The sequence below is a fragment of the Scophthalmus maximus genome, chromosome 9 (assembly GCF_022379125.1).
Source record: "Scophthalmus maximus strain ysfricsl-2021 chromosome 9, ASM2237912v1, whole genome shotgun sequence".
Lineage (NCBI taxonomy): Eukaryota > Metazoa > Chordata > Actinopteri > Pleuronectiformes > Scophthalmidae > Scophthalmus > Scophthalmus maximus.
This window is the reverse complement of record NC_061523.1, coordinates 1,589,471-1,660,952: the sequence shown is the minus strand read 5'-3', so window position 1 is coordinate 1,660,952 and position 71,482 is coordinate 1,589,471. Positions and strand designations below refer to the sequence as shown.

Below are 71,482 nucleotides of genomic sequence, written 5' to 3'. Positions count from 1 at the left end.
TTTCTGAGAACTTTATCTGAAGATGATTCAGTGTTGAAATAGATTTCACATTTATTAATCAGTGCCAAAGATCTTTACTCAGGATTCACAGTCACATTGTGTTTGTTCTTTACTGAAGCTGCTCAGAAGTTTTGTGCAGGAACATTGAAGGAAAGCAGCACTGATGAAAAGTCTTTTTTTTTGGAGAAGCTGCCATCCTGCTGTGCTTCTTGTCAGGACATCCTGAAGGATCCAGTCTCTACCAGCTGTGTACACTGGCTCTGCAGACGCTGCATCACCTCATACTGGGACCAGTCGGATTCATCAGGAGAGTCCTCCTGTCCCCAGTGTGGACAAAGATCCAGAACAGGACCTGGAGCTCAGACAGCAGGTCAGAGCAGCTCTGTGCAGAGTAAGACTGAACTTCTGTCTGCTGGTTTCATTTGTTAAATCATACAGCATTGACTTTTAAGATGATTATAAAAAACATAAGATTAGAAACCTTTGCTTGTCTAAAGTTTTTAATAAAGTTCCATTTCAGGATGTGTCTGTCAATTGGGGCTGATTATTTAGTTTTTATCTGGCTGGCAGCTTTTCATGAGATCATCATTCAAACAACTTCACACTCGACAAAGTTCATTTGTTATTGCTGGACTTTCATCCAACTTACAGTTACATGGTTGTGTAAGGTTTATATAGATGATTCATAGTTTGTATTTTTGATTTTCTTCACCTGTTCATCCAAAATACCTTCACAGTCAACACTGCACTTTCTCGGGACCTCAGACAAACACCCGCCAAGTTTGAAGTCAACCATATGAGCAGTTGTCTAGAAATTCGGAAAGATAAGGATTTCTCCGTTTATAGTTCGATGTAGCTAAGGAAAGTGATCAGCATATTCTCTGTCTTCAGTCTGACTCTGCTTCTTGGTCTGCAGAAGGTTCTAGAAGAACTCCAGTCTGAGGAGGAGATGTGAAAGTGTGGCTGAAGGAAGTAATGAAAGAGGAAGTGAAACCATCCTCAACAGGATTTTCACTGAGCTCTGCATCACAGAGGGACAGAGTGAAGAGGTCAATACCCAACATGAGGTAAGGCAGCTCGAGACAACTTTCAAGAAGAGGACCCTCCATGAAACTCCCATCAAGTCCCACGACATCTTTAAAGCCGGACCCGACCAGCAGAGACGCATTAGATTTGTCCTGACAAACGGCGTCGCTGGCGTTGGAAAAACCTTCTTGGTGCAGAAGTTCACTCTGGACTGGGCCGAGGGTTTGGAAAACCAAAACGCCAGTCTGCTGATTCTGCTTTTGTTCAGGGAGCTGAACCTGATCAAAGATGAGCAGCACAGTCTTCTCATGCTGCTCCATGTTTTCTATCCAACATTACAGAAGGTCACAGCGGAGAAGCTCGCTGTCTGTAGACTGTTGTTCATCTTTGACGGCCTGGATGAAAGCAGACTTTCTCTGGATTTCAACCAGGGGGAGGTTGTGTCTGATGTCACACAGAGGTCATCAGTCAACGAGCTGCTGACGAACCTCATCCAGGGGAATCTGCTTCCCTCCAATCTCGTCTGGATAACCTCCCGACCTGTGGCGGCCAATCAGATCCCTTCTACTTGTGTTGACAGGGTAACAGAGGTACGACGCTTCACTGAAGCCCAGAAGGAGGAATACTTCATGAGAATGTTCAGTGATGAAGAGCTGTCCAGCAGAATCATCTCACATGTGAAGACGTCCAGGAGCCTCCACATCATGTGTCTAATCCCAGTCTTCTGCTGGATCAATGCTACAGTTCTGGAGCATAGGTTGACCACAGACCAGAGAGAAGAGCTGCCCAAGACCCTGACTGACCTGTACTCACACTTCCTGCTTGTTCAGACAAAGAAGAAGAAAATCAAGTATCATGAAGGACATGAGATGAGTCCTGAGAGAGAGAAGCTGACGGAGGCTGACAAGGAAGTTCTCCTGAAGCTGGGGAGGCTGGCGTTTGAACATCTGGAGACAGGAAACATCATGTTCTACCAAGAAGACCTGGAGCACTGTGGTCTTGACGTCACAGAGGCCTCGGTGTACTCAGGAGTTTGTACTGAGATCTTCAGAAGAGAGAGTGTGATCTTCCAGAAAACCGTCTACTGCTTTGTTCATCTGAGCGTTCAAGAGTTCCTGGCTGCAGTCTACATGTCCCACTGTTACACCCACAGAAACACAAAAGTTGTGGACGATTTCCTGGGAAAAAATTGGAACAACACACAACGTGACTCTACTCTGGAAGAGTTCCTGACGACGACCATGCAGAAATCCTTTGAAAGTCAAAATGGCCACCTAGATCTGTTTGTTCGATTCCTTCATGGCCTCTGTCTGGAGTCCAACCAGAGACTCTTAAGAGGCCTGCTGGGTCAGACAGAGAACGATCCAGAGATCATCCAGAGAATCATCGACAAGCTGAAAGAGATCAACAATGATAAAATCTCTTCTGACAGAAGCATCAACATCTTCCAATGTCTGATGGAGATGAACGACATCTCAGTACATCAAGAGATCCAAGAGTTCCTGAAGTCAGAGAACAAATCAGAGAAGGAACTCTCTGTGATCTACTGCTCCGTTCTGGCCTACATGCTGCAGATGTCAGAGGAGGTTCTGGACGAGTTGAACCTGAAGAAGTAAAAAGCATCAGTGGAGGGACGACTCAGACTGATCCCAGCTGTGAGAAACTGCAGAAAGGCTCGGTGAGTCCAGACCAATGATGGACGACGTGTTTCCACTTAGTCCCACTGCACTAAACTGAAGCCAAAATATCTCAGATTCAGGCGCTGCCATCTTGTGCTGGTGTCATTTGGAGTCAGAGTCTGCGCAGTAGTGTTTGGGGAGTGGAGCCGTGGTATCAAGGTCCTACTGATACACCCGCCCGACCTATCACAAGCCAGTCTCAGCTGCCAGTTATGATGAGTCTCGCGAGGAATCTGAGGAGTTTCCTCAAGTGATGTCACCTGAGTCAGCGTCAGTTTGGAGTCAAGACAAGTTTGAAAAGTAAAGACGTGTCCTCTTATATCAGAGGTGTGGATATATGAAAGAACATCATAGTCAATGTCATGTTTTTCATTTATTCATCACAAATTCAAGTAAAACACAGATTCACACTAAAATTCTGCAAGTATGAGGGAGAGTGATTAGTATTATTGTTTCATGTCCAACACAAGGAGATCGGATCAGCTGAACCATGGATGTGTAGAGCAGATGGTATAAAATGATGGACATGTTTTCTCATCATAGGCATCTAGTGTATTTTTATCACATATTGTCTGGTTTTATATTTTCTCTCCTCACAGATTTATTCGCTGTGGACTCTCAGAGACGCACTATAAAGTCATGGCCTCAGCTCTGAAGTCCAACCCCTCCCACCTCACAGAACTGCACCTGAGTAAAAACAACCTGTGGGATGGAGTGAGGTCTTTGTATGTTGGACTGGAGAGTCCACATTGTAGACTGGAGACTCTGAGGTCAGTTCACTGACTGGATCTGTTGTGTTTGTTTGACCAGTCATAGTGTTTGTGATCTAGAGCAGTGGAGACACTAAAGATATTTCTGAGGTTTCTGGTGATGCTGCTCATCTGAACATGACAGACACTGCGTCTCTCTTCAACAAAGAAATATTGTTCAGAGCTCGTGTCACAGAATGGGGGAATCTGACAGTACTGTGAAAAGTCAAAGTGTTCAAAGGGTCCAGTTGAGTTTCTCTTGAAACAGATCTATGAAACTGTAGTTCTGTGCTGGTCACATGGTCATTGTATTTGTGATGAAGGGACCAATCAGTAGATCAGCCTGACAGTGGCTCAGATCAACTAAACACAGGAAGTGAATGAAAGACAAAATCAGGGATTTGTTGGCTGAGGAACCAGATTGAATGGACTTGACCATCAGGACCCGTCTCTACTTTGAACATGTTTTAATCCCATAAACCTACAGGGTGAAGATGTGACACGAGAGAATGAACAGAGGTGTTTAGTTGAACATCTCTGAATTGATATTATCTTTTAGTTACAGTTTGACATTAGGACATTAGGGCCAGGAAAGAAGGATTTAGAGAGATGAAAGGGCCAACACTCTTGCTGACCTGGCCACCTTGGCCTGGCTATTTAAGATGTCTTTTCTGTATGATCTGGGTCAGACCTCTGAACCATTCCATGGTGAAAGAGCTCTGAACCAAGACTCTGTTGTACTCTTGACTTTGTTTCAATTAAATATGACTTGTAAACAAACTTGTTTATTTGAATGATTTATTTGTTAATTTCTTAAGGAAATCAAGATTTCCACCACAACATGAACAGGTGTATGAATGTTGTGTTTACATTATGATGATCCACAATAACAGACTAACAAAGACTCATTGATTAGGATTATAAATGATTTTATTCTTTGTTTTATTCTTTATACAGGTTGATTTGCTGCAGGTTGTCAGAGATCAGCTGTTCTTCTCTGGCCTCAGCTTTGAAGTCCAACCCCTCTCACCTGAAACAACTGGACCTGAGCCGCAACAAGCTGCAGGATTCAGGAGTGAAGGGGCTGTGTGGTTTTCTGGAGAGTCCACACTGTAGATTGGAGACTCTGAGGTCAAACACCATGTTTACATTTTCTTCTTCATTGTTATAATATTAATAATCTTAATGAACTTTATTCATATGGGACCGTTCAGAGCATAGTCAGGCCGCTTTCAGACATTGTCCTGAACTTCTCTGGAGGGGCTGTATGTGAGAAAACGATTGTCCACAGATGTTGCTCAGGACATTTTCAGGAACTTCTCCTGCCGGTCATCTAGTCACATTTCCAGAGAATGTGCGAGTGAGTCCATGTGAGAATCCAACAGGAAAATCTCTGGAGGATTCACAGCAAGCGAGTGGACGTGTTGATGAGTGTGAACAGAAACTTTGTCTTCCACATTGGAGTTATTGGCATGTCCTGCCTCCTGCTGCACTACATAGATGCCACAGAACCTTCCAGAGACTTTCCTGCTGTCCTAAATGTGTTTGTGGCCAACAATCTCTTGCTGTTTGTCACATGTGAACAACAAACTCTGGAAAATATCTGAATGCAGTTGTGCGGACATTCTCCAGAGGTCCTGTCTGAAAACATCTTTAGAAAGTGTTGCACCAGGCAGGTTGTTCCAAAGAGTGGGGGCCGCGATGGAAAGGTCCCGGTCCTCCTTGGCCCTCAGCTGTGACTGTGGTATATGGTCCACTGACTATGGCCGAGCAACGTGGAGCCAAGAATAAAACTTATCTCACTTTAAATGTCTCATCGTGTTTCACATTCATACATTTTGTTCATATCATGTTATCAGACAATTACACAAACTTTCAGTGTCTGTGAATATGAGCATGAAATTTTATCTGACACTGACTGAAACACTTTAGTGTTTAAGGTGTTTGGAGCCTCACTTTTCTAAACCTCCATGTTCTTAACTTTCTTCAGCACTGAACAGACAATGAAACACTGAATGGTTTCAAGCAGAAACTTTATTTTCTGAAGTCTCATGTTTTATTCTTTATCCAGGTTGGAAAGCTGTAGTTTGTCAGAAATCAGCTGTTCTTCTCTGGCCTCAGCTTTGAAGTTCAACCCCTCCCGCCTGAGAGAACTGAAGCTGAGTGACAACGAGCTGCAGGATTCAGGAGTGAAGGAGCTGTGTGGTCTTCTGGGAAGTCCACACTGTCTACTAGAGACTCTGAGGTCAGTTCACTGTCTGTTACTGTTCAGAATCACAGAACGTTGGACTCAAAGTGCAGAACACAGGTGGTGAACAAGAGAGAGTGAAAAACAAAGGAGACAGAGATAGAGCGCTGGAAGCAACAGCAAAACACACTGAGTGAGTGACCTCATATGTTGTGTAAAGAATTAGTGTCATCAACAAACTGTGGCGGGACAAATAAAGTAAATATATTATAAACATAGGCGATTTAGACAAAGTGTGGTGTTGTAATAACCATTGCAGCCCTAATGTCATTGAATAATAAACAGAAATCAATATGTGACAGTCAGTGTTGAGATTGTGACGCTGCCCAAAAATGAATGACTGAATGTGAAGGAGAGTAAAAATACTTTGGTTCATTATGAACATGTAACGAGTCAGAGGACGTCAGCTGAGTAGGTGGAGCTTCAATGTGGCCCAGTACACATTCACCTTCACCCTGATGAAGACTGTGGACACGTGTCCCAGACCTCCACATGTGGTCTGAGTGACGGGGTCTCGCATCTGTGTTCACACTTTTTGTACTTAGAACAGACCACTGGTGATCGGATCAGGATGTTAACATGTTAACACTAGGTCTGAACGTGTCTTTTTGTCGGCCCTGGCAACCAGTCCAGGATGTACCTCACCTACATCTACATGTTTTATTCTTTATCCAGGTTGAGGAGGTGAAGGTTGTCAGGGATCAGCTGTTCTTCTCTGGCCTCAGCTCTGAAGTCCAACCCCTCCCACCTGAGAGAACTGGAGCTGAGCCTCGAGCTGCAGGATTCAGGAGTGAAGAAGCTGTGTGGTTTTCTGGAGAGTCCACACTGTAGACTGGAGACTCTGAGGTCAGACACCATGTTTAGACTGTATATTGTTATTGATAAAACTCAGGTGTGCTGGTGTCTTTAAACGTCAGTGGTGACCATCTGACCAAATGTGTTCAACTAGTTCATAAATTCAACTCAGCACTTTCACAGACTGGACAGAGACGAACTTTTGATGATTCAGAGCAGTGATTGAAGATGTCGTCTGTGTTCACACATACAAGGCTGCTTATAGAAACATGAGTGAGGACAAAACCACAAGGATGCACAAGAGAGAAAAGTCATTTATTCTGATGTTTCACATGTTTTATTCATCATATGATTCGCCACATTGTAAACCTGCAGCTCTGAACTGTTATGCATTGACAGGAGATATTTTGGCAATTAGCAAGTTATTAATAATTATCAATGATATATATTCATATTCATAAACTTATTACTGAAATCAGTAATCGGGGCACCACCCTGTGAACAGGGACTAATTTTTCAAACCTGTGATCTCAGTCTCAAAAGGGTGTTCACCATGTGTATTCAGTTCATTGAATACACATGGGCATTAGCATCTGGGCAGCTACCTGAGGCACATCTGGGCAGATGATTTCTAGGTACCTTGTTATACATTCAAAATGTCACACAAAATCATGGTCCACATTAACCTTCATCATATTGTGTTTGGTCGTTCTTGACAACACGTGAAACAAAAAGAAGAAGAGAAAGAGGTGAAAAAGAGGAAAGGGTGTTAAGGTTAGCAGCTTTGCTCTTGGAGGGGGTCAGAGCTAGCCAGTGGAATGGACGCAGACTGGTGTGTGAAACGTTGCTGAATGAGGCAGAGGTTATCCAGCCTTGTCTGCAGCATTCGAATGTATTTGTACATGACGTGTACGATAATTGCTGTGATGACCAAGCCACTAAGGAGGAGTCCAAGGGCAACCAGACTTACGGGATGTTCCTGGTATGACGACGATTTGACTAGGCGACTATTGAATGTGGTTGTGAGTCCAGGTGGTTTGAGGCTGAACTTAACCAATTTGGTCCCTTCAACTAGAAGCTGCTGCTGAAGGGTGTCATCAATAGTGAGGTTGTGACCTTGAAATGCGTACATAATCTCAATCTCCGAGACGTATCTGTCGTGGCCGAGGTGATGGAGGACAATGTCGTCGATATGCAAAGTGGCTCCCTGAGGGACTGTTAGGAACACTGTTTGGTTTGGAAGGGTCACCTTTGTGGCTGTGCCATGGCGGTCTTAAGACACTAAAATATCGGTGGTGGGTGTGTTAACAAGCCATCGATTTCCCATCCACTCTACCTTAGTCCCCATCCCATCATCTTTGATGGACATAGTACCTTGGCACCTTTGTTCGGGAGAGTCGGCTATGAAGCCGCAGAGGTAATTGTTGACATTGCCTACGAGGGTTGCTGGGGCATACCCAGTGGATGTCTTTGGTTTTGGTGCACATACTTAAATTGGGAATGAGGTAGAGTGAGAGGTGCTCGTCATGATACGCAAGTGAGGGTGGAGTTTTGAGGTGTGTGTTTTCCTTTCCAGAAGCCAATATTCAATACAGATTTGAATCTATATACGTTTTGTCTCTCTATTATTGGTAGGTTGAGAATGAATCTCTAGGTTCTGAGGGTCTACCGAAATCGGGATTGCACTGCCAAGACTATATGCCAAGTGGACTTGGGAAGTTTGTACAACTGTGGTAGTAGCAGACCTTAGGATTTGCTCCAGCAGTTCTAAGGAAACCAGGTATGCTGGAATCTGTCCGTTGTTCAGGCTGTTAACTGAGGAACTGACTTGCCTGAGGAGATCCTGCATCAGATCTCTAACTATTCGCACGTATGTAATATCATCCTTGACTATTTGAGACAAATTTCCTAGCGCATGCAAAGTGTTATTGATGAGAGCCGAATGTAAGTTTACAGCGGCTATGGTCCCCTAATGAGTTTTACCTTAAATATTTTTGTTGGGTTTGAAGGCTTCATTGGATTTCCGGCATCTCCTCTGGGAAAGGGAATCTTCCCTGCCATTGTCCCAAACTCCTGCCAATGGACTTGCATCTCTATAAGAGCAACCGATGGCAGTGCAACGTGCCTGCCATTGGACGCTCGTCCGTGCCGTCGGTACTGTACCTGATGGTGGCGCTAGAACTTTGTTTCGGGATTGTGGGGGGGGGGGGTCATGGGTATTGCCATTGGACACTGGGACCCCGACCCGTCCCCTAGCTGGACTTTTTGTCCAATTTGTGGAATTTATCATATTATGTGTCCGCTTTGTGGAAAACATCATCATTTACAGTAAATGTGTCCATTTGAAGGACTTTTTGTTCACTTTGGTGGTCCGACTGGTGGTCACCCGCCAAAACTTCAAACCAGCCACCCTCTCACTCTAAGGATGTGACCGTGTGAGTATGGAGCCGATCTGAATTTTTTCAATTTTTGCCATTTCTGGCTTGCACCTAAGAGGCTGAAAAAGCCAAAAAAACGAGTTTCTCTGATTCGCCCCAACCTTGGCACACTGTAAGCTGTGCCTACGTGGATGAAGCACCAGGAGTGAAAAAATGAAAAAATGCACGATTTTGGAAATATGGACCCTCATACTTCAATATTAAGGTCCTGCCATTGGACACTTGTCCCTTCGTTGACCTTTTGCCAATTAAGGCAAATTTAGGCCATCTTTCCATTGCCAAAAGGATTCAGCCTCCTCAATCACACTTGGTGATGTGTGCAAGCTACTACATTGATTGATATTGCTCACACGCCGCTCCAGTGCCCCTGGAAGGAACTAGCCGTGGGGAGGTTGCAGCAGGCCGAGACTCGGGATTATGGATTATAGCACGGATATGGCACGCCTGTGAAAATTTCACCTCATTTCAGCCTTTTTTGGTCGAGATACGATGCTGTCCACTTCAAGGAATTTAGAGTGGGATTTCCCCTAACTTTTATCACCATTCATTTGTAATGCCAAATGGACACGTTCCCACAGGGTGCACAAAATTCGTAGAAATGTGGAATCACTGTAGCACAGACCAGGAAGAGGTGAGTCTCTCTCTCTCTCTCTCTTTCTCTCTCTCTCTCTGTCTTTGTGTGTCTGGTTGCATTGTTTTTTGACCAATTTTGACAGGAACGTGTGGATGAGGCCGGCCCGTCCTTGGCGGCTGCGGAAAACTGGAATAAGAAAACGCAGGGGCCCCTCATCCCCCATAAAATCCTTCTCTCCGTGGAGCACCGGGACTGGCAGGGGGAACTGAATGAGGCTGATTACCCTCCCTGCTTTGATGGGTAAGCATATGTTGATAACATGATAATTGATCTGTCTCATTCATGCCATTAGACAGCAGTGTTTCAATGAGTCCACACCTGTATATTATAACACCTTAAATCATGTATCGTTACAGAAGAGTACTTGGAGAAATACAAGGTCCACCACGAGGGCCTTGACCCCACGGTCAATATGCGGGAGAACGCAATCTCAAACATGAGCTGGGTGAAAACATTTCTTCTGTGCATGGGCATCATGTCACCCGGCTCTCGGACTGGCTGTTCCTGGTTGACCTCCCCAGGATCCGTGGGTGAGTGACAATGTTGTTACAATTTTGTTTGTAGATTAAAAGATTCTATTTGATATGATTAACTTCTTTTTCTTTTACCCACTCTCTTTTAACACCTTCATGCCACCCACAACCAGGTGTGGTTGTGGGTGGCATGAAGGTGACCACGGCCAAGTTTTACTTGCAAAACGCCAGTCACTTTGTCAAATTTATGATGTGAATCCCGCCATCGAACTGCAGGCTGACGAAAGTGCAGTTCCTTCAGATAGAGAGGGAGCTCAAAATGGGCCTCAAATCCCTGCAGCGGAGGGTGGTGGTCCACCGGATGGCCACCAAGAGGGACAAGGTGACCAGGTTGCCGCCCAGGGAGGACTTCGAAAGTTCCTCTCGGAGGTGGCAAAAGCCATCCCGAAGCTACTGGGTAAGTCGCCCTTCTCTGCGTCCTGGGTTAAAAAGACCCAGGACGCAAAGGCCAGGAAACGTGTTTCTGACTTTATGTGCCAAAACACACGGACAGCCGACCGCTTCTATGCAGCAAACCCGGATCACAGCAAGGCAGCCGAGGTCAGGGCCCTTGTGAAAGCAACCCTCGAGTGAGAGGGAGAGGGAGAGCACAGCCAACAGGAAAAGGAGGAGAGCAGCGGCGGCGGCGGCGGAGAAAGAGAACATGGAAAATGTCTAGTCAGAAATTGTTTTTGTTCTTAGATTGTGTTGTGGTTTGTTTTCATGATTTCTTTTGTTCTTAGTGTGTGGTGTTACCTTTTAAGATTTCTATGCTTCTATGGTTCTAATATTGTGTGGTGTTAGCTTTTAAGATTTCTATACTTCTATGGTTCTAATAGTGTGTGTTATTAGTTTTATATTGTGTTTTTTAAAAATGGTTAAGTTGTGAATACCTTGCAAGTGGACAATAGTCGTCCACTTCAAATACCTGGAGCTGGGGTATCCCAAGTGGACAGCGTGTCCAATGGCAATACCTCTGCTTGTGTCCAATGGCAGTACCTCCAGTAGTGTCCAATGGAAATAACTTGTGGACCAGGGTTACATTAGTAGCCACGGTGTCCAATGGCAATACTTTGCACCTGATGGCGTCCGACGGCAATGACTCGGTAATGGGAAATCGTCCGATGGCATTGCCCGGCCTGGTCCGGCCCCCGTCCTGCCCGGAGCCTGGCCGGGGGCGCCACGACGCCAGCCGCCTATTTTTAGGACCCCCGCGAGGCCGGGCAAGGGGACGGAAGGGCGTCCGATTGCTGCTCTGGTGGGTATCGTGAATCGTACGCTTTCGGAGGCCCACTTCCCTAGGATGGGTGAGGGTTTTGGGGGTGGCCTTGTATCCACAGTGGCCACCGACAGGTGAGTCGTGAGCGTTGGCAAGCATCACCCCCCTATGGTCTGTTGGTCCCTGGTTGTTGTGGACATAGACCAAAAGGCCTTTTTTTCGAGCAAAAGGTGCGGTTGGTCCTTACGCAAAGCATGTAGCTCACTGGATTCAGGCGAGGGGACCTGTGAAGTCCACTGTGTCGGATGGTTTTTGACCAGCTGACGCATGGTCTGAATGGCAGGGTCTTGTTCCTGCATGGTCACCTGGTCGGCGTCACCAGGTTTGCGACCCAGGTGCACGGTCTATGCGCAGTTTTGGGGGTCCTCACGTCTCTCCTGCGCCTGTCGGCAGGTGATGGCATTCACTGCAAAGGTCTTGGATACTGCAGCTATCTCCACATACTGACTCTTGTTACCCAGCCAGTAGTTGTATGGTTCTTCAACGCTGCGGTTGACCCAAATAATACCGGTTCCTGCTCGGATCTGGCTCTCATGGGATATGAGCAGCTGTCCACGTAGACTCTTGAGAGGTCTAGTGGTAAGGTGGTTGGACGGGAGTGACGGAGTGGTGACGACTAGGGACTGGGGACTCGGTTGTCCTTCGCAGTCGCAGTGGTGACATTCAGCCAGACCTTGGCTTAAAGCCATTTTGTGGTTCTGGGTGTACTTGACCTCAACATCATAGCCCTGCAGCGCCATCATCCAAGAGGCGACGCAGCTGTTGGAAACTCGTTCTTCTCTCAGTCTTTGGCGGTTCAAGAAGGTGACAGGTTGATGGCAAGTTTCGATGATCACCTTCTGACCCCCGATGTAGCTACGGAAGTGTTCTACTGCCCACACGGTGGCGAGAAGGGCCATTTCGCAGTCGGTGAATTTGATCTTGACGCTGCTTAAGGGTCAGCTCCCAAAGGCGAAAACTCGCTTGTCGGTGTCATGCTTCTGCGCCAGAGTGGCACTGAGGCAGTGGGGAGAGAAGCTTGCCTCAAGGCGAAACTCTTTGCCTTTGTCTGGGTAGGCAAGGCGGAACAGAGTTTCTCTTTCAGCTGCTGGAAGGAATGCTCTTGTGGTTCTCCCCACTCGAACGGTTTGTCTTTTAAAAGGAGCTCTTTGAGGGGTCTGGCTATCTCCCCGTAGTCCTCGACGAACTGCCGGGAGTAGTTGCAGACGCCTAAAACGCTCTGTGGTCGCTCTGTGGCCTGCAGATGAGATCTGTGATGGAACACCAAGAACATTTCACCCACCATATCGTGGATGGCGCGTTCTGGTTTGCCAGCCGGGTAATTCGCATAATCCAGCAGTTATTGTAACTTTGTGTTACACTGGCTCACATCGTAGTTGTTGAGCATATCCTGCTCCCTCGTGGAGACCGCATCCTTTAGAGCTGGGTCTATCTGACTCTGGAGCGCTTCAGCTCCGCCCACCCGGGGTGCCTGGGGATCCATCTCACCTGTGTGAGGAATTCGCCCTGCCCAGTGGGTCTGTTGCTGTGTTACCGTACTACTGACGCTACTGCACAGGTGAGCAGTTTCAACCTGGGATTTACACGCAGCAGTATTCTGTTAGCAATCTACAAATCTATTTTATTACCATGTAAGCTAGGTGACTCAGCACCTGTGTTCGGGATTTAGTGTAAGTTAGGATGAAACTACAAAAAACACTAATGTACTCTGATACCAAATCACACAATGTGCCTATGCTTGGCAGGCAGTAACGAGGAAGTAGACCAATTAACTCTGAGAATTTAGAAAAATATGGAAAACTTTTTATGCAAACAATTTTTTTTATTTTTTTTTAAATGATCAGCTTAACATTAACAAAAAGCGATCTTAACTTATCAAATCAAAATCAAAAATTCAATTATAATATCAAAATTCAAATCAAATTATCAAATCAAAATTCAAACATTAATTGGAAAATCAAAGTTCAAAAATCAATTATCAAATCAAAATTCCAAAATCAACGATCAAATCAAAATCGTCAAATCAAAATTTTAAATTAGTCCCAACCATCAACTCAAGATTCCAAAATCAAGACTATTGACTTCCAAATTTATAAAAATGTATTAACTCCAAATTTCAAATTAAAGGCTGAGCCCGACGCGGGCGTTTGGTTCTCAGGCCTCGGGTCGTTCACCTGGTCGAGTTCAGCCCATCCTTACCCTGATACCAGCATAGCGGGACATGGCCCGGAGAAGACGGAGAAGACGGAGAGTCCTGAAAGTCCGTGAGACCCGCAAGGGCGGCGATCTGGTTCAGGGAGATGAACTGAGCCTGCTGACCCAACACTGAAAACTACAGGGCGAGGGTCACACAGTCACTACATCTTCATCAACATCAGCATCATCATCATAACTACCGAGTGAGGGTTAGGACATTTTCTCACATGACTCAATTACAAACATACTAGTGCAGTGATTATTTCTGCTACTTTTCCTTTAGCTGCCGTCACTGATGCTCATTTCAAAAATAAAAGCCTGTTGAGTTTCATTCACAGCAGCTTGACACTGAACAGAAATAGACTTGTGACATTGAACAAAAATGAGAGCGATGAATGAGTTGTAGCATATTTGTATGTTGTAGTGAAGGAAGACGAGTAAACACCAAGAACATGTTGAGTTCCTATCGACTGAAGATCAAAATGGGAGCAGGTGATAAAAAATAAAATGTAAATAATCTGTTTGAAATAAAGTTCAACTACAGTGAGCACATTGTTGTTGTTTTTTTTTTAAAGATGTAAGTCTTCAGGAGGAACCATTGACTGTATTTTTTTTATATACAGTCAACGGAAGGAACCAGTGGAACTCATTGGTTCCCAGCGGACAAGTCAGGAAGTGTTGAGAAGGACATTTAATAGGTTTTGACGACGACAATAACATTTTTAAATAACACCCAAAATGTTCTTTAAATTATGTTTGAGATCAGACGTTTCTGATTTTTTTTTTTTTTGAAGAGGTGAACATATTCAGTATTAAAAAATACAATTCCCTCTTTTTCCCTCTTTTAAAAAAGTCTCTTTGGGGATCCACTAGCTCACATCACCCGACAAAGACTGCACGTTTCCATGGTGAATATTGATAATCCCTGATGAAAGGAAGTAGCTGGGTGTTTTTCTGCCCCCGAGTGGCTGATCTATGAGGATATCAAAAAAAATGTATTTACTTAAATTTGGTGGAAGTGTTGCAGATATGGCAAAATAGAACTAAATTTGGGAGTGCAGCCGGATGAACAGGAATTTTTCACGTTGGCCGACGGATCATTTATATTTACTTGCGCAAGTAAACAAAACCCAAGAAACTCCGGCCGTCAGACGCTGGCGTCAGTAGAATCTCAACGCAAACTGGCTTTCGTGACATCACGTCAGGTGAAATACTTTGACTCGAGCGAGTGAAGAGAATTCCATGTTATTCGGCGTCTTTGCATTGGTGTAAACTCAACATCAGCCTAGACGGTACACTTGCTTCTATTGACAGTGTGAATATGTTTACAGAGTCGCTCAGTTCGTCTATGACGTGTTATAATTTGGATTTTGACTCTTCTCTCCTTCTGTTTTCATCTTTCACTGCCTCGATCATTTAATTTCCGCTACTCATGGTATATTTTATTTTCTCTGTTGTTTGAATGTTGGGAAGCAAAAGGAAACAAAAAGAAAGATGGAAAAACAAGACAGTAGAAGTACAGATGAATTATAGTAATTTTTCTGAGGAATATTATCAATGGGAGGAACGCAGGATTGAATTAAAATCGAAAAACGTGGAAAAATAAATCAATGTGTACATATTTTGTATTTGCACATAATTATATTATATGCCAATATAATTTACTTACAAAGGTTATCCCTTTTACATGATTGGTACCATGACAAAAGTGGCTGTAATCATCACCTTCATCACTACTGCATTTATATAAACATTAAAATGTCACCCTCACATATTCATTGAGACTCAAACGAACAACGGATCAATGAAGCAGTAAATGTGCAGTAAACCAACCGGAGACTTACATCGGTGATGAGGAAGTCGAGCCAGCACCAGTAGTTGGTGAACTACTTCTTGTAGCCGTAGGCAAGCCACTTGAGCAACTTGAGCAACTTCTCCAGGATGAAGATGTAGGTGAAGATCTTGTCTGCGTCTCCAGCACCACCTTCACCACCTTCCTCTTCTCGATGTAGATATCCTCGAAGGCCCGAAGGGGGAGGCAGAGAGTCGTCAGTGCGACAACGAGTTTGTTCTATTCATCCGTGTAAAAATCAGATTGCGATGATTCAGTTCGTCTACATAATAAATGCATATGTAGAATAAAAGTCCAGTGGGGTAAATGAATAAGAAAATTCAAATTAAGTTGAGTGACGTATATGAGGAAAAGTCAATTGAGATAAAATAAAGCAACTGGGATGTGAATTTAGTAAAGTGAGAAAAATGTGAAAGTTAACAACTTCAAAGTAAAACAATTAACCAAGTAAAATAAATAAAGGTCTGTAAATTACATTTAGTTACGTAAAGGAAATTGAGTTAACTCTAGTAAAATAAATTCAACCACAGGAGATTTGAGTAAAGTAATCCGGTAAACTCAAGGATAGTAAGAAAAGTGAAATTTTGTTAAATAAAAAAATAAAAACTTCAAAGTTAAGCAACTTGAATAAATAAACTAAGCAAAGTTCCAGTCACAATCAAACAATACAGTGAAATATAATTAAATTTAATTAAAATTGAAATAAATTGAAATTAATTAAATTGAGCGAACTATGGTAAAAAGTTAAGTAAAATAAATTAATTTGATGATATTACATTGACGTAAAGTGAAATAAATGAAACTATAGTGACTTAAATTGAAATGGAAACTGTGTTGTAGAGTCTGACCAGCACTCCGGAGTGATCGGTTGAGTGAGTGATGCTGATGTGCCCTCCAGCAAGGCATGATGGGTGATCAGCATCTGACAGAGATGTGGTCAGGAAAAAAACCCCACAACGCAGACAAAATCTCGTAGAGAAAAGTCAGAAACATAAGACGAACGGATTACTTCTTAAAATATGTAAATTGTACTTTGCTAAGAATAAACCACAGACTGCAAATAAAGATGGACAACATGACGGCTCCCAAATGTGGAGACAAATCATCATGGTCGCCCCCTGGTGTCTGGCTGCAGTATAGGTCACAAGTCCCACCCCCTGGTGTCTGGCTGCAGTGTAGGTAATAAGCCCCGCCCCCTCCAGATGGGATATGTAGAGGTTTCTGTCATATGAGGTAGTCCTTGTTTCTGATCACTTTGCTTTTCATTAGTTTTTTGAAGATAGAAAAACGGGCTGAGACGCCAATATTGACAGCTGACGCATGATTGGTCCAGAGTGTGTGTGTTTGTGGTCAGGGCCTCGATACCAATGTTCCACTTCACGATCACTACTGCAGACTCTGACTCCACATGATGTCACCAGCACAAGATGGCGGCAACTTTATAAACAGGCACCGATCATCTTTATATATAGTCACCAATCATCTTTATATATAGTCGCTGATTGTCTTTATATACTATAACTACTCCCAAAGCTTTTCTTCTAGTACAGATAAAACACGCTCCAACTGTTTGACCAGTATTCATTTTCTTCTTTAATCAGCAACATCTTTTTTGTAACCAGCAAACACTGTGAAAACTGAAATTAATACATTTACAAAACCCAAACATAAGAGAACAAAATGGATATATATAAACACAAATCTTACTGTACAAAATTAATATATAAAAAGATACCTGGTGAGTCTTCTGTCCTGAAATGTATGAGCTGCTACACTTCACTGATGCTCTTCATTGTGACTCTAGCATCTAGCAGTACATGCCAGTCTCTTTAATTGGCACTCAGCATGTGAAGATAGTACCAGTACCTCAACTAGTACCAGTAACTTCTGAATCGGATGTTCAAGAAAAGATGGCTGCTTCAAGTGTTCACCTTTCTTTCCTAAATCTCTCTGTCCTATTTGGATTTTAACCTTTCTCACTAGACCATCGTCATCTTCACTTATTGCAACAACTCTGGACAGTTTCCACTCATTTCTGGGAATATTGTCTTCCTTAACAATTACTACATCCCCAACTTGCACATCCCTTCTGTGTTTATGCCACTGTTGTCTGAGGCTCAGATTGGTCAGGTATACTTTGTGCCACCTGCTCCAGAATCGCTCTGTCAAGTATTGCACCTTTTGCCATCTTTTCCTGGCATACAAATCTCCCCTGACAAAATTGCCAGGAGGTGGAAGAGGTACAGAGGTCTTCATCGTGAGCAAATGATTTGGTGTTAAAAGTTCAACACTCTTGGGGTCATTGATTGTATCTGTCGTGAGTGGACGATTGTTCACAATTGACATGGCCCCATTAATCGTCTTCCGTAGTTATGGTACGTCACATAGGAACTTAATACAATGCGCAGGGTCCGTTGAATTTAAATACTTTTTCCCAGTGCTTTGAGAACCAAAAACAAAATTTCATTTATGCATTTGTGGTGCCATCACAGAAATTTCTGAGACAATTACCTCAGAACTACCTGCATGGCAAGGAAAGCACATTTTTGTAGTTTGACTAATTTGATTTGGTGAACCCAGACTGCTTAGCCCCTCATATTATGTTCAGATAAACTGTGTGATTGCATGGATTTCTTTCCTTCGTTTCTATTTTTTTTTCTTTTTTACTGGAAGTGCACATGAAGGCAATCTCTTAGAGGCCTGTGAGAACAGGAAGAAAAACTGATTCCAAGTCCATATCAATCAATCAATCAGATTTTATTTATATAGCACTTTTCACACAAAGAAATGCAACACACACACAAAAAAGGATACCCCTGTCCCTCCTATGGACACACACACAGAGGCATTTACTCATGATCAAAAGATATGATGCAAGGCTGTAAAGAGCAAAAAAATTAATCAATAAAACATTTAGTAAAAACATGAATGAGGAATCCCAGGAAAATGCTGTCTCGCCTATTTGCAATGAGGAAAACACTAGAAGCAGAGTTATAGCAAAAAATGAATAAATTAATTAATACATATGTATATAGTGTATACATATAAGAGGATAAAATAATAAAATACAGAGAAATGTTGTGTTAGGGTTAATAAAATATATTATTAAAAGCTTAGTAAATTAAATCAATCAATCAATAAATAAAAGTAATAAGAGTAAGTTTAATTAAGCCTGTATAAATATACAAATAAAATGTTAAACAGTAAAAAGGCAGAAATATAAATAATGGTATATAATAATAATACTTTATTTATATAGCGCCTTTCAGACGCAGCTTCACACATCTTTCACAAAAACATACAAATCACAATTAAAACCATGTATATATGTGAGAACCTACGAGTTTGGAACCTGTCTTTTAATCCAAATCATATGGAAACATTCCATTTATTGGTATGCACTGTTGATATGAATGCAGTGACGGACCTGAGGTAGCAGCTGCCCTCGCACGACAGAACCAACCTAAGAGTTCGTCCAGTGTCGACGGGCTTTGTCCTCGTGACGTCACGGCCGTCTGCGCTTTGACCCTCCGCGTCGGTCTGTTGCGAAGAGAGGCGGCGCGCCGGAAAGCTACAGGATAACAAGCAGCAAGACACTCTGCGGTGGTCTGAACACAACCCCGGGGGGCTCGTAGCTGCCTTCACCCGGCTCCATTCGAACGCATCCGTGTCTGAAAGCGCGGACACGGGGGGACGGAGGACCCGCGCGCGCCCGTACACTCGAGCGAAGTCGGCGTTGTGGCCTCGTCAACTCGGCTAACGTTAGCTAACGTTAGCTAACATTAGCTAACATTAACATTAGGCCCAGCTACCGCTAACCGCGGAGCTTACTTTTTGCCACCAAAAGCGAAACAAGGTAAGGCGGGGAAACTCGTTGCATGAACACACCAGCAGGCTCCGATAGACACTCAACACACATGCTGTAATTCGCTGCGCCGGTCACTGTCACAGTGAACTCCTTCATTAAATACGATGTATGCTGCAGCTGCGCTAGCTTAATGCTTAATGCTAACCCACTCGAGCTTAGCTTACCGTAATGACGGTCAAGTTATAGTGCTGTGTTTGGGTGTCTCCTCTTGAAACGAGTAGTCGGCGTTTGTATTGTATCGTCCCGTTGACGTTGCTTCGACCGAGTACACAATGTAGTAATGAAGTTATACAAGTCCTGTTCAGCATCACAGCTGTTAGCTAACTCGTTAGCCGCAGAGTGTCAGCGAGCGCAGCGACTTTTCAGAAAGTAAACATTAGCCTGTGTGGCGAGAGGGCTCCGCTACTGTCATTTCTTTCGCACCCACCACTCGTGTTCGACACCGTCGACCCCCCTCAACTATTTTTCAGCCGCTCAGTTTTTTAACAAGCGGCGCTGGCATTTAGCCAATAGTTGACTCTTTAGTATCCCGCGCTGCGCACACCCAGGACACTTGTTTACGGTAGTGGCGGAACTGTCAGAAGACCCTCCTTCCGAATCGGGCACGGACTCCATCATTCAGCCCTTACGTTCTTGTAGAAGTAAATATGATTCTCCACTCCAAGCCTCTGAGACATCACTTTAATTTTGCGGACACACCCTGAGCAATATTTCATATCGTATATTAATGTGTCTATACTGGCAGGATGAACTGTTGTGCCCAGTCTCAGCCCACCATAGTTACTATACCACATCAGGCAACTGTTAGCTGAGCAGAGTAGCTCCATGATATTTCACATTATTGAATGAGAGATATCTAATGAACACCCGATAGACATATAGGTATGATTTTTTGAAATCGTACGTAAGCCTGCCATCATTTCCCAACACACTGTTTAGCCCCAGGTTAAATTACAATCCAGCTTTTCAGGTATACATGCTCTCATCAGGGAGCATATTCAGAGTAGGAAGCAACTATACTTTTACACATAACATAATAATCATTAGTATTGTTTCCAAACTACTGATGGCCCTAATTATTTGTGATTCCACTTTATTCAGTTGTTGCAGTCTATGGCTCTTGCATAAACATGTTGTTTCTGATTGTGATGTTAATGCTTGACGAAAGAAAGTCCCAGACCCATAAGTTGCATTCGCAGCAAACTTAGTCACAGTGTTATTGAATTAAAAGGTCTGTTGTTAGGTCACTTATGCATTGAATTTAGTGTAAAACTGAAGCTACTAGAAGATTATTTTTTTGGACTACAATGTGACATTATGTTTTTTCGTCACGAAAAAAGATCGCAACGTTACTGGGACAAAGTCATGAGCGGTGCAGGCGCCTGTGGAACTTTCACATGACCACAGCCCCTGCACACACACACACACACACACACAAACACACACACACGCAACTGGTATATAAATTAGTTTTTTTTTTCTCTAAATCCTTCACCTGTATCATGAGTGCTACATTCCCCGTCCTGACCCGCTGTGCTTTTATTTTGGTAGGAATGAGTAATGACTTCTGTGGTAGTGTCAGACGGTGGAGGGAACATAGTGGAGTATGTCACTGTCATGGAGGAACCACAGCAGGTACGTCTGTTTGTCCCCACAGCTGCAGACAGGGAAGTCAGCAAAACACCATGTTAGAGAATGTTGAAGAAAGAGGCTGCAATCATCAAGTGTCAATCAGCTTACTGGTTTTCTGCAAATGTTTTCAATATGTCATCTATGTTGGCTCATGTCAGACCCCTTTCTCTTTTTCCACATTTTAGTCTAAATCACTTCAATGTATCTCTTCGCACATCAATCTACACTCAACGTTCCATAATAACAAAGAAAAAAGAGTTAGAAGTAGAATTGTAGACACTTTACTCAGTACGTTGTTGAAGCCCCTTTGGCAACGATTACATCTTTGAGTTTTCTTGAGTACGACGTGACGAGCTTCACACACCTGGATGTGGCGATTTCCTGCCATTTGTCTCTAGAGAGGCTCTCAGGGTCTGTCAGGTTGGATGTGGATCTCAGCACCTAAAAGACTCTCAGACTGTTAGAAATAAGATGCTTCGATGAAACCAAGACTGAGATGTCAGTAAAATTGTGTGATTGTTTCAGTTTTTCCTTTTTTTGATGAAGGGAAATATGAGTCAAAATGATTCAGACCCTTAATAATACAAGTGAAATTAAAAATGAGTTATTCGGTTATTCATATTTCACTCTGTTGAGCTTTTTAATTTTTCATGATTTATTAAATTAAACAAGAAAAAAGAATAAAACTGCAAAATCCCACCTCAAACCAACATCAACAAACTGCAGTATATATAATTAAAAAAATATAGATAAATGAAAAAATGTGTTCATATATACATAAATTGTACAGGTACAGTATATGACAGGAAATGAATAGGTATCACACAAATGCAGCGACCAGCCAATTATTACCATAAGTCGGTCAGTCGCCAAAATTTGTCTGAGATTAAGACAGCAGTTTGTGATGTGTATTATCTACCATAATATCTTAATAGTTATTCTAATGACGTGTGAGCTCACATTAGTATGTCATAAGTATGTCACACGCCTTGAGCAGCGTCCTACTGCACGTGTTAATTGAAGGCGTAGATGCTTGCTGTGCCACAAGTTGAGGTCGCAAAGCTATAAAAAAATCTGATAGCACGCCGTCAGACAATACTCCTAATGTGAACCAGAAGATCTGGATTCAGTGTCAGACGAAACCCAGTGAAAATAAAACAGGGACTCTTTGAATATTTTCTCCCATATCTATTACATTATTGTATAGAAGTGGTCTCGTCTGTATTGTTCCATGATTCTACAATAACATGAGATTAAATTTAATTCTACCTGTTTGTAAACCAGTTTGTGATTGTGGTTTGTCGTAATTACCCTGCACGCCAGCATAGTCGCACAATTGTGGGTTTGTGTGTGTGAGGGGGTCAATTACAATATAACACATTAGTATTGTGTGATTGGAGTATATACAGCGTGCAGGGTATACATCACCCCTCTGAGCCGACCAGTAGTAGAGTTTTAGATTGAGCTGTGATCAACCTCCCACTTCCTTCTGCTCAGAAATTGTTTGTTATTCAAATATATTAATATTATTAACAAGTTATATTTATATAGCGCCTTTCACTTGAGCCAAGGATGATTACTTTGGATTTTAAATTATTTAAACTGAATTTTATTTATTTATTCATCAGTAAAAAGCTCACCTTTTTTGTATGATTCCCAACCGCGTTCAGTGTGAGCAGCATCCCGCCGAGGAGGAGGAAGAGGAGGTGGTTCAGCAGGAGATCGAGGCGGTGATTGTGGGCAGCGACGAGGTGGAGGAAGATGTGGAGGAGGAGGAGGAGGAGGAGGAGGAGGAGGGCGTGGTGCTGCAGGAGGAGGGCTGTCCAGCTGTGATTGTGGAGGAGGTGCCCAGCGCCCAGGTGGAGGAGTGCTACTCGGCCCAGGTCCTGGTGTACGACGACGGGACGTATTTGATGCAGGATGTGGCCGAGGAGCAGGAGGTGGTCACTGAGGTGGCTGAGACTGGTGAGCAGGAACGTTAAGTTTGCCCTCAGGTAGAATTATTGATAGTTGTGGTTATTTTGAAGACTATCTTCTGTGTGGGTGAGATGGGATTCACCCGAGTGGCACTCACCATGATGTCACCCAATGGTTTGTGACCTGCCGCTTTGAAGCCTTTAGTCTGCATTTTGACCAACGCTATCTTGGGGTTTTTTTGCCCAGGGAATGTAGAATTGGGGGTGGGTAGGTCTGACTGAGAGAAAAATTGCTCTCCTTGAACTTGAGCTGCTTTTGTCCTGTGGGACGGCAGTAGACTGCCCCCCTGCTGACATGAACATCTCACAGTTCAGACCAAAAACCGGGAAACTACACACCCAAAATCAGGAAGTCAACAATTCAGAGTAGCAGAGGTTATAGCTCTGCAATCATGTCTGTGAAAGTCACATTATCTCGTTTGGTGTCAGAGGTCCGGTCTCACTGTCTCGTCAGCGAGCATACTCAGTGTTCTGACACAGTTTCTGTGTTCCTCTTCCCAGTGGAGCTGTCGGGTCACGACATGGTGTGTTTCGACAAAACGTTCGAAGCGGCCGAAGCACTTCTGCACATGGAGTCTCCTGGAGGATTGCACGGCGAACGCAACACAGGTAAACACACAAGAACACACAGGAGTGAGCTCCGAGTGGAGCTCCTCAGTATATCTTACCTCTGCGTTTGTCGTTGATGTATCATGTTTACTGAGGGCTAGACGGGTAGAGGAAGTCATGCATTCACTTTATATTTGGTTGGGTTTTTTCGAAATGCTCATATGTAATAAATATGATGTTAGAACTAAATTTATTTCTATGCTGGGATAGGATGATGGAGGGGCGGGGCAGAACAATTCCAGGATTTTATTTTGTTTGCTTGTTTTCCTTTTATTTTCTATAATTAACAGAATACCTTTTTTGGTGTGTACATAGTATCTAACAAAAACGTTTTTGTACTAAGCTTAATCACAAATTTATCTTGCTGAACAGAATCATTCAAATAAGGTTGGTGCTTGTCTCGCCAGGGTAAAAAAGAAAAACTTAAATCATCGTTATATTAGACTCTGAAATCTTTGTTCATTTATTTTTAGGTATTTCCAGAGCATTATAAACATAATCTTTTTGGTAAAGTAAATTAAAACAGACATACAGTCCACTCCTTAAAAAACAAGTCTGACTCCTTTGCTTGTATTTTTCACTAAATACATTTGAGTTTAAGATCAAACTATGAATTTGAGACGGGACACTTCAGACCATCAGGTTGTATTTCCTGGGATCTACATCTACAGTCAGGTCCGCAGGTAAAGTTCAAGATAAGAGATCAAAGCCAGTCACCAGTCCGACTACTGACCAATCAGATCACTGGAAAACCAGAGTCATCATTCTAGAGTGTCCTGACTTGGACAAAAGAGTTTAGAGTAACCTGAGTAAGTGCAGCAGATATTTACAGATAAGTGGAATCATGTTGCTGTTCCAGACTTTTCATGTGTCCAATCTGGTTTTAAAAAAGTTTCAAATAAACAGAGGGAAAGTTTATCAAACTAAATAAACACATACTCACCCTCAACCATTTGTAAGATAAAGATAAATACATTTTAAAAAGCGCACTTCACCTCCGCTGCCACAACTCCATCCTCGGGGAAACATTGACATGGTTAGGTTGCCAGGGAATGTAGTATAACACACACTAGGGCTGAACGATTAATTGCATTTTGATAATATCGTGATATGATAAAACGCAATTTTCTAACCGTAAGGGACGCGACTACACGGATCACGTGATACGCGAGCGAGTGGAGCACTCGGTTCCAAGAACAAGCATCAGTCATGCTGCACTATAACCTGCTCGACAGAACAGTCGGAAACTGATACAGCGGAAACTTTAGTCTTGAAGAGGAACAGCGCGTCGGGTTTAAAAAGGACGATGCTGTGAACCGTCAGGTGTTGTGCAGAACATGCAGTGCTACCGTTGCTACTTCACGGGGCAACACCACCAACCTGTATCAGCGCTTGACACAGCGCCACAGCAGCTACATGACGAGTGTATGGCCAACAATCAGTGAAAGTAGTGACAAACACACAACCAAACAATGTTGTTTGAAACTGTTACTCCTTATGAAACGTCTCGTGGCACCGCGAGGTGACGAACACCACGACTCTTCCCTTGTTAAAGAGACAGACTGCTAACAGAGAGGGAGCTCTCTCCCCTTCTCTTCTTCAGCACATCTTGCTCTCTGTCAGTGTGTGTGTGCATGCTAATTATAATCGCAAATGAAATCGCAATATCTGTTACAAAAATTGCAATTTGATATTTTCCCCAAATTGTTCACCCCTAACACACATATGGTTTTGCATCAACATCTTGGCAGTTTCACAGGCATCTTGATGACTCTGTCGCTCTGCTCCAGCAGAAAGAAGAGTGTTGATGTTGTGTTGTGTTTGACCCCAGCAGAGGATGTGATGATGGAGACGGTGGTGGAGGTGTCTACAGAGTGTGGGCCCATAGAGGAGGAGTCCTTCCCCATCCCCCCCGACTGTGAGCCTGCTGTGAAGAAGAAGAGAGGAAGTCAGTATCCCTGCTACACTCTCCGGTGCTGTCATGTAAAGTAGAATGTAAAACACTGTGGAGGCCACAGAGGTTCTGATCCATAGTGCTTCATCTCTGTAGGCTTCATATGCAGAGTGCTTTGGGTTCCCGAAAAGTGCTGTATGAATTCAATATATTATTATTATTATTATATATAGCTGGACTGAACTCAAAACATGAGACGGTGAAACAGTACTGACCTGTGTGTGTGTGTGTGTGCGTGTGCGTGTGCGTGCGTGCGTGCAGGTGGACGAAAGCCAAAGTCACACCAGCCTGCCTCTAATGGGTCCTTTGAACTGGGCATCAAGAAGAGACCGAGGGAGGGCAAAGGTGTGTATCAGCTCACTGTGTGCAACATACGGACTGCTGGTTTGGATGCATTCCTCTAAGAAATGATCGGTAACATATGATTAACATATCAATAAGTTTGGAAAGTTTTGAACGGAGAACCTTCTTCCTGTGAGGCGACAACACTAGTCCCTACACCTACCTTCACCAATTCATTTAGCAATAATAATTTGCCTTTTGGAGCCTTTGGGTGGCGCTGTTATGAAATGTCAGTCAAACTCCTCCTGTCAGAGTCACTTTTAAATGACTGCAGAACAAGAGCATATGAAATGCAGATTCACTAACTGTGAGCATGTCTCTTACGCTGGGGACGAACATCCAAATTGAGGGAAAAGGGAGCGTGTCCCCACAACTCTGTCTGGGATCCAGACTGGTTTTAGAACCACAAGTAAAGCCTGTGGTTGTGCCTGTGTGGCCACAGTAAGTTCCTGTGAGCAGCTCACTCAAAATGAGTTTCTTTTTTTATTGGTGATAGTGCTAAAAAAAAAATCTGGTGCACACTACCAGGCCTGAAACCGTTCTAGGGTAAACATTGTCATGCCAATAAGACTTCTCTTTAAAGGGACAGTAAACGATTATAAAGCAATACACGTTTTGTAAAAATCAGCAAACATTTCCTCACAGTCCGTTGGCTGTCGCTTTTGTGTGTGCGCTGGGAAAAAAATCCGGGTGCAGTTTATAAACATCACTCATCAACACCTTAAGAGACCTGCTAGCAGGTGGCGCTACGGCTCAGGGCCTTTGGCCTATTGGTAAACGCGTCGGTCTCCCATACCTGAAGTCGTGGGTTCGCGGCCCAACCAGAGCAGTAAAATCCCAACAACAACAAAGAGAGAAACAAACAAACAACAAAAAGTTAAAAATCATACAGTGATAAGCAGTTGCAACAGATAAGTCTTTGATATTTGGGGGATTTCTTACTGCTATTCCTCACGAGCAGCAGGGGTTCATGCAGTTGTGCTGTGTCAACACTCTTCAGGCAACACCACCTACCTGTGGGAGTTCCTGCTGGAGCTGCTGCAGGATAAGAACACCTGCCCCCGCTACATTAAGTGGATGCAGAGAGAGAAGGGCATCTTCAAACTGGTCGACTCCAAGGCCGTGTCCAAACTGTGGGGGAAGCACAAGAACAAGCCCGACATGAACTACGAAACCATGGGCCGAGCCCTGAGGTCACCCAGCTTCTCCACAATTGCCTCATAGTCCTGAACTCTGTCTGTGTCTGTCACGCATCGTAACACAGCCCTTGTGTGTGTGTGTGTGTGTGTGTGTGTGTGTGTGTGTGTGTGTGTGTGTGTGTGTGTGTGTGTGTGTGTGTGTGTGTGTGTGTGTGTGTGTGTGTGTGTGTGTGTGTGTGTGTGTGTGTGTGTTTAGGTATTACTACCAGCGGGGCATCCTGGCGAAGGTGGAGGGTCAGCGTCTGGCCTACCAGTTCAAAGACATGCCGAAGAACATCCGCGTGATCGAGGATGAGGAGGAGGGCGAGGAGGTGGAGGATGGCGAGGGTGTGGTGTCCGTACAGCACCCGGCTCACCAGCAAGGCGCCGCCAGCCTGGGTGCCAACTCCCCCGCTGCCATCCAGCCCCAGCAGACCTACGTCACTGTCATCCCCAGCAGTGCCGCCACCAGGTCTGAGCATTTCAATGTGATAATAAACACGTCTTTAATGAGGTTCAGCCTGGTCATCAAATATGGCTGAAGTCATCCAGGCTAACAGGCTCCTCCTACTCAAACTACAAACCTGAGTGTTGATCTGTTCAACTGATTAATTTTGTTCGTAACCCTAAACCATATTTCAGCAGGTGAAGTACAGGGTTTCCTCTACTTTCATTAAATTATTGCCGCCGCTGCTTCAGAATTTGATGAATTTTTCATGAAGTCTGAATTACACGACCCTGCAAGGGCTTTTATTTTGACACGACAAGAAACAACGACGGAGCGCTGTATACATTTTGGGCGACACGGCCCCGAGGAGATGGAGGGAGAGACACGAGTAAGGACAGAGTGTTACCGGGTACCCGTGAGAAAAAGTTAAATTTTCTCTTCTGCTTATCGGTTCCTAAAAGATCGCATCAACGTAACAGCGCCTGTCACATGCATTCTAGCACTAAGCTAGCGCTTAACATGCATGTCATCGGATGAGCCACAGAGCGAAACATTGACCTAGTTAAACAGTCAAGACAAGTGCAGTGAATGCGGGACGTTTATTAGCTGCAAGTCGAGTCGCACTGTGAATCTGGACAAACATTTAAGGCAGCATGACACTGATTTGGATCAATGTAGCTACAGTGTTGGTTTACAAATGTAAATGCTTGCCCCGGCTGCTGAAAAAAATCCTAGTGGTAACACTGAAACACTTAATTTCATTTTAAAACCTGGTCCATGGTGCGTTCGCATTAACCCTTTATGGTGACATTTGCGAATTGTGATGATTGCATCAGAAGAGTACAATAACTACTCCATAACTCATACACTCAGCGGCCACTTTATTAGGTTCACTTAATAACACTTCTCTTTTTCGGACAATTCTCTGTAAACCCTGGAGATGGTTGTGTGTGAAAATCCCAGTAGATCAACAGTTTCTGAAATACTCAGACCGGCCCGTCTGGCACCAACAACCATACCACGTTCAAAGTCACTTAAATCCCCTTTCTTCCCCATTCTGATGCTCGGTTTGAACCTCAGCAAGTTGTCTTGACCACCTCTTCATGCCTAAATGCATTGAATTGCAGCCATGTGATTGGCTGATTAGCTATTTGTTAACAAGCAATTGAACAGGTGTGCCTAATAAAGTGGGCGGTGAGTGTTGTCATCGAAAATCCCAGTAATATTGACTTATTGGTGGCTTTAAAAATAATTGATGTATTGGGTTCACTGTGCCAGTCCTGATCACTCTAACTGACCTCCTCATGTGATTGTCAGAATAAAAGCCTGAGTCACTCTGGACCTGAAACATCAGTTTTCAAATGTGAATCACTGGGACATGACGATCATGCTCATCTTTCAAGTTTAGACATGAGAACCTTTCTGATCTTGTTATTTAAATCTTGGTAAGAATTTTTTCCCCCAAAATGTTGAACAAACTACTTTAAATATGTTTGGTCACCTCATGGTGTGAAGGAAAACCAATTAAAAACTTCAGTGAGTAGAGTGCATACCTCCTGACTTAAAATCAAGCCGCAGCAAATTGCAGACGCTCGTAGATTAGTCCCCCAAAAATGTCAGATTTTTTTTTCTTCATCAAGATCCAAGAATTATTACCTGGGCTCTGGTGAAAATGTAAAAAAAAACCCCAAAAAACATTCAGGATTTCTCGCAATGTTAAAGAAAGTGATTGAAACATTTCCGGATCCCCCCTTTGTCCAGATCTCTTCCCTCTGGGTCCCTGACCTATCTGTCCACCAATGAGGTGGAAATCTTTTCTGTAGTTTCTGTGTAATCTCCAGAACACATCTTGTTATTCCTTGTGCGTTTACTCTAACAGATAAGTGAACACTGAACATCTTCTCCCTCCTGTGTCGCCCCCTGCAGGCCACTCCGAGCCATGCCCTTGGTCATGAACTCACTTGGTCAGGTGACGTTAAACTCCTCGTCCATTCTCACCACCAGCGCAGGGTTACCTGTAACAATGGCAAACGCCCCAGCCGGCACGACCCCCAAACTGGTGATTCAGGCTCTGCCCACCATGCTGCCCGCTGGCTCCAAGGCAGGGGAGAAGATCACCATCATCACTATCCCGGCCAACCAGCTGGCGACGCTCATGCAGGCCACTTCCACAGGCCAACTCGCGCAGCTCATCCAGTCCAGACCCGTCGCCACACAGCTGCAGCAGCAAGCCGCTGCCAAGCCTGCGGCCGGTGCTGCGCCCACGGTCCAGGTGATAGCTGGTCGCTCGGCGCCGCAGCTCATTCTGGCCAAACCAGCGGCGGTGGCTCAGCGACTGCCTCAGCTCCAGGTGAGCCAGCCACACGCTGCCCTGGTCAAAGTCCCCCCGCAGCCCCCGAAGCTCTCCAGCTGTCAACCTGAGGCGGCACAATCAGAAGCAGCAGTCGAGGCCCCGCGCCCCTCCAGCCCACCAGCAGCATCATCCTGAGGGGGGGAGGGGGGCGTACAGGAAGTGACTGTGGACACTGCTGAGGAGGTGCAGGACATATCCCACACCTCCCCCGCCTCGGAGAAGAGCTTCTCTCTCATTGGCTCTCAGACTCCCAGCCGAAAGTCCGTCTCCAGGGAGACAAGCCCCGCAAAGGATTAAAGGGACTGTTGTAAAAAAACACACACACACACACACACACACACACACACACACACACACACACACACACACACACACACACACACACACACACACACACACACACACACACACACGGTTCAGCGTTCAGAAGACTTGGGCAGCCTTAGATTGTACATGATAAACTCCTTTTTGTAATCAAACCTAATATAAAAAGCCCAATGAGACTTTGTTGTAAACAGAAATGTAAAAAGCATTTTTTGATACTCAGCAGTTGTAACAGAGCCGACGCAGTCGGACTTTCTCTCTTTGTTTCCTCCTCTTCCTCCATCTTTCATGGTTTGTCTGCAGAGCTCTGTTACTCCACAGCACCGTCGCCGGCTCCCGTCACCAGCGTCTTTTTGTATTGCCCATCAAAATGGAGTAAGACGACATCTGCACGGAGACCAAAGAACTAAACGGTGTGCGACACAGAAGTATGATATGATATTTTTTTTCTTGTACTATCAATGTATTGAAGTAGATTTTACTTAATATGTGTATTATAAAAGAGGACAAATGTTAATGAAACCTGTCTGAAGTGGTTTTAATTCCGCCCTCTGTGACAATCAAGTGCCAGAACGCTCAGCATGTTGACGAGTGATTTTTTTAAGAAACGATGCCACTCTGTGAACACGCCAGCTGTTGAGCTCACACTCCGTGTTAAAGGGCTAGTAAGAGATTCTAAAGCAATACACTTTTTGTAAAAATGAGCGAAATACTTCCTCGTTGTCCGTTAGCTGTCGGTTCTGTGCGCGCGCCGAAAAAAATCTGGGTTTTCCGCTCAGCCCCGACTCTGTAAATCGAAAACAAGTTTGTAAACATCAATTGTCGACACCTTAATAGACGTGGTAGCGGGTAGTGCTGCAACTCCGTGGTTGTGGCCTAGTGGTTAGCGCGTTGGTCTCCCGTACCCAAAGTCTCTAATGGTTTGTCTCAATGTGGCCCCTTATACTCTGTCGTACAAGTATTAATGTGGTTACTGCTGAAATTGGTTGGATGTGGCACAGCCCTACAATAAAACACTTCCACCAACCGCCCCTAGATTAATACCTCTAAAATGATTATGGTCTACTTCAGTTACAAACCTTGGATGTCTCAGGCAATTATGTCTCATATACAGAGAGAGCGCTGTCCTTCAGTCAAGGCCCCTGGACAAAGATGCAACCAAATGGGACGTGACCTTGGAAATCCTCGACCTAGAGGCTCCACTTGTGAGGGGAATCTTATCTCCGAGACTTGATCAGTTTGACTTCAAAAAAAATCTGCGTTTTGTCCAGGAGCAAAGAAAAGTTGAAAAGTCCTCCCTCACCTTAGGCTAAATAAAAGCTCTGGTCATGCTTCAAAGGCAAACTTCTTTATATTTTCTTCTCTGAAGATACAATGTGAACCTAACCTGTGTCTCCACAGGGGTTTAAGTCTGGGCGCTGAGTTTAGCTCAATGGGCAAAAATGCAATGCAATTTTATTATATCAAAATGAAACGAAAATGAAACAAAAAAAACTTTTCTGTTTGTGTGCTGAGACAAAAGAAATTTAATCAAAACATCATTAGTCACGAGTGAAATAAATTTCTTTATTTACATTTTAAAAGTTAGCACTGCTTAGCTCAAGTCGTCATGATGTCGTCACAGCAACAACACGGTCATCATTAACAATATCAACCTGAAGAATCAAGTGCAAAAGAATTCATTCAGAGAAACTGGTCAAACCAATTGAAAGTATAAAGAATAATTTAATAAAAATCAAGTGATGCGAGTCCTATGTGCGTGTTGGAAACAATAAATAACAAGAGCTCATGATTCAATCTGGATCAGATCTTCTCCTATTGATCCAGAGCTGCTGTGACCGAAAGCCCGTGGGGTTCCTCCCTGAAGCTGATGTCGCAGAGCAGCGACAGATGGTCAGAGGGGTAGTGGTAGGAGGGGAGTCGGTCTGGCCCGATCTGCTCCTCAGTGGGAATGTTCAACAGGCGGTCCACACGCAAAGCATCATGGCTATACCAGATGTAGTCTAGCGTGCTGCAGCTCTCTCCGGAGGGACGGATCTTCCACGTGGTGTAGGCTGGCTCAGTCTGTCCGTCAGAGCTCAGCAGCTTGTACGCAGAGTTCAGGCCCAGGGGGGAGGAGCTGAAGCGCCTGTACACGTCCTCCGAGGGCTCTGCGTTGAAGTCCCCGCACACGACCAGAGGGACACTGGCGGACGCCGCCTCGCTCTGACCGCCGCCCCTGGATGTGATGCGGCGCAGGCTCTGCAGCAGGTCGGCGCCCTGTGCACTCCGCAGCCTCTCCCACCCGCTGCGAGCCTTCAGGTGAGTGACGGCCACGCACAGCCGCCGGCCCGTTGCCCTGCAACCCAGCGTCTGAACGATGGCTACCTGATTGGTTGGCAGCATCATGGCCGAAAGCCGCAGGTGAGACACGGCCTGGAGGGAGAAGCGCGAGCTGCGATAAAACAGGGCGCAGCCGTCAGGGCCGTTGTTCTGCTCCACGTCCAGACAGGGAGACCAGGGCTTCGGCAGGAAGCTGCCATGGTAACCCAGGCTGGTCATTATTGGCTCGAAAGTGTCGTAGAAGTGGTCCACTTCCTGTAGACACAGGATGTCAGGTCGGTGGGTGACGATCTCTTCAAGGATCAAGTACTTCCGTTCCTGCCAGTTGAGAGCATCCAGTGGACAGCGGATGAAGCCATCCTTCCCCTCGCCCAGAGCTGGAAAAACACACACACATACACACACACACACACTGATTGTTAAACACACACACCAACAGCTCTTTGTTTAGCCAACTGGCACTAAACACAGGGGGCAGGTGAAGCTGATATATGTACCTTGTGCCAGTATATTCCACTGCAGGACCCGGATTGAGGGGTTGTGCTCATGGCAGCAGGGCGCCGTGCCGCCGGGCTGAACCAGGTCCCGGCGTAGCCGGGCTGGTCGCCTCTGCAAGGCATGCTGGCACTCTCTGAGCAGCTGGTCCGGGTCTGTCCCGGTCAGGTCCCGGTCCAGGTCCTGCTCTGGGCTCTCCTCCCGGTACAGGTCCTGTTGGGCCAAGGTGGGGCTGTTCAGGGACTGGGTCAGGGTGCCAAACAACCTCCTGCTGCTGCTGCCACCCATTGGACAAACTAATGGAGAGTAAACAGGGAATGGAAATGTGAGGCCACTGATGTTCATTAAGGCACATAAAAGTTGGAGCTTTTGTATTCGATGCACGGAGCCTGGGCTGTGCCGAAAACCCAGATTTTTTTCAAAAGTGACAGCTAACAGCTGATACTACAAATGGTGTATTGCTTTAAAATTGCTTACTACCCTTTTAAGGGACATTAAGGTTTATTAAGGGACACTAAAGGGGCTGAGCGCCTTGTACGTCTTGCTAACATTAGCCACCATAAGCAACTGGTCGTACCAGATCAGTGTTTACACTTCAGCAAGTATGTTTTAGTGATTGAAAAATCACATTTTTACTTTGTAAGTGGAAGATACTTTTCTTCCTCCTTTCAAAACTACATGCAACATGTATATTACACACAGAGGTGTAGTGTCACTGAGATATCTAGGTAGTGTCTCGTCATGTTGCTGTGAGGTTCGAGAGTTTCAGTCCAGACTTCCGTTGCTTTCACCCCCTCTCACAGACATGATCTGTGGATGTGGAGCTTCAGCCTCGTGACCTCTCGGGTCGTCCTCCATGCTGCCGGTCGCTGACACACACACGTGACTAATACATGATGGCAGCAGTGCTGGAGACAGCACAAAGGTTCTGTTGCTCTTTAGCTTTCAGAACATACTGATTTAATATTTGCTCAAACCACTCGCTGACGTGCAGAGAAAAAAACCAACCCATTACGTAGAAAGGAACCTGACCAGTGTGGTGTAAATAAAGTGTAGTCAAGAGGACAACATGGGTAAAGTGTGTGGTCGTCACGGTACTACCTCATACACGACTTCATACACGACCTGGAACATTTGTAAGTTGATTTTAATGTGTTTATCTTTTTTTTATCAGAAAGGAACTAAACATTTCTAAGCAATTCAGAAATCTTTTCGGAAACAGGGTGAAAAGACGTATGAGAAACTAACACTAGAACACGTTAACCTACTAATAGACTAACCCTGTGTCTTTAAAGGTCTGTCTACAATAACCTCCAATTATCCCTAAACTCAAAGGGCTAGTGGCCTTCTCTGCTGCGAGACATTAGTGCTACTCTAGTACAGCTACGCAGTACAGCTTTTTTCTGTGGTTGTCCCAGTGGTACGTTCTTACTAATGTGTGAACCGGGCTGTCGGTGGTGATGCATTTATAGTCGAAGCAAAGCTTCTTCTACTTCCTCCTCTTCATAGAAGCTGTATATACAGACATGAAGTCCAGACGATGTCCGCACAATGGCGTCTGGACATTCTCTGGAGTTTTCCATTCACAACAGCAACATTTCCGGGACATTCCGTGGTGTCTGGGAAGAGCAGGTAGGACGTGATGATAAGTCAGCGAGGCAAAGCAGAGCTATTTGTTTACAGTCATCATAACGATTCTTCTGCTGGGTTCTCACATGAACTCACACTTTCTCCAGAGGTTTGACTGGGCGTCTGGCAGGAAGAGTTCCAGACAACGTTTGGAATTCAGCGCATGTCTTCTGCTCTGCTAAAAGTGTTTTCTCGGCAGAGAAACAACCCCGTAGTCAGCTGCGCCCCGTTCCATTGGTTTGTTTGTCAGCAGGATTACACAAAAAACTTCTAACAGATTTGCACAAACCTTGGTGGAAAGATGGGACATCCAGACAAAGAGGGTGGACCCAGGAATATTTCATCACTTTCTTAAAGTTACAGTGTGCAATATTTAGAAGAACTTATTCGCAGACTTTGAATATATTGTCCATAACTGTGTGTTCATATATGTATGATCAACCTTAATGTAGTTCCATGAGGTGGACCCGACCTCCTTGGGAGTCTCCATGTTTGCTACGTCGTGTTGAATACGGGTGTTGCACAAAACGGTGCAGAATACGTCGCATTCACGTTGAATTTTCAGACGCTGCCGGAAACCAGAAATGGAATCAGCGGTGCGCAAAATTGGGGTCCTCTGTCAGTTGCAGTTTGCAACTTTACCACCAGGTGTCGTCAGAAAATTACAAAAAATGCACACTGGGGCTTTAAGCATTATGAGATAGGGCAGGTTTTTTCTTTTTCTTCAAAGGAAATACAAGAGACAGACAATGTCATTGTATTAAATCTGTAGCTACTGGTCAAAAAGCTGAATGTCACAAACACTGAAATAATTTTTTTCTTTTTATGTTCATGTTAAAAAAGGCACCAACCATCAGGTTTGCTGATCTCAAATCTCAAGATGAAATTGACATTAGAATTAATGTGACAATAGTGCTTCAGATATCTGTTTCAGTCAGAACTCTGGTTTTATGGAACCGATCACTGCACGGTGGAAAACAGTGCTGCAATGAATTGTAGTCTTTTTAAAGAAATATGTATTCAGACATATTTTGATAAACAATTTTCTGGAGAAACTGGTCATGGATTAACAAATATGAAAACCCACAGTTAAATCAGTCCTGCTTGTGGATTTTCATAAAAACACGAAGGTCAGTGTAGGATGGATGTCTCACCTACGGTCTCCATATCAGCTCTAATGCTTCCTGTCCTCTTCTCTCTAGGTGCAACACCAACACAGTTCACCTCCTCCATCTGCCCTGCTCCCCTATCCTCTTTCATCACCTCCCTCGCTCTATCTCTGACTCATCCCTTATCTGTCTCATCCTCCAGTTCGTCAGTCTCTGTCTCTCTGACTCATCAGTTCCCAGCCCTCTCAGTCGATGTGTCAGACATAAATATGAATCACAGTGAAGATCCATGCAGCAGTAAGGAAACATCTATGGGGTAAGTGGGTGGGATTTTGAGCAGAACGGGCATGTGGTTGTCCAACAGGTGGGGATGGCAGGACGATCCGGTGCAGATACACTCTCTGAACGCGCGCGCACACACACACACGCACGCACGCACGCACGCACGCACGCACGCACGCACGTTCTCTGGTTAACTGAGGAGGGGGAGGGGGAGACAGCGTGCGAGTTGTTCTCTTCGTCAGTGACACATTGACTGCACATGATTTTCATGGACTAATTCACTGATCTCATTGTAGCTCAGTGAAAGACGCTAATACCGACCACTACAGTACACATGCATACTACTCACATGGTTAACTCATTGAGAAGGTATTTTTTACTTGAGTTGTATTTAATCCAAGGTAAATACAAATTCAATACAAACAGTTGAGGAATTGTTGTAGCCCTGTTAGCTATTCAGCACTTTGCGACCCAGTAGCCAGTTTGTCTGATAGACCCGCTCAATGTCATGGAATCTATTTGCAGCAGTCCTGTAATTGATCTGAAATCAGTAAAATGTCATGTGTTGTGACAGGGAAAAGACTGAATCTACACAACAGGAGTCCCTTTCCAACACATCTCTTCTCCAGCAGAGAGAGAACTCTGACAGAGGAAGGACATTATTTGGGGTCAAAAGCCCAGCAGAAAGCTAAGAAGTGGATATTGAGTTAAGATATCCATCCACCCCCCCCCCCCCGGTTTTCATTGACCCTGTCAGAGAAGAACTGAATGAACTATTCAATGTGCTCACAGTGACAATATTAATGTTCAGATTGTTATGAGCACAAAATGTTCACTATGTTCAGCTTCTTAGTCGAGTGTGTGAACATGCTGATGTTGGTAATGAGCACTAAACACTGAAGTACAGCTGAGGTTGATGGGAATGTCATTATATTTTTAACCAAAGTACTGGGAAACTTTTAGTGAGTCAGGAGTTAAGGGAGCACCAAATGTTTAAGAGTCAAATCCCATGGGCCGAGACAGGGGAAAACGACCAACCTCCAGTCAACCAGCTGATCAGACGCATGGTTAAAAACAACAGCAGCACCAACTTCAGCCTCACGACACGATACGACATAACAGAAGCTCAGTTTTATCTCCAGAGTGTAGTCAGCAGAATACACACACACACACACACACACACACACACACACACACACACACACACACACACACACACACACACACACACACACACACACACACACACACACACACACACACACACACACACACACACACACACACACACACACACACACACACACACACACACACACACACACACACACACACTTTTTGAGATATATACTTACATGGAACAAAACAGGAGAAGGAAGCTCACACAAACACAGTTTGCAGCCTGTCTGGAGATGATCCCCCACTCTGAGCTGGACTGAGTGGGGGCGGGCGGTCTGAGGGGCAGTGGGACTCACAAGACCGTCCCACTGAACGGCCCATTCATTAAGTCTCTTCACACAACCAATACCAAATGCACCGTCATGACATCGTTAACTCATCTGTCCCGGTACGGAAACATTTCACATGTAACACCATGGTAGGTACATCTCATTTCCCATCAAATAAGAGATTAGTACTCAATGTGTAGCTCATACATGTGATGTCACAATAGTCGCCTTCGTTTTTCGGCTGACAAATGCACATGCACACCCGCCCGCAAGCAGAAACAAACTTATTTATTTTAAATTCTACCACCAAGTTTGGGAAACCGTGTTGGATTCCTAAAAGCCTCTCCCCCACAAACCAGTCAAATTCATTTCATGCTCCGCCTCTGCCTGACCGTGTTTCATCCCCTCAGGTCCTTGAATGGTTTCAATCATGGTTTGTTGGTTTCTGTCATGGTTGGTGTTCACTGGCTGTTTCTAATTAATTGTTCTCATTGTGAAATCAAAAAGAGAAACTTTAAGTTGGTGTAGTGAGTGTGTGAGTGTGTATCTGTGTGTGAATTTTTCCTCACGTTAAATTTGTAATGCGGTGTTAAGTTTTAATGTTGAGTTACTGTCCACGTAGAGTGATTAGCTAGAAAAGAATGTTTACTATCATTCATATATGCCTGTGACTTCTGATCCTTTGCTCTGTGACTCCTCCACAGTGGATGAGGGTAGAAATGCTCTCTATAAATACAATCCGATTACCAGTCAACTCTGGAAAGGGTAAATCACGTGAATGTACAATTAAGCAGGTTCCAGGGACCTGCTACAGCCGGTTCCTGAGACTCTTCACATGGACCACCACTCATGTTAGTACTTCTACCTGAGCTTCTCCTGTTGCAACAAGTATAAACGTCTGCTGGGGAAAAAGCCTGTTCCAACTCAGATGCTCTGAACTTTTTGAGCTTTTCCGAGAGTTGGCAAGTGTCTTAAAGTTTCACAGATAATTGCACACGGAATGTTTCTACAGCTTCAAAAAAATTTTAGGCACCTCCAAATTATATCTCTGTGCACAAAACTTATTTCACGCAAGCACAAAATATTTCTACAGCTCCAAATCCTAAAAAACATTCGCAAACCTACAGTTTTTCTAAGTGGCCAAATATTTGGCCAGTGAGAACATTGTTGTAACAACTTTGCACAAACACAATGGATTTGAAATAAAACGATCAAGATGTGATTGCAGTGTAGACTTTAAGCTTCAATTCAAGGGCTTTAACTGAAATACTGCATTAACATGTAGGAATCACAGCCGTTTTATGCATCATCATATTGAGAGTTCCACTGCAGGTACAACACTTGGAATCAACTGTTGGATTGTCTGTAAACTGTAATTCCTAAAAGGTTAATGCAATACTTTTGTTAAAACCCCTCAATTCAACCTAAGAGTCTACTCTTCATCCCAATCCCATATTGACTGCTTCATTTCAAAAACATTGTGGTTGTGTACAGAGGCAACACTACAAAAATTGTGTCACTGTCCAAATACTTACAGACGACTGCCTATGGGGGAATGTGTGGTCCGCTTACACAAATGAGTCAATTTATGTAAGTCAAACCGTTTTCTCTCTGTGCCCAAGAGAAGAGCTAAGAGTCCAGACCAAGTGAAGCTACTGTTGAATAGTAAGCCAGAGTGTGCTGCTGGTTACACGCTGGTTCTCCTGTGGGAACCACATGCCAGTTAATTAGTGAGTGACATATTAGGTTAAGTGGCGGGGTCATAAATGAATGAACGACTGTCCTGTATACATGTGAGGTTAATCACAGACTGAGCTGAAACTGCTGAATTCCACTGATACAAAGACAGACTGACACTGGGTGGATTCAGATTGTGCTTCCTATCGTCTTTTCCTATCTAAAAGGAAAACATCATGAGGTCCAGTAAAGGTGTAAAGCACTGTCTGGAAAACCAGACAGCGCTGCTCGGAGAACCCCACTCCACTTTCACTAAACTACGTCATTATGTGACGGTGGATGTTATTAACGTCTGCCGTGGTAAAACGAAACCTTTGTGTTCGTGCATGGCGCGTCACGTTAAATAACGCTGCCGCAATGAATTGTGGGGTTGCCATTTTAGAGCTGCAACAGTTAATCGATTGATAATGGACTACTAAAATAATCGCCACCCGATTGACTTATTTGATAATCAATTAATCGGTTAAAGTACTTTTTAAGAAAAAAAATTCAAAATTCTCTGATTTCCGCTTCTTAAATGTGTATTTTCTAGTTTCTTTGCTCCGCTATGACAGTGAAGTAAATGTCTTTGGTGTGTGGACAAAACAAAACATCTTCTTGGGTTTTGGGAAACGCGATTGTTACGGCTGCCACCGGCACCCTCGTGTGTATTTAACTGATTGTGCTTTATCTGAAATGCAAAGCAGGCTGTGCCATCCCGTGCTGCAGATTGGTTGGATAAAGGAAGTCCCGCCCAGTTCCCTGCGATGGTGACGCTGCTTGGTGCGGCATGCCACCACTGCCCCAATCGAGGAGCACCAGTGAAGTCTGCCTCCGGCTTAAATAACCTGCTTGACTGGCAGTTCAGGGCAGCTGGCAGACCAGATTACTTTGCCTCGATGTAGGAGTGTGTGAGGAAGTGGGCCAGGGTTTTGAGCTTTACAAACTGATATCGCCTTTGCATTTAACAGGTTTGTCTTGTATAGTTACACTAGGTAAAGGGGTGCTGAGCGCATAGTTTTTGTTTTGCTAAGTATTTTAGTTAGAGGATTTTGGCTTATCCTTTTGTTTTCTTATGGTTATAGTATTAGTCTTCCTTTTGAGGATCTCATGTTATATTCCTTTGTTGAAATGCACAGCCCCATTGGCCCAAGTTCTTTTTTGGCTTATTCTAAACAAATATCCTTTCAAAATACCAATTACATCTGATTTATGTTTATGTCCTGATACCCCTAGCTCTACGGGACGTAACAACGATCAGCATTTTTTAATCGATTAATGGGGAAAATAGTCTATTTATCCTGTCCTTTTGCACAGGAGAACCAGTGTTCCCTATGCTACAGGAAATAGGAAAGGAAGCATTGAAGCACCTTCCCTAAGCATTTTAGAGATTTTGAACAGCTCTTATCATGGCTGCCGATGAAATACTTCTGGGTCACTTCAAGATTTAGGAAACAATTTTGACAATTTGACCGCACCCTCTGTCTTGAACAACCACTATTTGACTTGAAAAGTCTGTGAATAATATCTACATGTAAAAAAAATCATGTTTTACTTAGTGCTGCTGGGATGTGGAGACTGCAGATTTAAAGGTCCAGTATAGGGGACTGAGGGGTATTGGTACAAATGGAATATAATAATTAGATTAACTGAAACATTACGTTTTTCGGGGTGGGGTGGCTAGATGCTACTAAATCCTGCACACTGAACCTTTTAAAAATGGAAGCTAATTAAGGCCTGATTTAACCATGGTAGGATCCATGTCTTCTTTACTGGATGGTTATGTAACGGAATCTGACCAATCCCATTACAGATGGAGGCCAGTTAAGATCAGGATGGAGTTAGATTAAGACTCAAACACAGAAACAACTACAGCGGCTAATTTAAGGCACCATTTTACAGCTGACCCAGGCCACGGGAATGTGCATGATTATGTAAGTGCATGTGTTGGTGGGGGGGTGGTTGACCTGACCTGTTTCCTCATGACAAAACTAAAATAGACAACCTGGTTAGAATGGCTTAAAGACCCAAACACTGGTTCCTGCCCGGCTTGTGTTTATCGGATGAGAGCTTTTGAAAATCAGGCGCTTTTTTACAGTCATTCACAGCCCCAAAAAAATAATGTATATCACATTGCTAGAGTGCAGTTAAACTCTATGTCAATAAAGTCAAATATGGTTGGTTTTGATGAAAAAACTAAACCATTTTGATGACTGAGTCACTTGAGTAAGAACCTCTAAGGGAAAGATTTATGCATATCAAAGACGTATTTTGAGCACATTTTTTCAATGTGACACATTTCATCGTATTTCAAATCTTCGGCTATTCATGGTTGACACAGAGTGCGCTTAGGGCTGGAGTGAAATAGACGAATATACTATCACAGTTTTTTCATATTGATTGATATCAATCAATATGACTAAACACTAAATTAATATACGCTCAATGAAGAAAGAAACATTCAGTTCAGCTTGCTTGTTTAACCTGGAGGATAAATTTGTTTTATAGGTGAGTAACTTGTTTGTTTAGAGGTGAACACCACACACTGCCTCACAGCAGTATGCCTCCACCAACAGTTTCACGCACGTCTGTCCAGACTCATAACATGTCGTGAAGACTTTGACGGAATTCAAAGATTTGCCAAACTTCACTGATACTGTTCCTACTAGACCTATGTATGAATTGTTGTCATAATTTGAAGTTGAATTATTGAGATATTGCCTAAAAACAATGTTTTGACCGCTAAAATCGAATCAGTTCGCCCTCGAGTCCAACTGAACGTTTGTGCCAAATTTAAAGAAATTCCTTGAAAATGTTCCCGAGATATTACGCTCAAGGAAATTGGGGCTGACAGATAGCCAACATGGCAACATGATGCGTCATAAATAATACTTCTGTGTGTATGGCATTTCACCTCATGTTTTTGATTCACTTTGTTTTTACTCAGGAATTTTAAATCGTCAACAGACTGGACTACAACGGACACATGAGAACATGTCATCTTTGAATGTGGGAAGTTGTGACAGGTCCACGTGTTACGTCATCAGCTTCACATGAAGTTGAATGACCACATACACATGGTTACATCTGTATCTTGAGCTCGCTTATGCGAGGCATAAGCGAACTAAGCGGCTGCTTAGGCCCCCCCTGGCCCCGATGCCCAATGTAACTATAGGCACGATACAGCCACATTCATTCAGATAGTTGATGGAAAGGCAGTAGCCGATGAAGTTAAAGATAAAGACAATGTCACAAAATGGACACGCATGACTAATTTCAATGTTTTACCACAAACATTCACCGGCTAGCAAGCCTCCGGTTCAGTCAAGGTATCTTCAGCTAACGTTAGTTAGCTAATTATTAGCTAAGAAAATATAATGACAGCTAGAGTCCACTCAGTACTGTCACACTTTGAATATGAAAGAGCAAATTAACACTGGACCACTATTGTGAGTTGTCTACTTTTAAGATTAAAAACCATAGAAACATAGTGGCATTGGTATAAAGTAAGTAACACATCTACAACTAATTAAACTGATGACGTGTGTGTGTTAGATTTACAGAAGGTGTGTGAACGGTCAAGTATTGACAATAGAATTAGTGATGTTGGGGATGTGCAAATCGGATACTGCTCAGGGCCCCTTATAGGCTAGGGCCGGCTCTGCTTGAGCTCAATGGAAAAAATTTAGAATGTAAAAAAACCCAAACCCTACTCTTTTGAAAGAGTGGTGCTTTACTAAGATAAACCCGAAGGTTTGTTGTTTCAACTATATCTCGGGTTAAACCCTCACGTTACAACAATGTTTAATCTCATTTACATGCACTCAACAGACGTCCACCTGACGGGTCAGACCTGACGGGTCAGTCCTGACGGGTCAGACCTGACGGGTCAGACCTGACGGGTCAGACCTGACGGGTGAGTCCTGACGGGTCAGACCTGGCGGGCTGTGACACCTTTGTGACGCACAGCTTCGTCGACGGTGTCACGTGACGAACCGTAGGCGCACTTGGCTCGTGGAAAAGGACGCGGCCACATGTCACGTTTTAGCTTCTCGCGCTTCCGGCTTTCGCCTCGCACTGAGCAGGTGTCCAATACCTGTCGCTGCCGTTCTGGCGGATGTTCCGTTCGGCGTCAGCGGCGGACGGGTCCCGTCGACTCCCATCTGTCTTCCTCCCGCACCGGAGAACCGTCGTCCCGCCGGGTTCGACACTGGTCCCGGTGAAAACCGGCCCCTGGCCGTCGGCCCCCCCCTCGAGCACAGCTGGTTCAATAAGGCGGAACAGCGACGAGCTGGATTCATGCTTCACCGTCCCGAGTGCACCGCTGAAGGAACTGTTGGTGGTACCGACTAAACCTAAGACATGAACTCAACGATGAGCCGACACTGTCCCGCTCCGCTTCGCTTGGAACTTCAACATAAAAGAAACCGGTAAAAGTTACATCAGTTTCCTGGTGAGTCACGGAAACGCCGGTTCCTGGGGGGCTGGACCAAGATGTACTCCTCAGTGGCGTTTTCGAAAGAGAACCAATAACGTTAGAATTTAACAGAAAACTATTAAAAAACACAAATCAATCAAAGGAAAAATGAATAAGAGCTTTTCATTTTCTTTCGCAAACGGTTAAAAGTGTCGATCGACAGAAGCTACATACAGGAACCACCCCTGACCAGTGGTACGAGCCGCACTGACACTCGCATTAAAATGCGGGAACTATCTCGAAGGGCGTTCACTTTTCACAAACAAGCCAATCAGCGTTCGGTGGGTTTATTACAACAGAATGACGACGCTGACGTAGGCAATACGCCCCCACGTCAGTTACCTACGCTGGTTACGCAGTTCTCTAGAAAACCAGGAACAGTCAATAGATTTACCAATAAACAACCTTGTCTTTTTTTCTTCTTTTTTTTGGAGGTGAAACAGGACGTTTTTTTAAATAAACTCTATTTAAATGACCATATTACAAAAACGAGTACAAAGACAATGCTCACGAAAATGTTGTTATGTAATAACAAGTCAACTACCTCCTACAAAAATGTGTAGAAAAAAACAAAAAAGACAATAAATAAAATATATCAAAAAGGAAAAACAACAAATAATAAATTACTATGCAGTGGGCTACAATGAGTCAGACATAAGTATGTTGAGTTTTCTGGCATGGATGTTTTTAATCTGTTCAATGGATTACATTTTTTAATACAGTCCATAATGGGGGTGTTTTGTTGTTTGTGTATATAATATTTGGCATGATGAGAATGTTATTGATTAGAAATTCCTGTTTTTTGTTGTCTAGTATTACACCAAATTGAATGTTTTTAAAAGAAAAGAAATCAATGTTAATGGTTTGTATTTGTGTTGATCATGCAAGGATCTCCATAATCTTTGAATAGCTTCACAATAATAAGATAAATGTTCAGCCTGTTACACAGGTGACAGTTTTCTACATCAATCTTAAATCTTTTGGTGATTTATTAATTCAAGGGATATATATCGTTTATAATTTGGAAATGTACTTCCTTATTTTCTGGCGGGATTGGGAATCTTAAGAAATGAGTTTCCTTCTCACCATGGAACAGCCTGGTCTAGATGAGCCTACGGATCGCAAATCTATCGACTAAAAGAAAAAACAAGATTAACAAGAGCAGGATCAGTTCATCATCTTTCCTTCCATTCTTCCGGTCTGTTTTTTTATGTGCAGAGGTTTTATTCGATCAGAAGCTGCAGTGTTTGAATACAAAGGTTAACCTTTTCCCAGGACAGGTAATAATACTAAAGCTGAACCTAAATTTGTCATTTGCATAGTTCATTAATCAAAAAGGAGTGCTTGACTGCCATCTTCTACTAAGTGCTATGAATCAGTCTGTCACAATCCCATGTTCTGTGTTAGTGGGATTAGTTGAGGCCCTACTCATGTTCTAAAACCATTACATAAGTCGATGGAGTAGAAGGGTCAGGATCCAGTTTCTCTGTTAATTATTCATCAACTTGAGCAAAAAACAGTGCCTTCAAGGTTTCACATGTTCCAGGTTTGTTTACAAAGTATGTTTTTTCTATGAAGTCATTGCTACACATATTGACTTGTCATAACACTTGAAAACAGAAGCAAAAAAACCCAAAATGACGCAGTGACTACAACAAGTTGTTATGACTTTTCAGGCTTTTCTCATGGATTGCTAGACCTAACCCGAATGATTGGTAAGTAAACTGTGCATGTGGTTTCTGAAATACACCAGGCAATCATAATGACTAAAATAAGTTATAAATCATATAGGTCATATATATAATCATATATAATAAAGAGGGATTTCAGAAATGTAATGCAGAATTTAATCGTCATACCAAAAAGAAATAAGCAGACATTGACAACGAGTGTCAAATATTGTGAGACATGTTATTTCTCAAAATTTCAATTTTCCGCCCTATGTTTTTGCTAATATGTTAATTCTGTATCAATTATGAAATGGTACTTGCAAAGATGCAAATTCATACAATGTTCTGAGTGGCTAATTGTCACTCTGTTATGTACACAATGCCATGACGGGACACACATTATACTGTTTTTCTGGCACGCATATAACTAATCCACGCTTTATTTCAGTAGACATAGATAACAAATGATATTACTTATTGGAAGTCCCATTAACTTTGGCTCGAGGTAGAGACGGTCATCCATTAACCACAAGGTTTGTGATCCCTGCTTCTCCCAGCCCGCTAGTCAAAAAAGACCCCGGGCAAGACAGCTGGCAGCTCTTGCTTCCTTTCACTTTGCTCCCATCTAGAGGTTATTTATGAAAATGCATTGTTTGATACTCAGTAACAAAAGTCAACAGTGTTTTGATCTGTCAAGTGGTATCTATAGTTGCTTTCAGACATGCAGTCAAGTGCCGACATTGTCCTTAACTTCTCCAGAGGGGCTGGAAGGTCATTCTTTCCCCACACCATTGCTGCTTGGGGGTATGGGAAAAAAAAAGTGTTAGTCATTGACTTGAAATTTCTTCAATGTGGAGCTAATTTTAACTCATTCATATACTGTTGGATTGTTTAATCTAAAATGCATCTAATTACCCAGACAGTGGCAGAGGTAGAGTGGGTTTTCTACTAACCATTAAGTATATGAATTGTGTGTGATAGAAAATTCGCTGTTTATAGTGCTTTGTGAATGGGTGAATACAACATGTAGTGTAAAGCACTTTGAGAGGTCGTGAAGACTAGAAAAGCGCAATATGCATAGAATCAATTTACCGCCATAGTCTGTGCTGTGCTAATTCATGATGATCAACACATTTTTCAACACTATCTAACCCCCCCTTTTTTTTTACAGTATTCTCAAGTCTATGGTTCTCAATGAAACAGAAAGAAATTAAAAATAAATTTAAAAAATTGTAAAAGTGTGCCTCTAGCAGATATTGCATGTGTAAGAGGATCAAGGGAGATCATGACATCCTGGCAGTAAACATTGACAAATTGCTATATTTATGTAGCCGCCATTACAGATATGTCCTTTACATGCCTAAAATGAGCACTTAACTCTGAGAGAGTTTAGAGAGGGAGGACATCCTCCACAGAGGGACATTTTTGGGGGGACAATCTTTTTCTATTCCTTGCATAAAATACATGTATGGTTAATATCAATTTGAATATTGATATTAAAGTTGCATGTAGTCTCTTCAGTGCCAAACCACTGAACTGAACACTCGCTGCTTTGCTACTACTCCTCCTCTGCCTGCATGCTGCACAGCCAACCGAAATCCTCATCCCTCACCCTTTAAAGACTGTTATGCCGTGTCTAGGGGTGGCCGAGACCCCACATGAATACCCAACTTCCCCAAGTCCAGAGTAGTCACAAAGATTAATTCTATAGATTTTTAACTGAGATTTATTCTATAATTCGTTCAAAAAATAAATAAGGACAATTCTTCAACTTCAGGGTGGACAAGAGCCAAAACATCAAACAAACAAATCTATCTCAAAATAAATGATCAATTTAAACTATCAAGATCTGAGAAAACAAAATAACTAATTAACCTTCCTGACTATCAAAAAACAGGAGAAAACTTTTGAAAAGAAAAACGTAAGACCACCCCTACTTATTCTAATAGACAATAAATCATAAATATTGCACAAGTTACAAAGAAGTTCTGATAGACCAGGGCCAAGTGCGCCATCTTGGCTCTCCACTTATTTCAGGCAGGGCCAATCATCTGCAGGATCAGGTGTCATCCACTAATCAGCTCCTTGTCCTGGCACGTACCTATTAACAGACATTCTCTCATCGATTCCACCAATAGCATCATGCCAACATTCAGGCCACAATAAAGAGCAAAGAAAACACAACAACACACACAACCACAGGTAATAGGACCACAGTCGTAACAAGACTATTAAATCAGTTCAATTTCTCATTGAGTGTGGTTGTCTGCATTCAGGGTCCAAAGCCAAGTATCTCTCCTAACACTGCTCCCCACTCATTTTGGCCACTCAGACTATGTGTTCTGCTACTCCCAGCATACAAACCACTGCTGAAATGTCCCATGTCAGCACACAGGACCACCAGAATCTAACCTGAAGGAGCCACCTAAGCCCTGCAGGACTGCTTAGAGAGCACAGACTGGAACGTTCAGGGAGGCAGCTGCCTATGGCCAGTATATACCTTATGTGTAGAAAATACATGGAGAAACGTATCTCACTGTCGTGAAGACCATCGCTACACGCATGATTCAGAAGCCATTGCTGATGGCCGAGGTCGACTTCTAAGCATGGTTTAAAGCCCTAAGACATTCCGTCATTCAAGATCTATTCAATCTGCCCTCTTCACCTCACTGGACCCCTCCAAGTTTGGGGCATGCCACACCAACTGGTCCACATGATGCCCTACTACACCATGCACTCAGCGCTATCATACCTGGACACCAAGGAAACTTGGTCTATTACGTCAACATTTGTAGATCTAATTGTAGCATTTAGACCTTAAATGGCGTTCCATCTAATTTGTAATTAGACATAAATGGTGTATTAAAATCTCTTTTCTACTTAGTTTATCTAAGTATATTTTAATTTAGATACCACATGGGATTATTTGCAGTGTCTACAGCATAATTCATGTGTATGTATCTATAAAAAGATATGACTGTGACTGTCTTACAGAGAACATATTATTTCTAGTTCTTGTCTCACTTGATACAGCCAGTAAAGCCTGTTATTATTGAAGTATTGAAAAATAAAGTGCGACCATCAGTAGTTCAGTATACAGTATATTGCTGCAATGCTCCCCTGATGGTTTGTATTTTTCTTCTCTGAGACTGACCCAGACAAATGGAGGGATATAGAGAAAGAACGATGGGTGAAATTAAGAGGAGGTGTACTGACTTTGAAAACAGGAGCCGCTATTAAATTTCAATATGTGTGACTATTGAAGGGAGAGGGTGCAGACATTATAGTGAAAAGCTGGATTGGTGTGTCTGCAGGAGGCTGGCAGAGGATAGGAAAAAGATTGACATACGATCAGAGAACTTGACTTGAAAGCTGACAGACCTGCAGACAACTCCGGGCCAGTGGAAGGGCATGAAATACACAATGCCGAGGTTCAGGCAGGAGGGACTGAAAGATGCCAGACAAAAGGAATCTGATAATGAAACTGATTGCAGGGCACTGATGGTTGTGGTTTTGCCTGAATCCATCCAACAGGATTAATGGCTGTGATTTCATTTGGATTAAAAAAACTTATCTTGAGGTTAAAGTAAGAACAAGAGTATCCTCAACAGACACAGACAGGATATTCTGATGGAAGAATAATTGACCATTTTTTAATTATGTATCCATAGCAGGATATATTATAGTCTTCTACAATCTAACCAGAAATTGACGTTCCCATCAGTCTCGTCTGTACTTTGTGTTTTGTGCTAGATAGCAAATGTTCTCATGATCATGAGAATCCACTAGGAGTTAGGAAAAGGAAACAGCAAGGAGCCAGAATAAATTTTTTTCAGACAAAGTATATCGAGTTTCCTGGCAGAGCTGCTTAGGCACACTTAGATGTATCTTAGCTGTTCTTAAGATTGCGCTCTTCTGGACTGAGATCTCAGATGTTGATCCTGGAATCTGCTGCAGTACTCAAATTAATGGCACGCCGGTTGCCTTCACTTTCCACATCTTTTCTAGCTCCTCTTTCAGCGCTTTGTATTTTCCCAGCTTTGTGTTCCTTCGTCGTGATGTTGCTGTCGCCTGTAATTGCTACATTTACCACTCACACCTTTGTATGTTGTTTGTTGACCCCCACGATGTCCAGGTGGTTAGCCATCACCAGTTACTAGCCTCGATCTGGAAATCCAAGCTTGTTTATTCTCAACCACTGTCTTCCATTTTGACCTTGGGACCCCCAGTCCATACTCGGTGCAGATGTTCCTGTACACTATGACAGTCATTTGATCAGGGCGTTCCATGTTTGCCATACCAGCCTGCATCTTACACCCTACTGTTATTTGCTGGACAGTGTCAGGGGCTTCTTTGCACAGCCTGCACCTGGGGTCCTGTCTGGAATGGTAGACCCCGGACTCTATCCCTCTTGTACTCAGCGGCTGTTCTTGTGGTCCCATGTTTAGTGCCTCCGTGCTGTCTTTCAGACCAGCCTTTTCCAGCCACTGGTATGATCAGCCACCTCTTCTATCTGTCAGTGGTACATGTCATACAGGGGCTTGTCCTTCCATGATGGTTCATTCTCCTCCTCCTACTCTTCATTGCTGGGTTTCTGCTGTCTGAGATATTCAATTAGCAGATCATCACATGGCACCATCTTCCTGATGTACTCCTGGATCTTTGCTGTATCATCCTTGATAATGACTCTGAAACTCACTAGTCCTCAGCCTCCCTCCTTCTGCTTACTGTATAGCCTCAGGGTTCTGGACTTGGGGTGAAACCCTCCTTGCATTGTGAGGCGTGTCCTTGTCTTGATATCAGTGGCTTTTATCTCCTCCTTTGACCAGGAAATTATACCAGCAGGGTATCAAATAACGGCAGGGCGTATGTGTTGATGGCTAGGACTGTGTTATGTATTTGCATTCCATACATTTTCTAAACAGTCTAAAACAGGCACACACAGTAAGGGAAGCGAGTTATAGGCAAACAAAAAAAAAGTAAAACAGGAAACAACAGAAGTGTCCAAATAAAAAGAAAATACAACATCTAACTCAAAAATCCCAGAAGTCATAAGAAATGCAGGGGCAGATACCAGCACTTTTGTACGGCCCATGACGGATTTTGATACAAACTGCTGGAAAAGTCATGTATTTCAGCATAGAGGATAAGACATTGCACAAAAAAGGGATTAAATACCATCCCAAAACTCATTATTACCCATGGATCTTCTACAGGGTTAATCTTGATCTTGTTTTACTTTAGAAACTAACCCTTAGACAATATGATTTTCCATAGGGGTCACTGGAATCTAATCTGGTTATATATAATCTATAAAACTCATCTTACTCTTCAATAAGCACCAATACTTACATACATTGATCAATGCTCTGAATTCATCAGTGGAAGGGTTTCTCCTGCAGAGGGCACTGTTTCCACACAAATGCACCACAGGTAACATCATTCGCTGTTGTCATAAGCGACTCAAGAGGATGAATAAAATGACACACATTCAAACAAAGTCTTGTTGATTATCATTCAGACCAGAGTCAAGAAACAAATTCCCCCACTCCTCCTACATACACACACTCTTAGTTGAAGAAGGCAGTGGTTCTTCATTGGTCTCCATTGAATCTCTGATGAATGACATCACTGGTGCTTAGAGATGACAGATTTGGAGTACAGTTGCTACGGTGACCCCAGAGTCACCCATGAGTCACCATGTTTATTTTGATTCATTAACTCCTTGAAGCAGAGTGCTGTCGCATGATTGCTCTGTCGATCAGAGGTACAGGTTAAGCTGCTCTGATGCAGTCACAAACACAGTTGTTTTCCTGAACAGCTAAGGAAGTTCTGCTAACTCTGTGATAAACGTATTGCATTTCCTATCACTTGTTCTTGTCCCAATGGTTTACCAATGGAAAGCTTTTAATGTTTAGCAGCAACAGTAGGAAAGGTCCGGTTTGCATCAGCAGTAACTCAACACAGTTCTGATACAGCTGAAAGCAACCAGTGTACAGTAAGAGAAGGCTGATATCTGATATTACAAGCAGGAAAACACAGGTGAAGCTAAACTTTCTGACCACAACTGATCAATGGGTTTTTGTATTAATTGTTTTACTTTCATTTCTTGCTAGAGGCGTGATTCCCCTAGTAGTGGGGATTTTAGTCAAAATCCAACATTTTTAAATTTACTTTTTAAAACAACAGTCGTGTGGGTTCTCTCTGGGTTCTCCGGTTTCCTCCCACAGTCCAAAGACATGCAGATTGGGGTTAGGTGAATGTGAGAGTGAATGGTTGATTGTCTCTGTATGTTGGCCCTGCTATACGTTGGAGACCTGTCCAGGGTGTAACCCGCCTCTCGCCCAGCTGGGATTGGCTCCAGCCCACCTCGACCCTTAATGGACAAAGATAATGGATGGAAACAACAGTCCACTTCACACGGACTGTTGTTGAGGTGTGCAGGGGAAGGGGCAGGTTTGTAACACCGTCGAAATGTGTGCTTCATCATTCCCATTTCTATGATTCATATTTCTTGGAACTGCAAAGGTGTTAAAAGTACACATATTCTCAGAGACAGATTAGCGAAGCACCACAATCCAGTCAGAAGATTATGACAGCAGTTGTTCAAAGCAACTACAAAGATGGACGATGTGTATAAAAACTAAGTGGCTTCAAGATTTCCGAACCCTTCAGCTACTGAAGAACAGGCCACTCCGACGAATGAATCAAGCAAATTAGGAATGCTTTATTATGGGGTATCTTGGTATCTCACTTGGTAGAGCATGTATCACACAACAACATAGAGTCCTGGGTTTGAATCAAGTATGGGCCCTTTGCTGCATGTCATCCATTCTGTTTGTCAAAAAGATTCTTCATTATTGCAGGTGGGTAAAATAAACACTGCTCCAGTACTTCACTTCCACAGGCTGTACCCATGACTTATCAGAGAACCACTTGTTTTCTAACTGTTGTTAGTCCCAGGTTTCCTTCGAGGAACCTCTCTTTATTTTTTATCTTCCCTCCATTTCTCTCCCTAATGCTGAGAAGCACCCCTTTAGCATGAAGCTGCCACCACCATGCTTCACCTTAGGGAGGGCATAAACCAGGTGATGATTAATGCCTGGGGTTCTCAAATAGTTACATTTTTGTGTTATCACACCAGAGAGCCCTTTGTTTCTTGCAACCTCTTACTGAGCTGTTTGCCAACCGTGTGTTCCTCTTTGCCTCCACCTTGAATGAAACATTCTTTATTTCGCAGATTTAAAATAAATGAGCTCAAGTCAAACTTCCTCAAATACTGGAGCCACACAAATTAAATACATGTTGGTTAAAGAGTAGCGAGATGTAGTATCGGACCACTGACAGTTGACAGCAGCAGCAGCAGCAACACGTCACCACTCGCACTGCTTCTTTTTATTAGTGATCCCGCTGCTGTGACATCAAATAACGCAGTTTTCCAGGCCTCCACCTCCCTACAGGCGTGTCTATGTCAGTGTCTGAGAAGTGACGTTTTTTTGTTCTTTTCTCACCTGTTGAAATGAAAGAACAATTGGATGCCAGGCTCATTAATATACAGATCAGCATTCATGAGGTGATTTGCATTGACTATTTATGGTTAAAATGGGGGTATACAGGGCGGGACATGAGGCTGATCGAGGTACACACAGAAGCACACTTGTAGGGTTATCTGTGATTTATAAAGGGAGACTTGCTTACAGGTGTGCGTACGCACGGTTTTATAAGTCTGAATATTTTTTGGCATACGCCATTTTGGTCTTTTGGGCGCATGTACACTTTTAGTAAGGATCTTATGCAGTTTTATAAATGAGACCCCTGGACTCTGCTGAGGAAGGAGCAATGCACAAAGCACAAAATAAGCACAAAAAAGAGATCATCTTGACTTAAGCAGTATTACATCTGAAGAATATGGGTTACTCGTGGTCTATGCATAAATGAGACATAAATAATATCTTTTGGAAAATAAGATTATTTGTTGTCATTATTGTCGTCATTGACAACATACAGTTAGAATGGCATTGCTGTTGCATATTCCCTACAATCTGACTGGATTATTTTGTATTGAGGGGATAATATTAACAATAGGAGAGAACAAGTGTGAGCATGCGTCCTGTAAAAAGATATATTTAAAAAATATATATGTGTCAATTCAGTTTACACATTTAAATGTAGTGTATACTAGGATTTAGTTCTGTGTTCACTCAGTAGTAGTTTTGACACTCACCAGATCACAGCACATCAGTCAGGTAGAAGAAGCAGGAATGCGTTTATGTTCTGCCTGATATTAAAGGATGGTCTCTTCTTCTAGCAAATCCTTTTGCAAGATCCGACGAATCTTTCAATGTGCTTCCGGGTCAGTTCAGCACGGCACGGAAACCAGACACAATAACAGAGTAACGGGACTTGGTTCTAATTTCTTAAAGCATTTCACCTCTTATCAAAGAACCGAATAAGCCTCTTGGATGAAGGAAACGTCTTCATGAAATTACAACCAACTCCAGTAACTCCTGATTCAACACTCTCGTGGAAAACAATGACCTGGATGAATGAGAATCTGCACAGACACAACAGCGGAGCTCACATACTATGACATTTCTCGTTACGTAACAGCTTTTGTGAGAGATCTCGCAAAGGGTTTGCAGGAACTCGCAAAAGCACAGTTACAGTACTAGTTTTTCAGATACCCCTACCCAAGGTAGAACAAAACACGCTGATAATTTTGATATTTCCCCTTCATGAATGGACGTTGTAACAAAAGTATTTAATAGAAAAAACTACATCAAAATGTGTTGATCTTTGGCTTTTTGTCAATTTGTTTTTCTAGGCCTTCGTGATCAGGGAAAAATAATAACCATTGTAGCCACCAGACACATTTTTTTATTACTTGTCATTAAATTGTAAAAATTATTACTGGACCTTTGTAACCAATTTTGCTAAATTGTGTATTGAGATTATTGCGAAATGTTTCCAATGTACAAACTCAGAGGTATCTGTCATTAGGGGGGTCCGGGGACATGCTCCCCCGTAAGAAAGATTTGTACATTTCAAAGTTAAATTCATCCATCTGGTGAAGATCTATAAGAACTTTGCACTCTAGAAAACAATTTTGTGCTGTTGTAAAGAATTTAACCATAAACACATAGATTGCATGGATATGAATGATGATCACCACCATTAATATCGTTACAACCTGTTTGTTGTATGGACACTGACAACCCCTACCCACATACAATTTCAAAAGGGAAAAGAGGGAATAGTATGTTGTTTTGAAAATATTATTTGCATAAAAACAATAACAGCACAGAACAATTAACTGCACAATGAACATAAATAGTTAACTTGGTAACTGCAGGAATTTTGAGTAAAAGTAGCAGTTTGCAAAAAAGTTATGAGCAGAATATTTCCTGAGGATATTGCAATATATCAGATGATATTTCCTCATATTTTTAAGACCATAGGTTCATTTAATTATCACCTTCATACATATGTAACAGAGTATAATATTACCTGGTTAAATTAATGCAAAAGTAGCGCAACTGCGCCCTCTGCTGGTACAACGGCAGTGTATAATACTGTGGTTTGGCAATAGACCTGCACAGGGAAATGGAGAATGCACTGAGACCCATGTTGATTCTCCTCGTCATTCCACTGTTAGGCGCTGTGTTGCAGGGAAATTGCTCAATAAGAAGACCTACAGAGCAATTTCCCTGCAACACAGTCTGTGATCCATCAGTAAACACATCAGTAGTGGAGTTACATCTCATCAGTAGTGACCCGTCACACATATGTTTTCTGTTCTTCGAAGAAATTAAGTTAATTTTCAGACGTATGTCTATTATATTAAGGGCAGCAGAGAGGCTACTCTCCACTGCTGAAGACATCTTCTTACAAATACTTCAAGAAATATGTCAGTCAGTCAGTTCTTCACATCTCGAGAATCGTTCATCTTATCGGTCCAAAAAAGTGCAGTGTTGAATTTGGACATGCATACAGATTCATTTTACCCTTGAATCAACAACTGATTGATGATGATTCAGCGAACTTTAAATAAACAGGTGAACAGCTCCATGAGGCTACACTTGATATTCTGCTCACTATTTGGGTTGCTGCCCAAACGGAACAATCAGTATCAGTCCTCCCTCCTGTCCTCTGTTGTTTTCCCTCTGCTGCTGCTGTGAATCAGGTAGGCTACTCACAGGTCCGATGACATCATTGACGTGCATATTAATTAGCTATGTGCTGGTTCCGCGGTTAGATGGAGGAGGGGCTGGTCCGGATTTACTGTGGTCTTTTGAAATGTAAACAAAACAATAATTCAACAATGACAGTTTCTGTGGCTAGCTAACATTAACTTTAAGACATCTACAAAGAGATATCGATATGCCAAAATGATCTTACTATGATTATTCGTAACGTAACATCACATAGCTTAATATAGATTGTCTGAAGACGTCACTCTGGGTCCTAGCGCCAGTCCTGTAAAGTTAGAAAGATATTGACAGATTCGGACTTTCCGGTTCAATAACTTGTTAACGAAACGTGCTATGAACGCAAGCGTAGCCTCTTCCCAATCACAATTGTGTACACAATGAGCTACAGTAGCATTTTCATCCAAGTGACCTGAATTCCGGGCTGGAGGAATAACATGTGTCTCTCTGTGTAGCGGTAGCGAGACGGGTGTGAGTCGAGTGCCCAGGGACCGTCTGCAAAGTGCATCGCCGAAAACACGAGCGCCACAAAAAAATCAATAAGTTCACTGCTCTTAGTGTTACCAAAACCACCACAGACAACAAATGCTTTTGGTCAATTTTGGTGAATTTTTATTTAAAATCATTTTAATAACTTCGCTACTGTACATTGCAGAGTCACCAAAATCACCTCGAACAAAGATTACCTTCCCATGGTCACACTACACCTCTCATTTTGGACCACAAATGCTTTTGGATAATTTTGGATAATTTTTATTTGAAATCATTTTAATAACTTCGCTACTGTACTTTGCAGAAACACCAAAATCACCTCGAACAAAGATAACCTTCCCATGGTCATACTACACCTCTTATTTTGGACAACAAATGCTTTTGGATAATTTTGGTAAATTTTTATTTGAAATCATTTTAATAACTTCGCTACTGTACTATGCAGAATCACCAAAATCACCTCAAACAAAGATGACCTTCCCATGGTCACATTACACCTCTCATTTTGAAAAACAAATGCTTTTAGACAATTTTGGTGAATTTTTATTTTAAATCATTTTAATAACTTCGCTACTGTACATTGCAGATTTACAAAAATCACACCACACATAGATGACCTTCCCATGGTCACACTACAGCTCTCATTTTGGACAAAAAATAAACTTGAGCTCAATTATAAGGAATAAAATACATACAGGATAACATACAGGATTCACACATCTAATATTTTCTGAACTACTACTTCTTAGAAGGATTAATGTCTGGTGTAGAAGCCCCTCCTACAAGCTTGTTGTAGAAAAGTAATTTCCCTTTCCCTGGTACGAGTTACCCAACACACAACAGTGTCCTTAGTTGCACAGCACACAAAACCACGGGGTATCCTTGCTTGGTATTTGTGCTGCTGTCATTCCCAGGCAATGCGTGTGAAACCACCGTGTACAGGTTCCACACTGAATCTACATGGGGATAAATATAAAGTTTTCAAATATTAATAACATTAAGAAAATTTTAATTTCCATTGCATTAAAGTACACACTACCTGATTACATATATTTTATCACTGAAATTGAATCCAGCCTATGTATAATCCACCATTCAGATCATGTATTGCCCAAACAGCATCAATAGGCAGGTCCTTGTTACCACAGAAGGAGCAGAACTCTTCGCTTGAAACTGAAAGATTTAAAAAGAGCATTACTGTTGAGTTTCAAGGCAGTATTCATCCCCTTAATCAAATATTTTAAACAGTACCTGATCCTTTCAGAATTTCTTCTAAGTTTTTGAAGAGATTTTTTCTGTGGGTCAATGTGAAAGATCTGTGGCATGTTTGGAAATCCCATCACCGTCATCTTGGCCATCTGTGCAGATGGAAAACAGTTAATTTACTTTGTGGTCATATTGAATTAATATTGCATATGTCATCTATGATCCAGACAACATACTCCATACAATGACCTGCATCACAAAGATCCCACAACTGGTGCCATCCTTCTGGAAGGTATGGGATATTGTTCCAGGCTGCCACTTGATATCGACCCAGTCTTCCGTCCCAAATCTGTTCCGGTGCATCTTGAAGTATTGTCTACAGAATAAAAGGAAGATGATTGGTTCATTTTTGTGCTTATGGATGGCTTAACTACATATTTGTCACCAATTTTCTCAGAATCAATTCTCTATTACCCAAATCTGTGGCCAGTCTGTTTGGAGTCTTCAACTTCATTTGACCCTGGCAGAGGATCAACCACAAAAATGTGGTTTGAAATGGCATGAAGATACTGTTTGAAAAAGTAATGTGCCATCTTTAGATACATCAGCAACAGAAACTTAATCAACATAATAAGCTTTATTTATATATATATATATATATATATATATATATATATATATATATATATATATATATATAATTTATATATGTAAAACCACAATTGACAAGATACACAAAACTGAAAGTAGCTGTATTCTCACCACAAACTTCCAGTGAGCATTCCTAATGTTGACAAATCCAATGGCTCCGTCATAGTCTTCAAATGTGACCTTGCATAATAAGTGAAAATGGTAAAACTTTATTTTGTTCAAATAGAGAAGTAACAAAAGATCTCAGGTGCACAGCACATCATTAATTTCCCTCCACAGATCCACCAAAAAAGTCAAACTGCTATTCTAGATGTTGTTGGTATAAAAATATTTTCTGTTGTCACATAAATGATTACAAGAATTCATGTATATATGTGTACATGTGAATTTTTATAGTCCGGTATCTTTAGTAAACAGAGACCACTAACTGTCAAATTGCCTAAAAAAATGATTACAGTCACATTCACCTTTTTTAGCCCTTGCCCTTAGCCCTGGCCATCTGCTCTATTGTGCCATGTAAAATTACACCCAAGACGTAGTGATTCATTAGGTACAGTCGGCCAGCATTGGCCGTAGAATTCAGTATGGCTCTGATGTAACATTCAATCCCCTTTTGGAAAAAATGTAGGGAAAAGTAATCATAAAAAAATGTCAGTTAACGTAGACGCTAAAGCAAAGTTATGTGTAATGAATCATTTATCTGTCAAGGTAATTGACAATTAATTATTTTTGCAATTCTGTTGCTAAGAATAGTTTGTCTATTAGTATAGACAAATATAAATATAAAGTATTAATTTGACATTAATGATCTGGTGCAATGACAGTTTTATTATGAAACTTGCCTCCCCTATGATGAGTTCATCAGGCCTCAAACTCTGAAATTCACTATGCCTTAGGGTGTAATTCTGCTTCTGTTCAGCATCTCTTATGACAGCCACAAGAACTTCAGTTGTTTTGCATGTCCAAAGAGCGTCAACCTACAAGGAAATGAAAAATAAAGTGTTTAAAATGACCTAAAACTCAGTTTATACAGCATTTAAACACATTCTACTGTCCTGGTATATAAAGCTGTCATTTAAGTAGTTGTTGATCAGCAAAAAAAAATACCTCTGTGGCAGGCTTGGACCCTTTCCCTTTGAGGTCATTGCTGCTGCCCTTCTCATCTGTGTTTTTCTTGAAATCTTTGCGAGTTGACTTTGCCCTCTTTGGAACTGGAACAGTGATTGGAGCAGTATAAAATTTGGAGCTGGTAGTTTGGGGCTTTGTTCCGACTCTCTTTGCCCAACCCTCCTGAGACTGAATGATGTCTTTTGGCTGCATGATTTTAAGGAGTAGGTGCTCAGAGAGGTTATGAGACATGATGTGTTCTCTGTATCTCCCCTGTAGAGAGCCATACATTTTCCTTACAAAGGTCCCTGGCCTCAGTCGCCTCTGATTTCTCAGAATTGACTGTTTGACAATTCCAAACCATCTCGCCACATGGCAGTTTGTGTCCCTTGTTTTGCTTGTGCCAAAAGCTTCCTCTTCTTTGTCAGATGCATACCGTTTCAAATTCCCCAAAAGCACACCACTCCAAAGGGGAAAGATCCCCAAGTAGGTCTGAAAAAGTACATCCACAATCCCTGGGCAGAAATATGGATTCTTTTCAGCAAGAGGGGTCTCTGCATCCTCATTTTCAAGCTGCCCCTGTACCTCATCAAAGACCTTCTGGAATGCACTTGTGAAGGGAGATCTGCCAACAATTGTGCGGGAATTCCGTCTTTCTTCATCGTCTTCCTCCTGAGATAAGGGGCTTTCTTCTATTTTTTCAGTGTCTTCCATGTCCAGAATCTTGGATTTTTTTATTATATCCTGCATGATCTTCAGATTACTCTTGACTATGTTGGTATTTTTTTTGCCAGTTAATACAGTGCACAGTGAGTGGAAGATTTTGAGTGCTGCGGTCAGTGAGGTTGTGTTTTGCAACCTAGCAAATGCAAAGGTGGCAAAATCTTTCAAACCTTTGTCTGCTGTTCTTCTGTTAATTGACTGAGCGACAGCTTTGAGTACATGTGCAGAGCATATGTGTAGCACTGAAAACACACTCATATCTTTCCATGTCTTCAGTTTTAAACAAATAGCAAAAGCCCTGTCCACGTAGTTTACAATACTCTCCCCGCTGAATGACGAAAGAACACTTTGGATTAGTGCCCAGCTGTAATCTGTTTCGATCTGATGTACTCTTAGTTTTGTGTACTGTGACAATTTCCGGAGGAACTGCATGAGCCAGAATGTGATGGGTGGTATGGAATGTTCATTTGTCAGCATCTCACAGACTGGGAGGGGAGGTGCATTCTGGCCTCCAGAAAGAGTGAAGGAGTAGTAGAGTGTTCTTTTGGTCTGACCAGGAACCTTTGACGTGACATTGCCTGTAGCATCCAGGTGAAAGGTCAGCGGGGTCTTCTTTCTCAGGTGTGGTACAAGAATGCTTATTCCTGTTTCCGTATACATATGTACACCAAAGGGGTCTACCTGAAAGTGTTGTATGTACCCAGGCATCTTGTGGAATTTTTGGTCACATTCTTTCATGATATTTTGAGTCAGGTACATCTCCATGAAGATATTGTCATGAATTCTTTTCCCCTTTGTAACCTCTGAACTGATCACTTTAAGAACATTTTTGTTCAGACTTCGGGTTACTTTTCCTGAAATCAGTTCAGCAAGTGCTGTTTTTTAAGCTTACTGTAAAAGACTTTGCTTACTCCTTTATGTAGCTCTCTTGCAATTCTCCCTCTTCTTGTGTTTGCTGCTGGTCTGAATTTTCTTTCACTTGTTTTGTGTGCCATTTTTCCTTGTTGAAACACAGATATTTTAACTGGGGTGTCTCCCAATGGCTTACTTTTCCTTTTAAAGATGAATTTTGCACTGCAGGAAGGGAATTTACAAATTGCAGTGATGTTTAAAGATGGACTTTTCCTTTTTCGGCTGTGAGGAGTTTTGATATGCTGACTCTTGAAGGCAAGGGTACAACAAGGATTTTTTTTCCAGAAACTGTTGTACAACACATCGGTCCATGGTTGTCTAAGTTTTGTTGTACCATGTAGTGGAGCAATTTTATTCCATTTCTTTCTTCTTACTGTAATTGTAAAGTTCTTTGGCACCACTGGCAACTTTCTCCATTGTTTTTTGTTATGTGTCTTTTCAGGTTCAGGTTGCACTTCACCCTCTACTGACAAATTCTGTTGTATGTATTCGTCCTCTGTCCTTTCTGTGTCCTCATCTGTTGTGTCTTCCACATGAACTTCACTCTCTACTAACAAATTCTGTTGTTTGTCTTCGTCCTCTGTCCTTTCCGTGTCCTCATCTGTTGTGTCTTCCACATGAACTTCACTCTCTACTGACACATTTTGTTGTTTGTCTTCGTCCTCTGTCCTTTCCATGTCCTCATCTGTTGTGTTTTTTGCCATTGCCTGGTCGTCATTAATAAATGAGGATGTTTCATGCTGTGTGGTTATTAAATCCCTAACTCCATTTCTATTTTTAGTCCATATGACCCAGAGCCAATGTTTGTTTTTCTTATGATCTTGGCCAAATAGACTCATTGAGAGTTCAGACCAGATTTCTGATCTATACATTGTATCTCTCTTTGTAATATTAAAACTCTTCATGGTTCTGACCAAAGATTCCATTCCGCCAGCCATTGCCCATAAGTCCTTCCTCTGGCATTTGTTTCCTTTTTTTTACTCTTCCCATTGTCTTTCAGAGAGCCATTAACCTAGTGAAAGGGTGACATGAAAAACTAGAACCTTCTTTCCCCATAATTGGAAAGTAAACTTTTGGCATTAAAAAATGTGTCCCCAAATATCTATGTGTATGTATGAAAATAATATATTTTATATAACATATTTTGGGACTTCAAAGAAATAGCACTTGAACAAACAGTATTAATTAACAATAACTTAACAACAAAAAACAAAACATTTACAGTTTTACACAAATCAATAGCCCAACATTTAATTTGAGGCTTATTTGAACATGGTGGACTAGGTACATTTTGTGTGTTTGTATGCCATTATCTCTGATAAACACATAGACATTTTGTTTTGTTGGAGCTTATAATTAGTAAATGTAAGTTAAGAGATTTTAAAGATTAAACTGAATCTTCAGTCTGGTATACAAAGCATTCCTATGACTATGTTAATGAATTAAATGAAAAGAGAATGAGTATATCAATTTACTTACATATAAACATGAAATGGGACTGGAAGCGGATTCTCGAGGCAGTCGAAAAGCACTTTGTTTTATAAGACTTCTTTCAGATTGAGAGAGTAGTTGGTAGACTCAAATGTGTGCACTGCAATACCTTTTAATTGAAAGTTGCTCCTGATTGGCTGCTGAATTGGTCACCCTATGCATCCTTCATTTCATTGGCTTGTAGACATTAAGTGTGCTACAGGTGAAACAATTATGTTCAAGAATATTGTTCCAAAATAAGAGCTGTAGTGTGACCATGGTAAGTACATCTTTGTTCGAGGTGATTTTGGTGACTCTGCAATGTACAGTAGTGAGGTTATTAAAAATGATTTCAAATAAAAAAATTCACCAAAATTGTCCAAAAGCATTTCTTGTCCAAAATAAGAGGTGTAGTGTGACCATGGGAAGGTCATCTTTGTGTGAGATGATTTTGGTGACTCTGCAATGTACAGTAGCGAAGTTATTAAAATGATTTCAAATAAAAATTCCCCAAAATTATCCAAAAGCATTTCTTGTCCAAAATAAGAGCTGTAGTGTGACCATGGGAAGGTCATCTTTGTGTGGGGTGATTTTGGTGACTCTGCAATGTACAGTAGCGAAGTTATTAAAATGATTTCAAATAAAAAAATTCACCAAAATTGTCCAAAAGCATTTCTTGTCCAAAATAAGAACTGTAGTGTGACCATGGGAAGGTCATCTTTGTGTGAGGTGATTTTGGTGACTCTGCAATGTACAGTAGTGAAGTTATTAAAATGATTTCAAATAAAAATTCACCAAAATTGTCCAAAAGCATTTGCTGTCCAAAATAAGAGGTGTAGTGTGACCATGGGAAGTTCATCTTTGTCTGTGGTGATTTTGGTAACACTAAAGTAAAGATCAGTGAACCTATTGATTTTTTTGTGGCGCTCGTGTTTTCGGCGATGCACTTTGCAGACGGTCCCTGGGCACTCGACTCACACCCGTCTCGCTGCCGCTGCACATAGAGACACATGTTATTCCTCCAGCCCGGAATTCAGGTCACTTGGATGAAAATGTTACTGTAGCTCATTGTGTACACAATTGTGATTGGGAAGAGGCTACGCTTGCGTTCATAGCATGTTTCGTTTACAAGTTATTGAACCGGAATGTCCGAATCTGTCAATATCTTTCCAACTTTACCGGACTCCTAGCGCCTTCAGGTTCTGCGGCTTGTTTTTAATATAAGTTAGTTTTTGGACTGTTAAACGTTTTTTCTTTTTACTTTACAAAAGTGAAAACAACAAAAATGCACAGTCACAGGTGGAATATAATGAGCGAAAAGTGATGAAAATGAAATATGGAATGAGATCAAGTGAACAACTTACAACTCTCAAATAAATTCTACAGGAGTGAGTGACAATAAGTTGATGACGCACACCCACACATACACACACATACACAGGGGAGGAGCAGCTGAAAACGAAAGTAAGTGGAGTCAAACTCTATTTCAACTGCGCAGAAACAGGAGGAAAACAGGGTGAGTTCATATTATTTGCCCTGTGTGGAAAGCAGTGAGCTGTTAAAACAATGACAGTCAGTTAAAGAAATGAGAAGCCTCTAACTCTAGAGCTGCAGGACTGACTGTGTTTATCATGATGAGCTTGTGTGTCTCCAGTGTTGACCAGAGAAGATGTGTGATTTGGAGGAAGATGAGGACAGAGCGTCTCCAGTGTTCAGCTGTGTGTCCATGAAGAGTGACCGGTCCAAAGATGGTCCTCCAGACTTCAGTAATGACCCTGGACCCTCACAATCTGAGTAAGAGACTGTTTCTACTGTGAACTGATCTGAAGATGATTCAGTGTTGAAATGGATTTCACATGTATAAGTCGGTGTCAAAGATCTTTACTCAGGATTTTATTGAGTCACAGTCACATTGTGTTTGTTCTTTATTGAAGCTGCTCAGAGGTTTTTTGCAGGAACAAGTAGCACTGCTGAAATATTTTTTCCTTTTCAAAGGTACAAAACTGGGAAAAGTCAATGGAAGTGTTAACCACATCTTGCAAGTGTATAACTGCATGTAACGTGAAAAAGATTGTGTGAGATGATATTTGCATTCAACTAGTGAGCCGTGGGTTTGCCATCACTGATGTAATGTATCATAAAGAAAAGACTCCGTGTCCACAGAGAGAAGAGGAGTCATGTTTCTGAGGAGAAGCTGCCGTCCTGCTGTGCTTCTTGTCAGGACGTCCTGAAGGATCCAGTCTTCACCAGCTGTGGACACTGGCTCTGCAGACGCTGCATCACCTCATACTGGGACCAGTCGGGTTCACCAGGAGAGTCCTCCTGTCCCCAGTGTGGACAAAGATCCAGAACAGGACCTGGAGCTCAGACAGCAGGTCAGAGCAGCTGTGTGCAGAGTGAGACTGAACTTCTGTCTGATGGTTTCATTTGTTAAATCATTCAGCACTGACTTTTAATATGATTATAAAAACCACAAGATTAAAAAACTTTGCTTGTCTTGAGTTTTTAATAAAGTTCCAGTTCAGAATGTGTCTGTAAGTTAGGGCTGATTATTAAGCTTTAATTGGGCTGGCTATTCTTGAGAGCATCATTCAAACAACTTCACACTCGACAAGGTTCATTTGTTATTGCTGGACTTTCATCCAACTTACAGTTACATGGTTGTGTAAGGTTTATATAGATGATTCATAGTTTGTATTTTTGATTTTCTTCAAGTGTTCATCCAAAATACCTTCACAGTCAAAACTGCACTTTCTCGGGTCCTCAGCCAAACACCCGGCAGGTTTGAAGTCGATCGTATGAGTGGTTGTCTTAGAGTGTGGTTGAAATTCTAGAAACAGAAAGAAAAAGATTTCTCAGTTTATTGCTAGATGTATCTAAGGAAAGTGATCAGCAGATTCTCTGTCTTCAGTCTGACTCTGGTTCTTGTCTTTCGGCAGATCGTGGTCTGCAGCAGGTTCTAGATGAACATAAGATCAGTCTGAGGAGGAGATGTGAACGTGTGACTGAAGGAAGTGATGAGAGAGGAAGTGAAACCCTCCTCAACAGGATCTTCACTGAGCTCTACATCACAGAGGGACAGAGTGAAGAGGTCAATACCCAACATGAGGTGAGGCAGCTCGAGACAACTTCTAAGATGAAGACCCTCCATGAAACTCCCATAAAGTGCCACGACATCTTTAAAGACGGACCCGACCAGCAGAGATGCATCAGAGTCGTCCTGACGAACGGTGTCGCTGGCGTTGGAAAAACCTTCTCTGTGCAGAAGTTCACTCTGGACTGGGCCGAGGGTTTGGAAAACCAAGACGTCAGTCTGCTGATTCTGCTTTCGTTCAGGGAGCTGAACCTGATCAAAGACGAGCAGCACAGTCTTCTCACGCTGCTCCGTGTTTTCCATCCAACATTACAGAAGGTCACAGCGGAGAAGCTCGCTGTCTGTAGACTGTTGTTCATCTTTGACGGCCTGGATGAAAGCAGACTTTCTCTGGATTTCAACCAGGGGGAGGTTGTGTCTGATGTCACACAGAGGTCATCAGTCAACGAGCTGCTGACGAACCTCATCCAGGGGAATCTGCTTCCCTCCGCTCTCGTCTGGATGACCTCCCGACCTGCGGCGGCCAATCAGATCCCTCCTTCTTGTGTTGACAGGGTAACAGAAGTGCGAGGCTTCACTGATGCCCAGAAGGAGGAATACTTCAGGAGAAGGTTCAGTGATGAAGAGCTGTCCAGCAGAATCATCTCACACATGAAGACGTCCAGGAGCCTCCACATCATGTGTCTAATCCCAGTCTTCTGCTGGATCAGTGCTACAGTTCTGGAGCACATGTTGACCACAGACCAGAGAGAAGAGCTGCCCAAGACCCTGACTGACATGTACTCACACTTCCTGCTGGTTCAGACAAAGAAGAAGAAAAACAAGTATCATGAAGGACGTGAGACGAGTCCACAGGAGCTGACGGAGGCGGACAGGGAAGATCTCCTGAACCTGGGGAGGCTAGCGTTTGAACATCTGCAGACAGGAAACATCATGTTCTACCAAGAAGACCTGGAGCACTGTGGTCTTGACGTCACAGAGGCCTCGGTGTACTCAGGAGTTTGTACTGAGATCTTCAGAAGAGAGAGTGTGATCTTCCAGAAAACCGTCTACTGCTTTGTTCATCTGAGCGTTCAAGAGTTCCTGGCTGCAGTCTACATGTCCCACTGTTACACCCACAGAAACACAAAAGTTGTGGACGATTTCCTGGGAAAAAATTGGAACAACACACAACGTGACTCTACTCTGGAAGAGTTCCTGACGACGACCATGCAGAAATCCTTTGAAAGTCAAAATGGCCACCTAGATCTGTTTGTTCGATTCCTTCATGGCCTCTGTCTGGAGTCCAACCAGAGACTCTTAAGAGGCCTGCTGTGTCGGACAGAGAACGATCCAGAAATCATCCAGAGATTCATCAACAACCTGAAGGAGACAAACGCTTATAAAATCTCTCCTGACAGAAGCATCAACATCTTCCACTGTCTGATGGAGATGAACGACCTCTCAGTACACCAGGAGATCCAAGAGTTCCTGAAGTCAGAGAACAGATCAGAGAAGGAACTCTCTGGGATCCATTGCTCTGCTCTGGCCTACATGCTGCAGATGTCAGAGGAGGTTCTAGATGAGTTGGACCTGGAGAAGTACAACACATCAGTGGTGGGACGAGGGAGACTGATCCCAGCTGTGAGGAACTGCAGAAAGGCTCGGTGAGTCCAGCCAGTGATGGACGATCATCATTGCCGTCATTTGGAGTCAGAGTCTGCTCAGTACTGATTGGGGAGTGGAACCGTGGTATCGAGGTCCTAGTGATACACCCGCCAGACCAATCAAAAGCCAGTGTCAGCTGCCAATCACGATGTGTTACCATGTTGTTATAGCATCTAATAACTAATTGAAACTAAACTTACTGGTTTATGACCTGTACTGCAGCCAGCCACCAGGAGGCGACCCACATCTTTTGGCTTCACTTTTGGGAGCTGTCATGTCGTCCATCTTTATACACAGTCATTCGTCCAGACATGATCGGTAACATGATCAATCAGTATAGATCAGTAGTTTAGTTCACTCAGTGTGAAATTATTTCAGTATAGTCAACTGATCTTACAGTGTGTTTCCAGCTGCTGGTGTGAACGATTGTTCATCAGAAAACTGCAGAATCAAATTTTGGTGACTCCAGAGGAAGCTGGTGAGTTTCCTCAAGTGATGTCACCTGAGTTAGTGACAGTTGAGAGTCGAGACTACGAGTTTGAAAAGTAATGACATGTCCTCATATATCAGAGGTGTGGATATATGAGAGCACATCAGTATCAATGTCATGCTCTTAATTTATTCATCTCAGATCCAAGTAAAACACAGATTCATAGTCTGCGAGTATGAGAGTGATGAGAATTATTGTTTCATGTCCAACACAATTAGATTAGATCAGCTGAACCATGGATGTGAAGAGCAGATGGTAAATAACTTATGACATGTTTTCTCATCATGTGCATCAAGTGTATTTTTATCAGAGATTGTCTGGTTTTATATTTTCTCTATTCACAGATTTACTTATTGTCAACTCTCAGAGACTGAATGTGAAGTCGTGGCCTCAGCTCTGAAGTCCAACCCCTCCCACCTCACAGAACTGGACCTGAGTGAAAACAACATGCAGGATTCAGGAGTGAAGGTTTTGTCTGCTGGACTGGAGAGTCCACATTGTAGACTGGAGACTCTGAGGTCAGTTCATTGACTGGATCTGGTGTGTTTGTTTTGGACACCTAATAAATCACGAAATGTCCAGAAAAAAGGGCAGTTTGAGTGTCACTTTATCTTAACTTTTTGTGGTGTCCGTTACATGCAATGCCGTCAACACGCATCTCCTGTTGTAAACCCATACGGCTACTACTGATACCATGACATCTCCCCTTTTAGCTTTACTTACCCCTTTTAAAGGAACAAATATTTAATTATGTAAACACTGTAAACAACAATGCTATCGTTTAGCAATCAGCAAGAGCTAAACTAAACATCCTTTTAATATGTAAATAACTGCTATTCCGCTGTAGCATCAATAACAATAGACATTCTGGTAGCATTTCGCAACATATTATATTCTCGAACTCTTTTGACAATCAGTTTTATGGTTTACCATCTGGAACTCTTTTCAAAGTCAATGAGGATATGACAGGTCACATTCTCACAGGACCAGTCTAACAACTGTTTTAATGATCCGTCCAGTCCTGGTCTGCAACAGTTTCCCAGTCGCGGAACGTGTGCTAACACCGGGGTTGTGCGAACCAGTCCCATGCCAAATAGTGGAGTCCGGCTGTTGGCTGGTATCTTTGCAAACAGACGAGACAGGTGCTGTGCTCTCAGTTTGCTCTGGAGCTGGCACTCCCTGGAGATGGCACTGGTTGCACCGTAGTGTAGCTCCCTGCTGTGTCTCGATAAGGTAAGAGCGTGGTGTGACACTCTCGCTGGTCACAACTGCAGGAGCTGTCCAGTTTTCCTAGTGTTCCAGCTTGGTGAGGACGTTATCACCAGGCTGCAGTGGAGGTAGGGACCTAACCCCATGACGTCGGTTGTAATAGAAGGATTGCTTCCTCTTTTCGGCCTCATCCTTCTGCTTGATACTTTGCTTATCGGGCTGTGAGGGTTGCAGGTTCCTCTCGAGGGTAGGAAGCATTGTCCTGATCTTCTGGCCCATTAGGAGTTCAGCTGGGCTGGCTCCTGTGGTGCTGCCTGGAGATGACCTGTAGCACATGAGTGTAATGAGAGGGTCTTTCTGTTTCAGGATTCTCTTTGCAGTTTGCACGGCCCTCTCTGCATTTCCCTTGTGCGTTGTTTGGGCTTGAGGTGATATGTTTAAAGTCAAGCTCACGGGCTAGGTCTTGGAACTCAGTGCCTGAGAATTGCGGCCTGTTGTCACTTACGACCACATCTGGTATGCCGTATCAGGCACATGTTGCTTTTAGCTTCAGAGCGACTGCAGCCCTGGTTGTTGGTGTCATGTGTAGTATCTCTACTCTATCTGGAGTAGTAGTCCGAGATAACTAGGTAGTTCTGTTTGTTAAGTTCGCACTTGTCTAGAGCCATGCGTATCCATGGTCTGTCAGGGATTGGAGGAGAGATCAGTGGCTTCCTTTTCTGTGCTTTTCTCAACTCACAGCAAGACTGACATGATGAGACCGTGTGCTTTATCTTTGAGCAAATACCTTGCCACCAGACAGAAGCGTTTGCTCTTTCCCGACATTTTGTGAGACCTTGATGTCGATCATTCATTCCATCAAGAATGTCTGCTCTCAATGTCTCTGGTATCACTATGCGGCTACCTCTGGTGACCATCTAATTATACTCTGTAAGTTCACTTTACATTGGGAAATAGTCTCTTATATTACCCAGGACTTTACTCACATGTTCGGGCCACCCTAACCTGATGTTCCTGATCACCATCTGTAGCTTCTCACCTGCTGCTGTGGCTGCTAGGATGTTGTCCATTTTCTGTGGGGTTGCAGGCATATTGTCGATGACAGCTCCGACGTAGCACTCCACATCTGTGTGTGTGTCCCTTTCATTCTTCAGTGTGGCTCAGAGGGTTCCTTGACAGTGTTTCTGCCACAAAGAGGGTCTTTCCCGGTGCATGCTGAGCCACGGTTTAAACGTCACAGGGCGGCTGTGGCTCAGGACGTAGAGCCGTTTGTCCACCAACCCGAAGGTTGGCGGTTCGATCCCAACTCTCGCCAGTACACATGCTGTTGTGTCCTTGGGCAAGACACTTAACCCTAACTTGCCTCTGACGGCTCTTCCGACAGTGCATGAATGAGTATGAATGTGACAGAAAAATGCGTGGTAAATAGCAGGGCTGTATGAATGTGTGTGAATGGGTGAATGTGACTTTCCTGTACAGCGCTTTGAGTGGTCTATATGACTAGAAAAGCGCTATATAAATACAGTCCATTTAAATACAGTCCATTTACCATAAGCCGCATAACAAGTCTCTAGCACCAAAGTGGAAAATTCTCCAGGTCCTTGCTGATCATTAGGACCAGGGGCTTGTGATCTGTCACTAGTTTTAAACTCTCAAGGCCATAAAGGTATTTCTCAAACCTCTCACAGGCCCAGACACTCGCCAAACACTATATCTGCGCGTATCTGGCTTCTGCATCAGTCAGTCTCCTGGAGCAATACGCTACTGCCTTCTAGTCTTCTACATGGAGCTGCAGTAGCAAGCCACCGATCGTTTCAGGTCCTGCACGTTCTCTGGTGTGGCGAGCTCTCAGATAGCCTTCACTTTGGCTGGGTCTGGCTGCACGCCAGAAGCATCAATCACATGTCCCAGGAAGTGTAACTGTTTTGTAACTGCACTGTTTGTGCTAACGTAAGATCCGACAAGAGTTGCAACCTACGAGACTGCTCTTTATCCAGAATCCCCACAACGATCTGGTCACAAATATTCTCCTCTCAATTTGTTCCGACCTCGCAGTGCTGTGATAACTCGTAAAGGGCTCTGATAAATGTCTCTCTGCCTTCTCTCCAGTCCGCTGCACTCTCTGGTAGAAGACGGCGCGCTCTTGTATTACGTTCTGTTTTGGAGAAAGGTAGTCGTCATATTTACCCATGACAATCTCGTGGTCGTTCTTGACCACTGCTGCTGCAGCGAAAGTGAAAGACTTGAAAATGTTTTCACTCCCAATCACGTAGATTAAAGAACTGACTTATACTTCCCTATCTTCCTTATTGAGCTTAGTCGCCATCCTGAATCTCTCGAAAGCGCCTTTTCCGGTTTGTCCACTCTGTCGGTTTATTAAAGCAAAAGTTTCTCGGTGGGCTAAACTTCGCCATAATTCACTATCTTTGTGAATTTGGCCCACTAATCACGGAATATCCAGACATAAGTATAGTTTGAAGGTCACTTTATCTTAACTTTTTGTGGTCCTCCGTTACATGCAATGCCGTCAGCACACATCCCCTGTCATGAACCTATAAGGCTACTTTACATCAATGCTGTGCCCAATACCATGACAACATACATGTTATTAGTTCTGGTGAGAAAAGTGATAGAGTTTGTGATCTAGAGCAGTGGAAACATAAAGATATTTCTCGGGTTTCTGGTGATGCTGCTCATCTGAACATGACAAACGCTGCGTCTCTCTCCAACAAATGAATATTGTACAGAGAATGGGTCACAGAAGTGATGAATCCGACAGTTGTGTGAAAAGTCAAAGTGTTCAAAGGGTCCAGTTGAGTTTTTCTTGAAAACAGATGTATGAAACTGTTTTTCTGTTCTAATCCATGCACATGGTCATTGTATTTGTGATGTAGGGACCAATCAGTAGACCAGCCTGACATGGGCTCAGATCAACTAAACACAGGAAGTGAATGAGAGACATAATCAGGGATTTGTTGGCTGAGGAATCAGATTGAATGGACTTGACCATCAGGACCATTCTCTACTTTGAAC

General features: G+C 42.9%; 4 protein-coding genes and 1 long non-coding RNA gene across 15 annotated transcripts in view; 3 read left to right on the top strand and 2 right to left on the bottom strand.

Moving 5' to 3' along the window:
• The window catches only part of LOC118320029 (protein NLRC3-like), a 13,044-nt gene extending 6,173 nt beyond the window's left edge, over nt 1-6,871 (top strand). Inside the window, 6 exon segments of the mRNA XM_047334601.1 lie at nt 119-407; nt 920-2,704; nt 3,305-3,475; nt 4,412-4,585; nt 5,526-5,699; nt 6,378-6,871. Coding sequence (XP_047190557.1) covers nt 119-407; nt 920-2,704; nt 3,305-3,475; nt 4,412-4,585; nt 5,526-5,699; nt 6,378-6,612 — 2,828 coding nt within the window. The 3' untranslated portion in view covers nt 6,613-6,871.
• An 11,967-nt stretch (nt 6,872-18,838) lies between these two features.
• On the top strand, nt 18,839-30,614 carry elf2a (E74-like factor 2a (ets domain transcription factor)). 2 transcript variants are annotated; one of them, XM_035649555.2, is made up of 9 exons: nt 18,839-19,264; nt 20,828-20,911; nt 22,579-22,873; nt 23,386-23,493; nt 25,328-25,441; nt 25,709-25,792; nt 26,790-26,982; nt 27,185-27,439; nt 29,342-30,614. In XM_035649555.2, the coding sequence occupies exons 2-9, from the start codon at nt 20,837-20,839 to the stop codon at nt 29,901-29,903; spliced, it is 1,686 nt and encodes a 561-aa protein (XP_035505448.1). In that variant the 5' UTR covers nt 18,839-19,264; nt 20,828-20,836; the 3' UTR covers nt 29,904-30,614. The 2 variants fall into 2 exon arrangements, with proteins under 2 accessions (XP_035505448.1, XP_035505447.1); XM_035649554.2 differs by having other exon boundaries at nt 18,840-19,264; nt 25,325-25,441.
• On the bottom strand, nt 20,732-22,687 carry LOC118319288. Of its 2 annotated transcripts, none has more exons than XR_004795940.1 (3): nt 22,549-22,687; nt 21,194-21,365; nt 20,732-20,933 (listed from the first exon to the last, which is right to left on the bottom strand). It is a non-coding gene; the product is annotated as an uncharacterized LOC118319288 (long non-coding RNA). The 2 variants fall into 2 exon arrangements; XR_004795939.1 differs by having other exon boundaries at nt 21,273-21,365.
• A 1,023-nt stretch (nt 30,615-31,637) lies between the features above and the next one.
• On the bottom strand, nt 31,638-43,784 carry LOC118319286 (nocturnin). Its single transcript, XM_035649565.2, has 3 exons — nt 43,190-43,784; nt 32,912-33,205; nt 31,638-32,791 (listed from the first exon to the last, which is right to left on the bottom strand). Exons 1-3 carry the CDS (start codon nt 43,392-43,394, stop codon nt 31,908-31,910), a joined length of 1,383 nt encoding a protein of 460 aa, XP_035505458.1. The 5' UTR covers nt 43,395-43,784; the 3' UTR covers nt 31,638-31,907.
• A 19,225-nt stretch (nt 43,785-63,009) lies between these two features.
• The window catches only part of LOC118319278 (NLR family CARD domain-containing protein 3-like), a 14,923-nt gene continuing 6,450 nt past the window's right edge, over nt 63,010-71,482 (top strand). For 3 of the 9 annotated variants that reach the window (XR_007031415.1, XR_007031416.1, XM_047334231.1), the window contains exons 1-5: nt 63,016-63,525; nt 63,664-63,803; nt 64,173-64,384; nt 64,946-66,749; nt 67,585-67,758. Coding sequence is in view for 7 of the 9 variants with exons in the window: in XM_047334231.1 (XP_047190187.1) it covers nt 63,679-63,803; nt 64,173-64,384; nt 64,946-66,749; nt 67,585-67,758 (2,315 nt within the window). In the remaining 2 variants the exon portion in view is untranslated. Of the gene's footprint in view, nt 63,526-63,663; nt 63,804-64,172; nt 64,385-64,945; nt 66,750-67,584; nt 67,759-71,482 lie in introns of all 9 variants that reach the window. The other 6 variants (XM_047334229.1, XM_047334228.1, XM_047334232.1 and 3 more) reach the window with 5 other exon arrangements.

Excerpts from the sequence above, each read along its gene's own strand:
- elf2a (XM_035649554.2), top strand. The coding sequence starts at position 20,837 with ATGACTTCTGTGGTAGTGTCAGACGGTGGAGGGAACATAGTGGAGTAT. Across the intron at positions 25,442-25,708 it reads TGTGAAGAAGAAGAGAGGAA|GTGGACGAAAGCCAAAGTCA; the intron begins GTCAGTATCCCT and ends GCGTGCGTGCAG. Across the intron at positions 25,793-26,789 it reads GAGACCGAGGGAGGGCAAAG|GCAACACCACCTACCTGTGG; the intron begins GTGTGTATCAGC and ends AACACTCTTCAG.
- LOC118319286 (XM_035649565.2), bottom strand. The coding sequence starts at position 43,394 with ATGAATCCAGCTCGTCGCTGTTCCGCCTTATTGAACCAGCTGTGCTCG. Across the intron at positions 33,206-43,189 it reads CGCCAGAACGGCAGCGACAG|TTTGTCCAATGGGTGGCAGC; the intron begins GTATTGGACACC and ends ACTCTCCATTAG. Across the intron at positions 32,792-32,911 it reads GTGGAATATACTGGCACAAG|CTCTGGGCGAGGGGAAGGAT; the intron begins GTACATATATCA and ends GTGTTTTTCCAG.